We start from the raw sequence: 72,089 nt of genomic DNA, 5'->3' as shown, positions 1-72,089 counted from the left end.
ATTTTGACATGTGTAATCTAGTGAATGCAACCTCAGCAAACGAAGCAAACTGATAATTAACCCAAACTCTCTTCTTCTGTTATTTGAAGAAAAAATAGTGAAATTGGATATTATCTTGTTTTTGATATTTGAAACACTGTGTCCATCAGTTACTTCTCTATAGAGCAATTTAGAGACTAGAAAATACTTGTTAGTGTGTCATTTGAATACTGGGATCCATAGTTAAAATAATCAAATAATATGAAATATATCCAAATGCAACTTTATTCACAATTTACATGTAAGAAGATATGTTATTTCTGATTTATTTCTATATTAACATTTTTTTTTTTTTTTTTTTGAGACAGAGTCTCACTCTGTTGCCTAGGCTGGAGTGCAGTGGTGCAATCTTGGCTCAGCGCAACCTCTGCCTCCTGGGTACAAGCAATTCTCCTGCCTCAGCCTCCCGAGTAGCTGAGGCCACAGGCATGTGCCACCACACCTGGCTTATTTTTGTATTTTTTGTAGAGACAGGGTTTTGCCATGTGGGCCAGGTTGATCTTGAACTCCTGACCTCAAGTGATCTACCCTCCTTGGTCTCCCAAAGTGCTAGGATTACAGGCATGAGCCACTGAACAATTTTAACATGTAAATCATTTTACTTATTTTGACCTTGTGCAGAAGAAGGTTTTTCCTTTTTCTTATCTTTAAATTATTCACCTGACCTGTAAAATGTATGCATTTAAGATAATTCTGAGAAATATATATTACTTTTTTTATCTTTATATAGACATGTCAACTTTGTTTTCAAGCAACAGGGAAATTGTCTATATATGTTCAATATCTTTACCATAAATATAACATTAACACATACTTTTTTGAAATAAAAATAGTGGCAAATTGTATAAATCAAATTAAAATTTGAAGTATTGAAATGAATAATTACCTTTGGTTATAAGTGACATTTTGAGGAATATTTACTTGTGCATGTATTGGGTTGTTATTAATTGCTGTATTTTGACTATATACTACTGGAATTTATATAATTTTGCATTTGGATTATGCAAAAAGCTGTTCAGTTTGTTGGAGATTTGGGGGAATATTTTGGTAAATTTACATAGAAAATTAATAATAAATTAATTCTCTCTTGTATTTTTAGAATAGTAAATTAAGTTCAGGGTAAAATTTCAAATAGCACAAAAAAGTTTTTCTCCTACTCTTGATCCCTAGCCCCTCAATGGCTCTACCTGAAGGGAACTATAATTTATAGGTTATTTTAAAAATATAATTCTAGAAAATTTCATGAATATTCAAGATATTTAAAAACACATTTAAAAACATATTTTAATAGACAATGCCTATCCAGTTTATATTTAAGCTAAGCAATTTGCTTTTTCTCTCTCTGAGTCCTGGAAATTTGATTAACCATTTTGCCAATAGCATCTGTCTCCTTTGGAAATCATTAGATTATTACTCGTTCATTGGAATTTTGGTAACAATGGGGGAGACAGAGAAGTTGGGTCATAGAAGGTTAAGATTTGCTTAATTTCCAAGTTATGAATCCCCATGGACAGAATCAAAACAAGGGGATGTGAACAAAAAAATACAAAGGAGAAGCAAGTTATATACCCAAGTGTTTCCTTTTTTATTTATGGAGCCCTTCCAAAGAATAGTAGAATCTTTAGATGTTCAGTTAATATTGCTGAATGATGAATGAATGAGTTTTTCTGAACTCAGAACGAGGCCACTAGAACATTCTGCTCTGTGTCAACATCTGGTTCAATACATCCATAACTCAAACATACTCAAAAGTAAAATTTTTCTCTGTGGATGAAGGATAGGAAGTTGACAAGATTAAAGCCTTAACCAGGAAAATAGAAAGTCAGACATTTGTAATGGTCATAAAAGGCTTGATATTTGGGTTAAAAGCTGCTATCAAAAAAGATGTGAGATCCACAAAACACTATTACTGGGTCTACATTTTAACTTATGGAATTTTTCTAAAATTTATGACTGTCTCCAGGACAAGAATTTTCAGTGTTGATTCTCAATTTGTCGTCTTTTGAGATAAAGATTTTACATGTAGTATCCAGCACCATAAGCTCAAATTTTTCCCTGTTGAAATTATATTTGCGGGTAAATTTATTGTACTTGACAAAGGCCAGATTTATAGCTCTGTACCTGAATCACTTGGTTGTAACAGTAACTCCCACTCTTTGTTGATAGCATGGAATTATTTTCCAAAAGTGCCCTGTACAATACTACTATTTCCTCCAAAATCTGCCAGCAAGTGGTTTTCTGTACCTACCACTCTCATGTATATGTCTACATGGGATAAAATGTCAGATCATTCAGTTGATCATTTCATTTGTTCAGTTATGCTAAACAAAATCCACTTTAAAAAATTTCGCTAAGCTTTTTAGAATATTAGAGGGAGAGCAGGCTAGTTTCTTGTACTCTCTAACCCTAACCTAATTAGACCTGTAGGTGTTTGTCACTAAAGTGTAAATACAGAAAAGGGGTAGATTTTCTCTTTTTCATTTGATTCTCATTTGAGATTACTCAAGATAACCATTTCCTGTTTGGAAGCTGTAAGTTCTAACCCAACCTCTGTCACATATTAGCAAATAATTAGTATCTGTGTTTCAGTTTCTCTATCTGTAAAATTGGCATAATAACATCCATTCCAGATATATTTTGTAACTATTAGATGAGATAATCAAATATGAAAATCCTAGGAAAAGATCTGGTACAAAATAAGGACTTAAACAATAATTACAGTGATGATGATGATGATGATGACATTATGAAGAAGAATCAATATTATTTAACTTGTAAGCTAAGGTCCAATTTATTGGTTCCCGTTTTGTTTGGAAGTATTTTTAATTTAATCCTTCCTGACAACTGAGGATAATAATAGTTTATTAAGTACTGTGTGCAAGAATTCTGGACCACCTAAATGTTTGGTCAAGTGTTTACCATTTAGTTCTTGATGATCACACAATAGTTTCTGGTAGTCTAAGGGTGGAAAAACTTTAGGGAGTGTCAGGTGAGCAGGAATCATAAAATTTCCATCAATTTTTTTTAAAGATGCGGTCTCAATATGTTACCCAGGCTGGCCTCAAAATCCTGGGCTCAAACATTCCTCCCACTTCAGCCTCTTGAGTAGCCAAAACGATGGGAGCATGCCACTGCTCCTGGTTCACTATTTTTAATAATAGGGCCAGGCATGGTGGTTCATGCCTGTAATCCTTGCACTTTGGGAGGCTGGGATAGGAGGATTGCTTGAGCCCAGGAGTTCGAGGCTTCAGGTTGCAGTGAGCTATGATAGCACCACTGGGCTTCAACTTGAATGACGGAGCGAGACTCTATCTCAAAAATAATAATAATAATAATAAATAGCTGTTTTAATACTATGTATCAATTAAATGCCTACCCTCTTTGTCATAATCATGATAGCAAGATTAAGATTGATAACTTGGGGGCTGAAATAAGCAAAGAAAATATCCAACCAATGCTACTTAAATGTAGTAAACATTATTTAATCACTTTTGTCAAATGGTGCAGAAAGGAATACTCTTTCTGTGTGTTATGGACTGAATATTTGTGCGCTCCTGTCCTCCCCATAAATTCATGCATTGAAGCCCTCACTACCAATGTGATGGTATTTAGAGATAGGGACTTGGGAGGTAATTGGGTTTAGATGAGGTTTTCAAGGTGAACTGGAGTATTTATAGAAAAGGGAAGAGAGGTCAGAGGTTGCTCTCTCTCTCTCTCTCTCCACCATACGAAGGCACAGTGAGAACAGTAATGTCTGTAAGCTAGGAAGAGAGCCCTCACCAGAAACCAAATCGGCCTGTACCTTGATATTGGACTTTCTGGCCTCCAGAACCCTGAGAGATAAACGTCTGTGGTTTAAGTCATCCAGTCTGTGGTGTTTTGTTATGGCAGTCTGAGCAGACTAAGACTATCTTTTGAATGAAATAATCTTTCTGTCCATTTGTGTTTGTGTCAGATTCTTTGAAATTTTTCAGGAGGTCAGTTTTCTCACTCTTATCTGGCTGTTTAATGCAAGGCCCATACTGGCCTGAATGTGAGCAGAGATCTTAAACTCACTGCCTGAATAGTTATGAAGGTACACCTGAAAGCCGTGCCTTGCTTCCTCAGCTATTCTAACATCTATCTGTTAGAAAGCCACTACAAAGAATGAATCCTTCTCACCTCATTCTGGACTTGCTCTCAAACAATAGGGTTTGGAGTGATGGCATCAGCCCATTTTGAAGTTTCTCATAAGAAATTGCTTTTTAAAGCTCATTGCTGCACTTGTAGCATTATATAAATGTGATAATAATAATTAACATATTTATCTATTCATTCATTTTTAAAATTTCTCATCTTTGAAGAATTTTTAGGAGCCAGACCCTGGGGCTGACGTCGAACAATGGAAATTCTTCTCCAATATCAGTTTGGCAATATTAGCGTTGTCCTGAGGAATCAATATGTGCTTTTATATTTTGTAATTGATTGGTCTCCATCTCTGTGTTGGCTGCCAGAAGCTTATACTTAAATCTGAGGCTCATGTCTGAACAGGTGTTTTATTCTAAGGTCATTTTGGTTCTGTTTCTTTCCAAACTTTATTTTCCCTTTGTCCTAATTTTAAATGCTTTTCATTCTTCTTGCTAATCTATATATCTATGTGTATCACCTTGAATTTATCTACAGCAAAAGGCAGAAAATAAATATAAATATCAAATATAAATTATATGTAAATAAAAATGAAGAAAATGAATACTAAGGTAGGAATTAACATTGTATAGATTCAACTGATAGTTGAATACCTTAACTGGTATTTACCATTAAATAAAATCTTTGTTCTTTCATCATCTTCTATTATTAATACTCAATTGAATGTAGTGAACAAATATTTGCCAAAAAATGAATGCCATGCAAAAATGACAACCTGTTTAATAAATCAGAGCTGAAGTGAAGTTATCATACAAAATATAGAATAAGTCAAGATATACAAAATACCAATATCATTCTATAGATAAAATACAGAAAACTAAGGGATGCAATGTATGACAGATATTCTGTAAACATATTAATCACGTGCAAAAAGTAAAAAAAAGCGTTGGTCTTTATCTAAAGTATGACTATGCTTACTTAAAAATAAAAAATTAGTGCTTTCTTTGAATCTTTACAGAAACAGTCAATTTTTATCTGAAAACTATGGGGAGTGATACAGAATTTATGAGAGCAAAATGAAAAATGCAAGTAAAGGAAGAATATATAAAGATTGTTTAATTAAGCTGCTAAAATCCAAAGGAGTGTCTAGCATAATTTTAGTCTTTAGCTTCTTTGAGAGCTCTTGGGGTTAAAATAAATACTTTTTTTAAAAAAAGAAAAGTAAAGAGACACCACTCTTAAAATTACAGCTATAAAATAATATTCAAAAAAAGAGCTAAAATCCTATTTTTAAACACCTGGACTGGAATGATATACTGGGAAACACATGGGGCTTTATGAAGAACAAATTCTGTCACAGTGGTAGCAGATATCTTTCTATTGACAGAATAATGGGATAGTAAATCAGGGAGAAGCATTAGATGTAATTTATCTTGACTTCAGAAAGAATTTGATTCACTCTTGTACCACGTATTAATCAAGAAATGGGAAAAAGTGTGCTGAAGGCCTCATTGCTGTTAAGTGGATCCTCATCTGGTCAATTTAGTCAATCAGAGGCACTCAGAATATTGCTATTAATAGCTTCAATATATCTAGAGCTATAGAATACATAGAATCATATGCAATTAATGCCAAAATATAAACATGGCATTAATAAAATAGAAAGTAAATGGGAACCAACACCTGCCCTACCAATACTAAATACCACCATTGACATAAATACAAATGGATATTTTACTTTGGTCCTATATTTTATTTCAAAAAGTCTTTACATTATAAAATTGGAAGACAGAACAATTCATTGAGCCTATTGGATAACAATGAGTGGATGTTGATAATTACCGTGTTGAAAAGAGATGATATAATATTTTAGCATGGTAGAAGTGATAGACAACGAAAGAAGAAACTAGTTTTTATGTATTTGTGTATTTGACAAAAAACACCAGTAGCAATCTTTTTTTTTTTTTTTTTTTTTTTTTGAGATGGAGTCTCACTCTGTCGCCAGGCTGGAGTGCATTGGTGTTATCTCAGCTCACTGCAACCTCCGCCTCTGCCTCCTAGGTTCAAGCAATTCCCCTGCCTCAGCCTCCCAAATAGCTGGGACTACAGGTGCGTGCCACCACGCCCAGCTAATTTTTTGTGTTTTTAGTAGAGATAAGGTTTCACTATGTTGGACAGGAAGGTCTCGATCTCTTGACCTCGTGATCCACCTGCCTTGGCCTCCCAAAGTGCTGGGATTACAGGCATGAGCCACCGTGCCCAGCCACTAGTAGCAATCTTATCTGGCATTTATTGAAAGCTTAATATGTGTCAGGAATTTTGTATGCACACTATCTCTCTGAATGCAGACAACAAGTCTTTGCAGTGCATGTTATTAGAAAGTATTTCTTAATCTCAGACATCCAGATGAACACAAAAATAGAGGATCCAGGACTTGAAGATTTGTATAGAAGTTAAAGAATCAGCTGGTTCCATTTTCCTGGAGGTAAAGGCACTACTATGAAATCCTTGTCATAAACAGATTGTTGAGAACATGAAAAGATACAGGATAGGACACTAGGAAGAGAGCCCATTGAGAAAAATGTAATAAAGGTGTTCTGTTTTCTTTTTCTTACGATAGAGAAAGGTCACCAACTGAATGAAATGGAGACCAAAAGGAAAGAAAGATATGCCATTTAAAGTGTTGTTAGATTTTGTGAACCAACTTGGGTGATGACCTTGAACAGTTCCACTTTAGTGGGTAGGAGCAGAAAATATTGTACAGGGGTTGAAGGTGTGTGTGCATAGAATATTGGGGTAAGGGACACAAACCGTGTCAGAAATTTGACTGCAAAAAGAATAGAAAAAGGTAATAAAAAGGATCAAAGAACAAAATAAAGATTGTTTTAAGGGTTTTGAAAAAAAAAACAAGAAGGGAAGGCTTGTATAATAAAGCAGAAATGAAAAATGTTTAATACTAGGAATGAAAGTGAATTTTGGTGTATGACACTGTTAGAAGAAGAAAAAAATGAACGCAAGAGGCAGGCAAGCTTTCCCTCAATGTGATGACACAGACTGGACAAATGCATAGTGAAGGACACTGACATGAAGGAAGAGGTAACTTAGGATAAAAATGGAATGGGTACGGGTTTAATAAGAACTTAGCTGCTACAGTAAGTAAGCCAAATAGTGATGAAGATTGTAGATTGAGGCTGACTGTATTAGTCTGTTCTCATGTGGCTAACAAAGACATATCTGAGACTGGGTAATTCATAAATAAAAGAGGTTTAACTAACTCACAGTTCCACATGGCTAGGGAGGCCTCACAATCATAGTGGAAAGTGAAGGGGAAGCAAGACTTCTCTCGCATGGCAGCAGGCAAGAGAGCATGTGCAGAGGAACTCCCCTTTATAAAACCATCAGATCTCATGAAACTTACTCACTATTATGAGAACAGCATGGTAAAAACCTTCCCCCATGTTTGAATTACCTCCCAATCAGCCCCTCCCATGACACATGGGGATTATTACAATTCAAAGTGAGATTTGGGTGGGGACACAGAGCCAAACCATATCATTCTGCCCTGGTCCCTCCAAGATCTCATGTCATCATATTTCAAAACCAATAATGCCTTTACAGCAGTCCCTCAAAGTCTTAACTCATTCCAGCATTAACTTAACCCAGATGAGTCCAAAGACTCATCTGAGACAAGACAAGTCACTTCTGCCTATGAACCTGTAAAATTAAAACAAAGTTAGTTACTTCCTAGACACAATGAGGGTACTGGCATTAGGTAAATATACACATTCCAAATGGGAGACATTGGCCAAAATGAAGGAGCTACAGGCCCCATGCAAGTCTGAAATCCAGCAGGGCAGTCAAAACTTAAAGCTTCTAAAACGATCTCTTTCGACTCCATGTCTCAAACCCAGATCATGTTGATGCAAAAGGTGGGTTCCCATGGTCTTGGGAAGCTCCACCCTTGTGGCTTTGCAGGGTACAGCCTCCCCTACTGACTGCTTTCAAGGCCTAGCATTGAGTGTCTGTGGGTTTTCTAGGTGCATGGAACAAGCTGTTGGTAGATCTACTATTCTGAGGTCTGGAGGACAGTAGTCTTCTTCTTATAATTCCACTAGGCAGTGCCCCAGTGGGGACTCTTTGTCAGGGATCCAACCCCACATTTCCCTTCCACACTGCCCTAGCAGGGGTCCTCCATGAGGGCTCTGCCCCACTGCAAACTTTTGCCTGGACATCCAGGTTTTTCCATACATTCTCTGAAATCTAGGTGGAGTTTCCCAAACCTCAATTCTTAACTTTTGTGTGCCCACAGACTTGACACCATTTGTAAGTTGCCAAGGATTGGGGCTCGCACCCTCCAAATCCATGGCCCAAGCAGTACCTTGGTCTCTTTAACCATGGTTGGAGCAACTGGGACGCATGGCACCAAGTCCCTAGGCTTCACACAGCAAGGGGGCCGTGCACCTGGCCCAAGAAAACAATTTTTTCCTCCTAGACCTCTGGGTCTATAATGGGAGGGGCTGCTGCAAAGGTCTCTGACATGCCCTGAAGACATTTTATCCATTTTCTTGGGGATTGACACTTGGCTTCTCATTACTTATGCAATTTCTGCAGCTGACTTGAATTTTCCTCAGAAAATGGGTTTTTCTTTTCTACTTCATTGTAAGGCTGCAAATTTTCTGAACTTTTATGCTTTGCTTAGCTTTTAAACATAAGTTCCACTTCCAAATCCTTTTTTGAATATGTAAAGCTGAATGCTTTTAACATCACCCGAGTCACCTCTCAAAAACTTTGCTCCTTAGAAATTTATTCTGCCAGATACCCTAAATCATCTCTCTCAAGTTCAAAGCCCCACAGACATCTAGGGCAGGGGCAAAATGTTGCCAGCCTCTTTGCTAAAACATAGTAAGAGTCAACTTTATTCCAGTTGCCAACAAGTTGCTTATCTCCATCTGAGATATGCAGAATTTGGTTAAAGTCATCCAACAAATCTCTGGGAAGTTCCAAACATTCCCACATCTTCCTGTCTTCTTCTGAGCCCTCTAAACTGTTCCAACCTCTGGCTGTTACCTCGTTCCAAAGTCGATTCCACATTTTCAGGTATCTTTACAGCAGCACCCCACTCTACCAGTACCAATTTACTTTATTAGTCTGTTCTCATGCTACTAATTGGGAAATTTATAAAGAAAGGAGGTTTAGTGGACTCACAGTTCCACATGACTGGGGAGGCCTCACAATCATGGTGGAAGGTGAAGCGGAAGCAAGGCATGTCTTATATGGCAGCAGGCAAGAGAGCATGTGTAGGGTAACTCCCTTTCATAAAACCCTCAGATCTTGTGAGACTTATTCACTGTCACAAGAACGGCATGGCAAAAACCTGCCCCATGATTCATTTACCTCCCAGCACGTCCCTCCTGCAACACATGAGATTTATTACAATTTAAGTTGAGATTTGGATGGGAACACATAGCCAAACCATATCACTGACAAATTGTATTTTAGCACACATATGTGGTTTAATTAGTGCTGCTATCTCCAGGTCTTCATAGCATTATAAGTCATGGCAAATGAGGGGAAAAGACAAAGTCATTTTGTAAAATAGAATACACAGGATATTTTGAAAGAGTAAAATTTTTGATTACTAATACTTCTATTTTTAAAAGAATTTCATATTTGCTTTATAGAATAATTTTCTTCTTTCTAAAGCACATGCCTCAGAAGTTCATTTAGTAAGGTTTTGTAGGCACAAAAGGCAGACAACTGTAGACTATTTTTTTGTCTTAGTACTCTGAAGATATTTTTACATTTGCTGTTGTTTCTTAGAAAGTTATTCGTTATTATTTTTTAAATTATGGTATTTTCTCCTTGGCAACTTTTTTCTACTGTTATACCTATTGTGTATATGGTAGCAAAAATGCCTAATTAATGAGAAGTATCTTAAAATATCTATCTCAGTTAATCATTGTTTTATTCTCCAAAACTACGTATCATACAAATGAAAATTGTTTATCTAGAAAGAAAAGCAACTTCTTTACTTTAAAATTTTGGTGCTAAAATATTATTTTGCTTCATGTGAAAATACCTGACTGGCTGGAATGTTATTTGACTAAGTAGTCACTTGATTCAATAGAAATTATTGGTCAAAAACACTGTATTTTAGAATTTTTATTATACAAATATCTGATACTCTATGTAAAAAAATGAATATTGTGCCTCTGTTTTGAATATAAAAGGGAACTTTTATGATTATTATTTGCTTATTATTTTATAATATTTTCCATAGCATCTAATGAGAAAGAGAGAGAGAGAGAGAGAGAGAGAATGGGATCAGTATTTTATTGGTAAAACTTGAGTAGATGAAAAAACTATGTGAATATATGTATAGAACCTTTTTCTTTTGTGCTGTAAATGTGTATTATCTGTTTCTAGGATTCCTTATTAAAATCTTTGCACAATGTTGCTCTATATTTTCATGTACTTAAGATAGTCTTTCCACCCTTCACAGCATGATTTCTAATAAAAAGCTTGGAATCATGAACTCTATACTGGTTTGACCCAGAAAGCTTTCACATTCAAAATCAGAGTAGTTTGAAAGGCTCACTCAAGATGCAAGCCTAAATTAATTGGGAAATTTTATATAATGACCCTTGAGGGAAGAGATAATATATTAGATTTTTTTTTATTAAAATGGTATCTTTGTAATTTAAATGAATAATTGTTATTAAAATAGCTAAAATGAAAATGCATTCAGGTTAAATACATTAAATAACCTCTTCAGCCATTCCTGTAATTCAGTATAGTTGCTTCTGGAATGAATTGGGCTTAAAACCACTGGTAACAAAATATTTATGAATGTGCAATTACAATTCATCGTACAGTGCAGAGATAGGTATATATGCATTGAATAAATACTGAATTGTTTTATAAGCTTTTAGCTTTATATGAATTGAAATAAAAAACTCAGAGAAATACTATCTACATGCATAGTGATATTTAACATAGGCAATTATATTGAATTACATAGATATCTTTGTTTTCCTTTCTTGGAATATCACTGAGTATTCTGTTAAGAGTCCAACATTGCTTTTTGTTCCTATAAAGCACATTTGAATCAAAAGATTTAAAGAATTAAGAAGAGGCAAGATTGTATCCCTTTATAATTATTAGTCATCATTATAACTCAGCATCACAATAAACCATTTGATCATTTTTGAAGGTAAAAAATTTAAGTATGAAATATCATGCAAACTTTGCAAACTTCTCAAATTATATCAGTTTGCTTAAGATAAAAATGTTATTAACTTAATCATTCAGCAAACACATTTTATCTATCTCTATATATCATCAATGACTAGAATTAAAGCAGATAAGAAGACAAACATTCTCTTTTCCCCTGCCTTCACAGGACTTACATTCTAATGGTAAAATAAGCTAGCATTCATTATGCAATAAGCATGAAATTTTAATTATGATGAATGTTACAGATATATAAATATTACTATTAAAGTTTATCATAGGGAACTATTCTTGAGGAAATAACAATTTAATTGAACTTTTAAGGAAGAATAAGAAATAAATTCACAGTGAGAAGTGGATGAAAAATCTGCAAGTCATAGGACAGTTATTATTAAAAAGTCCTGAGAGAGGAACATGGTGTGATGAAGAAAAATGAATGCAGGACAGTCAGTGGCTAGAGGCAGTCCAGATCATACTGACAACTTGAAGGTTAATTTAAGGCCCTTATTCCTTACGTAAGTAACAATGGAGAGTTAATGAGGACTTTTAAGCATCAGAGTAACATATATTTTCTTTGAAAAATGTGTGCCTTTGCAGCAGAACATGAATTGAAAGAGAACAGATCTGAGAAGACTGGTTAAGAGGATCTTTACTGGTCTAGGTGAGCCATGGTTATAGCTTGAATAAGGGTAGACATACTTGAGAAAAGGAAAACAAATTCCATTGATATTTAAGGAGTGCATTGGGCAAGACTCCCTGATTGATGAAAATATAGAGGATGACAGAGATGGAACAAGCAATATTTTTTCTTAGCTTAAGTACCATTGTCTGAAACTTGAAGCCCTGAAGGAAGACCAAACTTAAATGATTGGAAAAGATGATGAGTTAAGACTGAGTCATGTTAAATTTGAAGGAAGTCTCCACATCCACTAGGATGGCTAGAATTTTAAAAATTAGATAATAACAAGTGATGGTGAGAATATGGAGAAATCAGAACCCTCAAACACAGCTAGTGTGAAGGCAAAATGGTGCAGCCAATTCAGGAAATGGTCTGGCAGTTCCCTAAGTGATTTCATGTAGAGTTACCATATGACCCAGCAATTTTACTCCTAAGCACATACCCAAAATAAAAGAAAACATATTTCCATATAAAAACCTGTACTCAATGTGATGGCAGTCAAATGATAGAAATAACCTAAGTGTCTATTAAGTAACAAATGATAAATAAAATGTCATATATTCATACAATGAAATAGTATTTCAGCATAATGTAACTGGGAAAAAGACAGTCACAGAAAACAACAAAGTATGATTTCATATCATACAAAGTGCCCAGAACAGTGAAATCTATAAACAGAAAGTAGATTAGTAGTTTTGTAAGCCTGGAAAGGTGGTTGGGAGATTTGAGAGATGATAGATAAAGGTTATGTATTATTTTCTGAGAAGATATAAAATATTCTAAAATTAGTTTGTAGTGATGGTTGCACATATAGTTGGCCTTCGGTGTATATGCGTTCAGCACCTGGCGGATTCAACCAACTATGAAGCAAAAATATTCAAACAATAAAATTCACAAAGTTCCAAAAAGCAAGATTTAAATTTGCTGCATGCTGAGTACTATGTTGAATCCACATAAATGACGTGAAGTGTAGGCAACATAGAGGTGTTATAGGTCATCTACAGATTATTTAAAACTATAGAAGGGGATGTGTATAGGTTATATGCAAATATTACACCATTTTATATAAAAGACTGAGTAACCACAGATTTTGGTATCTATGGAAGATCCTGGAACCAATTTCCCACAGATACCCAGGGACAACTATATCTTGAATATACTAAAATCCATTGAATTTGTGTAATTATATATCAGTAAAGTGGTTTAAAATGTCTTTGAGAATCTCAGCAATTAGAGAAGATTCCTGGACAGAAGAAATACATTTGAAGTCATTTGTGACTAGATTGTAGCTGAAGTTGTTGGTGAGATTGAGGCAATATACTTAACTAAGGCCAAGAATAAAAACTGTGGGAATTCATATACATAGAGATTAAGTAGATGAAGGTGAGTCCATGGAAAAGTTTGAGAAGGAGCAATGAGACAAGAAGTATAAAGCAGAGGATTTAGGGCTGCGGTTTTAAGGAAGTCAATAATGAGAGTTTTAAGAAAGAGTATGTGTAAACAGTTTTGAACGAAATCGAGTCAAGTAGGATGTTGTCTGAAAAACATTCATTGTATTGAATGATTCAGAAATCATTATTACCTCAAAGAGAGATGTTTTGTGCAATAGTGGTGGGAAAGGTGATGGATAATAATTATTAGAATTTACTGAGCAGTAAGTATTTGCATGGGAGTATGTGGTGACAGTAACAGTAAAATCTCTTTGCTGATGCTGGGTGTGATTTTAATTAGAGATAAATCAGGATAAGGGGAGTTTTATCTTTAAGTTGGGAAAATTCCAGCATAATTATATATACATTAGAAGATGCTCATAGAAATATATTTGCTGAAGATCCAGGAAATATAAGAAATAATCAGTATTGGAAGATTCCTGAGAAGGAAAAGGATGATTTGGTTATGGATTGGCCTTAAATTACAATGCTTACATCCTGGAAATAAAGACTTCCACATATATATCTAGGTGGGTGATTGGTGAAACAAGGTTGCACTTAGCCTTCACTTTCTGATAATTAAATTGATTAAAGAGTGTTGATACAAAACAAATGTCTGCATCAGTACTTAGTTTCTTAGAACTGAGTCTCCTAAATGTATAGAGTTGGCGTTCTATATCTGTGAGTTCCGTATCAGTGAATTCAAATGAGAGGCTGATGGTATTCTTTATTTTACCAATATTAGAGTTACTCATGGATCAAAAATACTCAGGAAAAAAACAATAAAAATAACAATGCAACAATAAAAATGACATATTAACTGTTTATACTTTATTATAAACAATCTAGATATGATTGAAGTATACTAGAGAATATGTGTATGTTATATGAAAATACTACATGATTTTATATAAGGGATTTCAGCATCTGAGGACTTTAATATCCAAGGGGTCTTGGAACCAATCCCCTGCGGATACTGAGGAAAGACTGTACATAGATACACATGATGGTTAAAAACAAAACTCAAGCAAATTTGTAAGGCTCATCAATAAGAATAAAAGGGCAGAATATTTCAAAAGAAGGCATAAGGATATGTAATTGATTGTTTCTTATATATGTGAATTGAATGAGTCATTTACTAGACAATGTCTTCAATTCTCACAAGAAGCTAGTCAGCAAAAGGCTTTACTAGTGAAGAAAAGTGACTGATAGTATTTTTTATTTTACAAATATTAGAGTAGCTTATAGTAAATTAAATTGATTCACAGTCCTCATATTCACCTCTTTTTACTCAATGTTCTAGCTTTATTTGTCAAAACCTTTAAATGAGTAATAAAGGCATTCATAATTTAGTTATTTTTGTCTCAGGGACTCCAAAGCCTTCTCAATCTGAGAAACAAAAGTGCCAAAACCAAGTAGATTTGTCATTTATGACAAATTTTATTGAACACCTGTATTAGTTTTCTGTGACCAGTGTAACAAATTACCTCAAACCTGGTAGCTTAAAACGACAAAAATTTTTCTCTCACAGTAATGAAGTCCAGAAATAAGATATCAACTTCAATTAGCTAAAATTATGGTTTTAGCAGGGCTGTGCTCTCTCTAGAAGCTCTAGGGAAAATTAGTTCCTTGCCTCTTCCAATTTCAGGTGTTTGCTGGCATTGCCTGGCTTTTGGACACATCAACTAGTCTCTGTCTCCATGGTCACTCTGATTCCTCCTCCTCCCTCTGTGTATATCAAAGTCATCTGCTTCTCTCTCATATGAACGTATTTTATGGCATTCAAGGCTCACTCAGATAATTCTGGATAGTTGAATGATCTCCTTATCCCCAAATCTTTAACTTAAGCAAATCTGTAAAACTTTACCATATAAGGTAACATTCACAGGTCGCAGGATTAGGACTTGTTATTTTGGGGGGATACCCATCATTAAGCCCACTACACCCTCACTGTTCTATACCTTTTAATACAGTATCTTTACTACTCTTCATGTTTTCAGCCTCTTCCATTTCTGCCTTTGCCAGCCACCTCCCCCTGCCACCCACACATACACGTACACACACATACACACACACACACCCTGCTCTCAATAAAGTATTCAAATGAAATATTCTCATTACTCCTGAGAGATTTAGGAAAAAACCAGATATAATGATTATACTCTCCTGTTTAAATCTTCCTCAGCACCAGGATGAAGTTTCAATTTATTTCTATAGCATCAAAAGCCCATTTGGATTTTTGGTACGGTGCCTCTTGATCCAAATATACCAACTTCCTTCACTGCATCTTTCTTGCTTTGTAATCCAGTGAAAGCAAACTCCTTGCAGCTTTCTATCCTTGTCCATTCCCCCTGCTCAGAACACCTTCCCCGTGCTGATCCCTGAGGCAGCACCCCTGTGCCTCTCCTACGCCTGCTCAACTTTCCTTCAAGCTATACACCTGTTTGAATGTATCAGAAAAGTTCATCTCCCAAATACTTATAAAACTTAACAGGATTTGTTTCTTAAAAAGAAAGTAGCAGTTCTTTCTTATTTTAAGGGCTTACTTTAAAAGACAGTTGCAACATGTAGTTAGGACTAATTTATTTTAGAATGAAATTCAGCGTAGGCATATTAATAAAGAGGACAACATAATAATGAATTAGCAACCAATTCTTAGGTTTTTATTATTCACCAAGTTTTGTAAAATATTACGTTTACTGCCTCATTTGCTCTTCATTTCTATGTGTGACATCTCCATTCTACTGATGAGGAAAATTAAAAATTCACTTAGGTATTGATATAAAAGGTGGTATTTAAACCTAGGCAGTCTGGCTCTAGAACTTTCTCTCAAATACTTCAGTATGAATATAAGAACTAACTTTTTCAGGTTGGCTTACATTTTGGAGCATTAGGGAAGCATATATTATTCTCAATAATGTAACCAAAACAAATTAAAGAGCCCTGCCATAGACTGAATGTTTGTGTCCTCTAAAAATGCATATATTTTAATCCTAATCCCCAAGGTGATGGTATTAGGAAGTGGAAACTTTAAAGACGATTGAGATTAGTTCCCTTGTAGAAGGGACACCAGGGTGGTTTGTTGCTGTCTCTGCCATGTGAAGAAACAGGGAGAAGGCTGCCATCTGAGAACCAGGAAGAGGGCAGATATTTGGGCACCTTGATCTTGAACATCCCAGTCTCCAGAATGTGAGAAACAGATTTCTGTTGTTTATTAGCCACTCAATCTATGGCATTTTGTTATTGCAGCCCAAATAGACTAAGACAAGCTCTAAGAAAATTAATTCAATCATAATTAAATATGATATTGCAATCATTACAATTAAATTTGATGTGATTAAATAAAAATTTAATAACATATTTATAATTAATATTCATATAGGTTCTTTTAGATTTCTTTTATAGTATCTCATATGAATGTCACAAAAAACGTGTGAAAGAAAAAATAATTGTATTTAATGATTTAGAAATAAATGCACTGAAACCATCCACAGAATATAAGGAACAGAGACACACTTTCTGGGTGCCAGAAAATTCTCTATTTTCAAAATTTACTGTTTCACAACTTAAGAAACTCTAAGTAGTCAGTCTACTTAGAAACTCTGCAATTTCAGGAAAAAACTGGAGAGGAACTACAATTTGTGTGTGTGTGTGTGTGTGTGTGCGCGCGCGCGCACGCGCGCTTTATTTTCCTACTTGTGCATTTCATGTCTGATTCACCTTTGGCTGTGAGGAAGAAAGAGAACATTGGAGACCAGCTTTCGGTATGAGGATGAAGGACAAGAAAAGTCCCCAGAGGCGTGGCAAGCACATTAAGCCTAAGGGATTGGTACCTATATATTTCTACTATTTTCACTTTTTTCACGGTTAATATAATGCACAGTTCCATGGCATTAGTGAAGGTGGATCCCTTTCAAGTTTCTGAGCTGCTAGCCAAGGCAGTTATCACAATTCATATCTGAAAACTATGGAAAGTCAAATGCTTAGGGGTTTATTTTGGGAATGATCTAATGTTACAGGCCTTCCTGAAAAAGATTACTTTCTATGACATTGCTGATTTTCTAAAATGACAAATTTTAAGTTCTGTGGACTTCCCCCTATGTGTATATTAACATATAACTTTGACAGAATTCTCTTAATGATTTGAGAAAATAGAGCAAAATATCTTTGAAATATCTTCCTTATTGCCATTCTTTTTAGCAGATTAGAAACACTTCTATCTTTCAGATACTGTTTGACCTTGAACCAAATTTAAAACATGATTTAAATGACTTTTCTGCATATAAATGTATTTTTTTTTATATATTCACAGACTGAAATAACAAAGTACCACAAACTGGGTGGTTAAAACAACAGAAATTTATTTTAACAGTTCTGGAGGGTAGAAATCAAGGTGTCAACAGTGTTGATTCCTTCTAAGAGGTATGACAGAAGGATCTGTTTTGGCATATAAGTGACTCTCTTCAAGTTTGTTTGGCATTCTCCCTGAATGAGTCTGTCTCTAAACTTCCTCTTTTTTATAGTGACCTCATTGTAACTTGATTACGTCTGGGAAAGGCCCTACTTTCAAGGTGACATTTTGATTGCTAAGGGTCAGGACTTCAAATTACAAACCTTTGGAGGGGTCACAATTCAGCCCACAATGCTGTTTGACAGTATTTTACTAACTAGCTTTCCGAGTAATACATATTTTGTGATTACTGACTCATTGGCAAGGTTTTTTGTTGTTGTTGCTTCATAGTTAGAAAAATAGAGAATATATCCAATATAGAAATGCTAATAGGAATTAGGAGAAATAATTATTTTAAATAGAATGCTTCGAAGAACAAGAATCTCTTAAAAACAGGCAACATATAGTTTGTGAATAAATGACTAAAGTATAGCAAAAGTAAAACCCATAATATATCAATATACCTTATTAACAACTTGAAGGACATAATATAATAATGAAGGGAAAAAAAGAAGAAGAATTTTTCATGGGTGTTGAGATTTCCCTAAATATTAAATAGGCAAATTTCTTCTAACTAAAGAAAAGATACTAATGAGGCTAAATCTCCTTCGGATTATTCATCTATCAGCTGGAAATGTGGTTCTTATATTTACCATTTTGAGGTAAAAAGAAGACGTCAATTTTAATGTTCTTCTCTTTTAGATGCTTAGATTTATTAACATGGAATCCTTTTGTTTACATTTTATTGTAAAAATAAATTCAAATGTAAATATTTCAGAGTCTTTTTCACTTTGTTGAGAGTTCTAAATTTTTAATAGCATTCTGGTTGGTTTTAAAGTTTTAATAAGAGTAGTTCCTTTTCTTACGTGTATACATATCATATATTAAAAATAATATATTTTCTATATCTTTCATTATACTCCATACATATTGACTTTCAATTGACATTTTATTCATTTATTCCAGAAATGTTTGTTGAGCATCTCTTATGTTCCAAGTACTTGTCTGGACACTAGGGATGTAGAATTAAACAAAAGAGATCAAAACGGTTTTCTTTGTAGAGCTCTAGTTACCATGGATGTGGTAGACAATCAACAAGTAGCTGAATGAATTATATAGTATATTGAAAGCTATTATGTATTATGGCTAAAATAAAGCTAGGGAAGGCAGTGAGGAATGCTCTGTGTAGAGAGTTTACCGTTTATAGTGGGTACTCGGAAAAATCTATACTGATGCATTTGAGTAAAAACTTGAAAGGGCTGAAGAAGCAAGTCATCTGAAGATCAGGAGGCAGAGTATCACAGACAGAAGGTTCAGCTGGTACTAAGGCCCTGAAGCAGGGCAACAGCATGGAGTCCAGTGTGGTTAGAGTGCAATAAAGATGAGAAGAAACATAAATGATGAAATTGAAGAGTTAACAGAGAAAATGAGAGAGTAGTATAGAAAATTTTAGATATTTACATAGTTTGGAGGAGTCTCCAAGTTATATACCAACTCAAGAAGATAGACAAGCTTCCTTCTGCAAATATCAGGGTAGATTTCAACCATCCTTATCTCCCACCTTAGCCACTACTATGCCAGATTAAGCTAACACTTTAGAAAGGCTATTCCTAAGTGACAGAACTAGAGAAAGGATTATATAAAGTACAGGGATAGGAAAGTTAATTTCCTTAGGTTTTGTCTTTGTACTGATGACATGGCTGGAAAGCATCATATCCTTATCATTGCCATTGCAATTGGTAGCAAAGAAGGAAGACTGTGAACCTTAAGTCTGAGGTTTGAGCTATTGAGGCAAAAAAAAAAAACAAAAAAACAAAAAAAAAACTGGTGTTTTGCAGCTTATAGATTCACTATGGTATGTTGAAGGAACCAGAAGGACATTTAATGGGGGCAAAATGCCCCAAATTAGAAGCTCTATTAAAAACTCTCCTGTACAAATAAGACCTTTTTTTCCTTAGTAGTTTGTATTTGGTTGTTAATACCAGAACAACGCCATAGTTATAAAAGACATTATATATAATTTGGTGGATATATATTTAACTGTTTAGGAGATATGTTTAATTCTTTAGTACACTACAGACAGCTGATTTCATAGATTGGATTTTTTGTTTCTATTTTCAAATATATGTTTTGTGTATCTCTTTTGAAATTCCGAAGTAAAGAAAAATCCTTCTTATTTCTGGTTAAAAATTACCTCCACTGTTTTAAACTATCTAATAATTGCAATCAAAGTACGGTGTCTGGAATAATGTTTGTGGAATAGGTTCTGATTAAGGACTCTTCCGTCCATGTGCCTGCTAATGGTTACAAAGACAAAATAAATCTCATGTTTAAAATATAAAGTTTTATTTGTCAAATTTGTATCATTTTAGTGTTTGTGGATGGAAATGCAAATCTATGAAGATACAGATTATTTCTATCATCTGGAGTCATATTCAGAAGCGCTATTAATGTTTAAAGGTTGAAATTCTATAGAACTATTTTCTTTTCTCTAGCACTTGGGGAAGCAATTTTACTGGGTGGGTATTATGCTAGTAATGAGAGCAGAATTACTTTCCCTAAATTGAGAAATAAGTCTGCAGTGAGTGCTTTAACTAATTAAAACAGATAGGAAAGACCATGTATAATGTCTCTTTATATTGCATATATACCACTTACTACATCCAGTGTTTTCTAATCCTGTTAGTCAAAAAGATCTCTGCCATTAGGCCATTTATTTGTTATATCCAGTCAACACTTTTATTGAAACACTAGTTAAATGCAAAGAGGGTGCCTTTTCAGCAAGATTTTAATGTAGATTTTACTAAGAAAGAATGAAAACCATACACTTTACCTGCTGAGTACAATTAAAGTATAATTAGAATCTAATAAATTTGCAAAACCATTTAATGACGAATAATATTTAATTCTGTATACTGTGAAAGGCATCATATTGATATGCTCAATTTGAGTAGTCAAATGAATACACTAATATGAGGTAACATTTAAGAACTGTCATGCAAACTACTGAATAATATGATAGCTTCATGTCTGATATCAGATGTCCACTTAATCTTTTTAATCATACTTCTATTATTTAGGATAGAAAATATAATCCTTAGAGTAGAAAGTAATATACTCTGCCATAGGATACCTCTGATTTTATGGCAAAAATACGTTTTCTAATACTAGAAGAAAATGTTTATTAAGATCATTTAACATTTTCCTTATAGGGATCCTGAAGTTATTTGTGATTTTGGTTATTTATATTTTAGGTTATAAATTGTGAAAGTAATTTAATCACTGAGGATAATGAAAAAAACATACAAAATACACATTAACTAGACACTAAAAGTTGGTAATTTTGCAGTGTGAGAAATTAAGCATGCAAATCTGTTTAGCATTATGTTTTATCTGATAATAAATTGAAAGAGCTGATGTTTTATGCTAATGAACATGGACCTTACAGTGGGGTCAAAAGGAGCAAAGTGTTTGTAGACATATTCTTACAATTTCACTTACGAGAGTTTTACTGGATTTTTGGTATCATAGTTGAGCCATAGATTCAATACATGTTCAAAGTGTAAGGTGAGCTTTGTAGTAATCAATCCCTCTGAGGGAAATTTAGTCTTATGATTGGTATGCAGACAATGAGTAGACTGGTATGTTAAAGGTAAATCAGTGGTGAATAGCCAGGAGTTAGATTCTATTATGAGATGTGCAAAAGGGTAGATAACTAGAGGTCTATTTTTCCCCAGCCATAATAAGAATTATAGTAAAGCAAAAGCTGGTGATTTTTAGCAACTTTCAAGAAATACTTGTGGTCCAACATCAACAAATTTTAGTTTGGCATTCTTCATGTGTTTATTCCACATATATATACTGGGTATATATTATGAAGAAGGTGCTATGACAGTTTCCAAATAATATGACAGTTTTTTGATCCAGACAGTATGACCTAGATATTATTTTTCCTGATCCTTTGAGTAAAGTACAAGTCTAACTCCTGGAAACAATCCAAGAGGAAACCAAATGAGACTTCGAAACTGCATGAAGAAGAAGGTGGGAATGGTTAGGAACCCCAGACTGAAGGAGCAATAGAGCAGCAGGTGCCTTTTAACTTAACAGAATAAAGTAGCCTAAGCTCGGTCTTTCGTGACTATCAATCTAGCAAGAGAAGGCAGCTCACACAGGCTCCTCCCTGGATCTAATAGGAGTCGTGTCGACACCAGACAAGCCTGGCGACACTAGCAAGGACATCACCTGGGAGTCCTTCTATTAACAAACAGTCAGGGGAAGTACACCCTCTCCTTCCTCAGCAGGAATGGGGAATCTTTTCACCCATTGAAATGACACAGCTGACTGGGCAGCATCAACTAGGAAAATTTTGCTACGGCAATCACCAACCACAGGAAACTTCTTCCTGTGGGCCTGGGAACACTGTCCTTCACCAAAGGCAACTGGACAGTAACAGTAAGGCGGATCCAGCCACAAAAAAAAGAAAAATGGTCCACACGTGAAACCTCTTTTTTTGCCAAGGGATGGTGACTCCAACCTAGAGGTGACATGGCCTGGGGAAGTTCCTTCTTCCCTCTCAGGCAACACTAGAAGGCCCAGTAGGAGCCCCAAAACACTACCACAAAAGTTCTAAAAGTTAAGTTTTCATTGATGTAAGATGTAAACTACAGATTCAAGATGCTGATTGAACCTCAAATGAGAAACACAAAATACGCATGCCAAGACACAAACATCACTATTAAACTTCTAAAAACTAAAGATCAAAAGAGAATCCAGAAAGCAAACATAAAGAAATAACACATTGCCTACAGGGAAAGAACAATTTGCATGATGGCAGACTCATCTGAAATGACGGTGACCAGAAATCGCATATCTTTCAAGTGCTAAAAGAAAAAAAATTATTTGCAGTAAATTATATATGCTATAAAATTAATCTTTATAAATGAAAGGCAAGTAAAGACCTTTTAAAATGTAAGAAAACTGAAAGATTTTGCAGCTAGCAAATCCATCCTTAAAGAATAGGTGAAAGAAGTTTTTTGGTGCAGAAAATAAAAAAGAATCCTGAAATATCAGAAAGTAAGAAAAATAATGAAAAGAACAAAAATGTAAGTCCATAGAGTAGACTTTCCCTTTCCTCAAGTATTAGAAATCGTATTTGATGACAGAAAGAACAATTGTAGCATCATGTAATACACAAAGTGATGATATTTAAAAGTGGGGAAGGTAAAGAGATAAAATTAGAAATAAAGGTGTCCATTACACATGTATATTGTGATACACATAGCAACCACCAAGAAATATGTACAAAGAAGGTACATTTAAAAGCACTACAAATAAATCAAGATAAAATTCTAAAAAAAGTTTAAGTACCCCATGGTAAACCAATAAAAGTGAGATATAAAAATTAACTGACGATGGATTAAAGACTTAAATGTAAGACCTAAAATCATAAAAATCCTAGAAGAAAACCTAGGCAGTGCCATTCAGGACATAGGCATGGGCAAGGACTTCATGACTAAAACACCAAAAGCAATGGCAACAAAAGCCAAAATTGACAAATGGGATCTCATTAAACTAAAGAGCTTCTGCACAGAAAAAGAAACTATCATCAGAATGAACAGGCATCCTACATACAGAATGGGAGAAAATTTTTGCAATCTACCCATCTGACAAAGGGCTAATATCCAGAATCAAAAGGAACTTAAACCCATTTACAAGAAAAAAAGAAAGAACCCCATCAAAAACTGGGCAAAGGATATGAACAGACAGTTCTTAAAAGAAGACATTTATGCAGTCAACAAACATATGAGAAAAAGCTTATCATCACTGGTCATTAGAGAATGCAAATCAAAACCACAATGAGATACCATCTCAGGCCAGTTACAATGGCAATCATTAAAAAGTCAGGAAACAACAGATGCTGGAGAGGATGTGGAGAAATAGGAACACTTTTACACTGTTGGTGGGAGTGTAAATTATTTCAACCATTGTGGAAGACAGTGTGGTGATTCCTCAAGGATCTAGAACTAGAAATACCATTTGATTCAGCAATCCCATTACTAGGTATATACCCAAAAGATTATAAAAAATTCTACTATAAAGACACATGCACATATATGTGTATTGCAGCACTATTCACAATAGCAAATACTTGGAACCAACCCAAATGTCCATCAATGATAGACTGGATTAAGAAAATGTGGCACATATACACCGCAGAACACTATGCAGCCATAAAAATGGATGACTTCATGTCCTTTGCGGGGACACGTATGAAGCTGGAAACCATCATTCTCAGCAAACTAACACAGGAACAGAAAACCAAACAGCACGTGTTCTCACTCATAAGTGGGAGCTGAACAATGAGACCACATGGACACAGGGAGGGGAACATCCCACATTGGGGCCTGTAGAGGGTTGGGGGGCTAGGGGAGGGATAGCATTAGGAGAAATACCTAATGTATATGACAAGTTGATGGGTGTAGCAAACCACCATGGCACATGCATACATATGTAACAAATCTGCAGGTTCTGCACGTGTATCCCAGAACTTAAAGTATATTAAAAAAAGAATCCCCAAGCAAAGGAAACAAAAAGAAAAAAAATAAAAAATGACACCTTAGGTACAAATATATCAATAATTACTGAAAATCTAAATAATTTTAATAAATCAATGAAAAGCAGAAAGTGGCAATGTGGATACTGTGGGCAATGTGGCAGTTGGTAATGAAAGACATTAAAGAAAATCTAAATAAATGGAGTGATGTAGCATGTCCATAGGTTGGAAGACTCAACAAAATAAAGATTCTATGAATAATTTCCTCCAGGTTGATCAATATGTTAAATGTAATTGCCATCAAAATCTCAACAGAAATTTTTGTAAACATAAGCAAGCTTTTCCTACACTTTATATGGAAAGGCACAAACCTACAGCAACTAAAACAATCTTGAAAAAAATCAATACATTGAGGGAAATTATTCTAATATTTAGGCTTGCTATATAACTACAACAATCAAGACTGTATGGTACTATTGAAGGAATATAAACATAGATTAAGGGAACAAATAGAAAATGTAAAAAGAGATCCACTTAAATATGCCAACTGAATTTGACAAAGGTGTAAGAGCAATTCAATGGAGGGAGGATAGAATTGTAAACAAAAGGTGTTAGAATAATTGGACATCCACAAGTGTAAAAAAATATTGAGGACAACCCGTTCTGATCTTCTTCCACACTGTGGAAGCTTTGTTCTTTCGCTCTTTGCAATAAATCTTGCCACTGCTCTAAAAAAAAAAAATATATATATATATATATATAGAACCTTGACCTAAACTTAACCCCTTATCCAAAAATTACCCAAAATTGATAATTAACTTAAATGGGAAATCTGCAATTATAAAATTTTTACATAAAAAACAAAAGAGAATCTCTTCAGAGTCTAAGTATATGCAAAGCGTTCTCAGACTTAATACCAAGTGTACAACTGATAGAAGGAAAAATGAATTAAATGGACCTCATTAAAATAAATAAAAAATGTTCTGTGAAAGACTGTTAACAAGATGAAAAGACAAACCATAAGCTGGCAAAAAATATTTACAAACCACGTATCCAAAAAGGACTGCTATCTAGAATCCATAATGAGCTTTCAAAACTTAACATTAAAAAAAAACCAATAACACAATTTAGAAAATGGTCAGAAGATACAAACAGATATTTCACTCAGGAGGATATAAAGATGGCAAATAAGCACATAAAAATATGTTCAATGCCATTAACCATTAGGGAAATGCAAATTAAAACCACCAAGAGATCCCTATACACCTATCAGAATGGTTAAAATAAAAATATAGTGACAGCACCAAATGCTGGAGAACATCAAGAGAAGCTGTATCAACTGGATCATACATTCCTGATGGGAATGTAAAATGGTACAGTCACAATGAAACACATGTTAGTTTCTCATAAAAATAAGCAATTATCAGATTATAAAATACAATTTATCATATGACAAAAAATACAATTATATGAACCAACAATTATACTTCTGGGCACTTAGTCCGGAGAAATTGATAACTGTGATCATACAGAAATATTTACACCAATGTTTATAGTAACATTATTAATATTACCCCACAATCAGAAACAACTGAAATGTCCTTCAACGGAAGAATACTTAAACTGAACAGTGGTATATACACACCATGGAAGACTACTCCACAATAAAGAGGAATAGACCATTTATCTGCTTAATAACTTAGATAAATCCCCAGAAATTCTAAGTGAAAAAGCCAATTGCAAAAGTTTACATAGTCTATAATTCTATTTCTATAACACTTTTGGGAAAACAAAGTTAGAAAAAATGGAGAACACATTAGCGATTGCTAGGGTTTAGAGAAAAGTATGTGTGTGCATGGGGTGAGCAGATAGGGGAGGGCCCAAAGGAAGTGAATGTGGGTATAAAAGGCAACATGAAGGATTGTTGGGATGATGGAACTGCTATGTATCTTTATTCTGGTGATGGATACATGGTTACATATTTGTTAAAATTTAAGGCACAAAATATAAACACAAATAAATACAATAAAACTGGGCCAATGTGAGATTGGTATGGTCTATCAATATCAATGTCCTTGTTGTGATATTGGATTATAATTTTGCAGTTTTGTTATTTGCAAACTGTGTAAAGGATACATGGAATCATTTTGTATTTTTTCTTAAAATGCATTTGAATCTATACTTTTCTCAAAAATAAAAGTTTAATTAAAAATGCCATATTTGAAAAGCTTATGCTAGAGAAAGGATATAAAATGAATAAGAGTATATCAATAAAATAAAGGAGAATGTTTATATATAATAAAATAAGAATGAGAAAGTGCTACAAAAGTGCTAAGAAGAAAGAAATTTATTTCACCCATGTCAACTGGGTGATGGTCTTTAAATGTTAGGAGAATTTTGCCAGTTGGAAAATGTAGATGAAATAGAAGTCCAGACAGCTAAACATACAAACAAATTTTTCTGTTCAAAACATTTTCTGTGCAAAATTATAGTTTTTAAATATAAAATTATAATTTATATTTATATTATAATTATAATATAAAATTATAGTTTCATAATAACATATACAGATTGTTTTAGCTGAGGTGAATATTACAGATCAAAAAGTGGTCAAAGTGAAGACTGAGGTGGGAAAAAGGATATTAAAATTAAAAGTTTCATCTTTCATCTTTTGTAATTTAGACAACATGTAAACATTGTACAATCTTGAGAAGGTAGCACAATTTGCTTAGTTTTTTAGAAAGATTACCTAGGCATAAATATAAAGGAAGAAAAATAAGGAGTGCTAGGGAGGGTGGGGGAAGGATGAGTTAGAAAATTTATGGCATAGTCCACAACTGGACAATGAGTCTCTCTGAAAGGAAGGAATGAAAGACGCATATGAGAGCTGTTGCAGTGGTTGAATCTGATCTGAAAGGAATTTTATTCAAACAGGGAGACAGGTCTCATGATTGAGTTTATGGTTTAAAATCTTAATGGGTAATTCGAGGACTGTCAGAAAAACATGGAGCAGAGTTTGTTGGGAGGAGAGGACAAATGATGACATTGATCTTAGTTGTGCATTTGAGATGACCCTGGTATATCCAGCTAGTATTGTCCAGGGCGGATTTTCACAACATTGGCTGCTGTGTTGATGTCTGGACCAGATTAGTCTTTGTTGGGGGCATGAACAGCACTTCTAGCCTCAATCAAGTAGATGCCAATAGTATGCCTGTGCTAGTTGCCCAGTTTTGATAATAAAAAATGTTTCCACACATTGCCAAATATTCCCTAAGTGAACAGATTCATTCCAGTTGAAAACCACTGGCCTGGTAGGGTGGGGGCAATGGTGGATGTTGGAAATCTGTGATTTAAATTTAACAGGGAGATCAAGATTTGATAGAAATAGGTAATTCCTTAGCATTTGTTGATGATACATAAAGCTTCATTGATGATTCCTTTTCAAAGTTGGCCTAAAATATGTGCAAGCAATAATTCACAATTTGGGCCATTTCAGTAATTTCCTGCTATGTATATGTTCATGAAAATATTTTATGAAGGAAAACTTGGGTGAAATTGGATGACTCATAAATCATAAAATAAAAAGGGAATTAGCTTCAAAAAGTTACTCCATCAGCAAAGAGAAAAATATATAGGCCAAATTAAATCCAATTTTTAAAAAGTTCACATAATGCAAATGTCTGCCACAAGTCTATGAGTCAACTTTAGGATATTTTACATAAAATTATGCTCTTCATGTAATTTAAATATTTGCCTTTAGACAGTCCTTAAGGTAAGGAATAAATATAAATATGACATACAGTCCTTAAGGTAAAGGAATAAATATAATACAACATACAGTCCTTAAGATAAAGGAATAAACATAATACAACACAGACACTACTGAAAACATGTGTGTATGTGTTTTTTTATATTTTACTCTCTCACACCTTCTGTTTTACTTTCTATTCGTTATTTTATGGGGAAGATTGTTGTTTCTCTCCAAAAGATAACATGTTCTAAATTCATATTATTTGGGCTGTCATAAACTTAAGATATCTATAATCTTTTAGTTATAAAATTAGAAAATAAAAATTTAAAGATAAAAGCTCATATAAATTTCTAATATCCTTTTTTGATCAAAACCCCTCATCATAATGGGTATGGAAGAAACATACCTCAAAATAATAGAGGTCATATATGGCAGACCCACAGCTAACATAATGCTGAATGGGACAATTTTGAAGTCTTTCCTGTAAGGATTGGAACAAAACAAGAATGCCTACTTTCACCACTTTTATTCAACAAAACACTAGAAGTGCTGGTGAGAGTAATTAGGCAAGATAAAAAAAAAAATAAAAGGCATCCACATTGGAAAGGAAGAAGTCAAATTAGCATTTGTTCATAGAAAACATAATCTTATACCTAGAAAAAAAACAGAACTGATACATTCATTAAAGTTGCATGATACAAAATTAACATACAAAACTCATAAGCATTTATATGTGCTAATAGCAAACAATATGAAAAGAGAAATCAAGAAACCCATCCCATTTACAATAACTACAAAAAATATAAAATACCTAGGAATCAATCTAACCAAAGAAGTAAAATTTCTATCCTTGGTAAACTATAAAACTTTGGTGAAAGAAATGGAAGAGGACACACAAAAAATGGAAATATATTTTATGCTATGGATTAGAAGAACGAATATTGTTAGTTTGGCAATGTTGTTACCTGATGGAAGGTCTTTACTGTGAGTTGTCCAGGTTCTGGGCATGTTGAACAAATAATTGAACAAAACTCACAAAGAAACAAAAGAACAAAGCAGTGAAAGACAAAACAACAAAAGGAAAGAGAAAAAAGGGTGCAGGTTTACTGAAAAAGTGAAAGTACAATTCACAGAGCCGGAGTGGGCTGGAGCTTGCAGCTCAAAGACCCTTCTCCACCATTAGGGTTTTTATTAAGCCAAAAGAATCCGGCAACACCACTAGAGGCTGTTTTGAATCCTCCAATTAGTTACAACTTATGAAGGCCTGTGGTCAATCAGAGACTGAAGTGGAAACTTCTGTCTTGTTGTCTGTGTCTTCACAGGAGTGAAGGTGTGGCCTGTATGCTGCCCAGTCTTGCCTAGAACTGCTGCACCTGCTGTTCTTTTGCTTCTACCTTAACCCTTGGTTACCACAGTTCCCTATTCTCATGTCTCAATACTTTCCAAAGCAATGTACAGATTCAATGGAACCCCCATCAAAGTATCAATAATATTCTTCACAGAAATTAAACAAAAAATCCTAAAATATGTATGGAACCACAAATACCCAGAATAGCCAAAGCAATCCTGAGCAAAAAGAACAAAACTGGAGGCATCACATTACCTGACTTTAAAATTTACTACAAAACTATGGTAACCCAAACAGCATGGTACTGGCATAAAAACAAATGCTTAGATTAATAGAACAGAAAATAGATCTCAGATATAAATTGACACATTTACAGCCAACTCATCTGTGACAAAGGCATCAAGAACATACAATGGGGAAGGAATAGTCTTTTCAATAAATTGTTCTGGGAAAAACTGGAAAATTGTATACAGAAGAATGAAACTAGACCCCTCTGTCTCACCATACATAAAAACCAAGTTGAAATGAATTAAAGACTTAAGTGTAAGATCTGAAACCATTAAAGTACTAGAAGAAAGCATTGGGAAAATAGTTGAGGACATTGGTCTTGGCAACTATTTTTTTGTGTGTGAGACCTCAAAAGCACAAGCAACCAAAGCAAATATAGATAAATGGGACTACATGGAGCTACAAAGCTTCTGCACAGCAAACGAAACAATCAACGAAGTGAAGAGACAACCCACAGAATGGAAGAAAATATTTGCAAACTACTCATCTGACAAGAGATTAATAATTAAGATTACATAAGGAGCTGAAATAACCCAATAGGAGAAAAAGCAAATAATCTGATTTTTTAAATGATCAGATGGGTTGAACAGACATTTCTCAAAAATAAAACATACTCATGACCAATGAGTATGTGACAAAATGTGATATCATCTCACCCCAGTTAAAATGGCTCGTATCAAAAAGACAGGCAGAAACAGATGCTGAAGAGGATGTGGAGAAAGGGGAACACTTATACACTGTTGATGGACATGTTAATTCCTACTGCCACTGTGAAGACCAGTATGAAGTTTTCTCAAAAAAAAAAAAAAAAAAAAAAAACACTAAACTAAAAATAGAACTACCATATGATCCATAGTTCCACTACTGAGCATACATCCAAAAGCACAGAAAATAATATGGTCAGGAAGTATCTACACCCTTATGCTTATTGTAGCCCCATTTGCCATAACCAAAATATGGAATCAACCTAAGTATTCATCAATGGATGAATGGATTAAAAATGTGTATATACATGATAGAATATCATTCGGCCATAATAAAAGAATGAAATACTGTCATTAACAGCAACATGAATGAAACTGGGGTCATGATGTTAAATGAAATAAGCCAAACACAGAAAGATCAATAATGCTTGTTTTCACTCATATGTGGGAACTTAAAAATTGGATCTCATGAAGATAGAGCACAGACTGGTGGGTACCAGAGGCCAGGAAGGGTAGCAGGAGGTGGCATGAAAGGATAGAAAGAATATAAATATAATTATTACCATTGAACTATACACTTAAAAATGAAAAAGATGATTACTTTTATATGTATATTTTACCTCAGTAAATTTTTTTAGAAAGCATAATACTATTACAATGTAATACTATTACAAAATCTTAAAAGATAAGATGAATTTATGAAGTGTGTCAAAATAAATACTTATACTTTTAAAACAATGAATTTGTAACATTTTTGAAGAGAAAAAGGAGCAAATCTTCTTTCACAGTCTTTTGGAGTTTTGCTAATCCGTAGAGCAATAGCCTCAACCCTCCTATATAAAAAGGGGGTTGGGGAGGGGGAGGGGAGAACTGCTTCAAATTAAATTGTCCCTTCAGAGTTACATGGTGCAAATTAGTATATTATCAGCTCTGAGAAGACTTACAATAAAAAGATCTTTAACTTTGCTCAACCCAGTTTGTTGAATTCTTTAGACACAATCTAGATTTTGATGTACTAAGGTTTCTTTTTATATATACTTGGTATCTAATTTATACTGTTCCTCTTATGTCTCTTGACATTAAAAAGTGTTGCTCCTTCTCTGCACTGAATGCTGAATAAGTGTTACTAATGGTTCTTCCATTATATCTGAAAGCAGTTACAAAATGTATTTACTTTTTTTATATTTTAATGTATCTGTTTATATTCTTTTTATAGACCATAAACTTTTTCAGGGAAGAAGTCATCACTTACTCACATTTTTTATGCCACTCTACCATGTGGTAGAGCATTATTCAGCCATAAATATGTCTACAGCTGCCATATGGTACTAAAAAAGCACCTCTACTTCACCTATGAAAAGAGAGTTTCCAAGGTCTTTTCATTTTTTCAGTAGATTAGAAGACTGGTTGATTGAAGCACACAGTTTTCTGTACAAGTAGAAGACTAACAGCATTCAAAAGTAGCCATTAGTAGATGGCTATGAAGATAGCACAAACGTGTGTGTGTGTGTGTGTGTGTGTGTGTCTATGTGTTGTTGGTGTGGGGTCTCCACATGTTGGCCAATCTTGGCTGATATTAGTATTATCACTATTATTATCAACGTTACTATTACTGTTTAGCACTGAATTACAAATATAGTACACTGAAATATGGAAAACAGAACTCTCTCCTATCAAAGCACCCTGTTAGAAACTGAAGTTATCTAATAAAATAGAGGTTTCAGTTTAGTTTCTTAAAACCAGATAAAACAAACAAACAAAAAACAACTCTACCATAGCAATTTGAAATTTCAATTCTAAAAAAATACATGACCACACTTAGAGTCTTTTGCCCGAAGAGAAAACCTCACTTAAAACACTTAGATAGCTGAATAGGAAGTCATTTTATTGATTTTCATTTCAAAAATATTTACTCAAGGGACAATGGAAAGTGTTGATTTAGAGGAAAAGACAAGTAATGTATTCACTAGTAAGACACTTAAAAATTAACGAACTTATTACAACAATGATAGATCCATAGAAATGTACATGTTTGCAAAAAGGTTATGAGCTATAACATCAGAGGCTGATGCTAACAGAGTAACTAATTACTTTTAGAATGTAGACTTTTTTATTTGTCAGAACCATGTCTTTACATTTGCAGCTTTCATATTACTTTAGTTACAGTTTCATATTTATTTCTATAAACACATATTTCAAGTACTGGGTGGAAACTAAGGCAGCCAGATGGTTCAATAAACTAAGTGACAGAATGGAATCTCAGAGTTACAACTTCTCCTCTGTATAACCTTAGGTCTTAGGAAGATGATCTTAGTTTTAGCGGCTCTCGTTAGGTAACTCTTCTAAGTTCAGTATTTCTCTTTAACATAATTGTAGTTATTTAATAAGTGTTATAGATATTATAAATTTGTGTCCAACCTATATTCTGATAAGAGAGTTAGCATGAATCACAGATCTGCACCTAAGGAGCCAGCATCATCATCATTATCCTTCAACCACCTCTATCTATGTGTTTCAAATCTTCCATTCAATTGGGCAAAAAATTTTTGTAAACCTGCACAGGTGCAGAAGCAGTTGATAGCACCAAGTTGGCAAACCGGCAGGCCAAAGAGGGCAGGACAAAGCAAATATAAACATAGGTTTCTTGGAAGCAGTGTCCATCCATGTGCAATAGGGACAGCCAAAATACATCAGTTTCCCTGCCAGAGTCTATGGAAGGCTATAAAAGACTGTCATTACCCTTGAGACACAAGGAATGTCTTTAAGGTTCAATGCTAGGACCTGTAATACTACTTCAGTGCATGATTATGGGCAAGTCTCTTACATGTTTTGGGCTTCTGTTTTGTTTCCTCTAAAATGGTTGAAATAAAGCATCATTTAGAGGATTGGTGTGAAGTTTTAATAAGATAACATGCTTGATTGAGCAGAGACATAAATTCAACAGGATATTAACTCAATTGATATATGTATATGCTATATACTGTGACAAATGAGGGGAAACAGTGTTAAATATTTGTCTCCTCTTAGTAACCTATTTTCTGGGCTTTAGCTGCGCTTATAACCTCCAGGAGGAAAGACATTTCCTAGCTTCTCTTTACTGCCAATGTGGCCATGTGGTTAAATTTTGACTGATATTAGCAAAAGTGTTGTGTACTGCTTTCAGTTACCTTGTTTCAAAAGAGGGTGATAACCTTTCTTCTCTTGCTCCTTCTGTTGACTGAAATGTAAACATAGTAGCTGGAGCTCAAGTAGCCATCTTGGATCATTAAGTATATATTTTGTGTATTGAACATGGCAGAACAACTTGGTCCCTGCAAAATTTGTGCAGCTACCTTATCAGTCACTTATACCATGAAACTATCCTGTAACCTGAATGGAAAAATATACTATAATTTTAAATATGCTGAATTTTCTCTCGGCACTGTTAAAGGTCACCTTGCTTGATGTTGTGAAGCAGACAGAAACACTTCATGTCTTCATACAGCTTATATTCTAGTGGAAAAGGTTGGGAGGGGGCGGGAAATACAATTATTCAGCCTGTCCATTTCTAGAGCCCACACTCTTGTGTGATGTAGAGCCTTGTATTGGGTCCTGTGCTGACGGTTAATTAATAAGGCATTTACCAGGACCTAATATAAGACATAGTGAAACTAAGCCTTTCAGAATGAGACCTTTGATAAACTGAATTGCTCACAAGAGGCCAGTCTTTGACACCACACAAAATGATTCCCTGCTGTCTTCCTTAGATGTCTGAGTTGATAGGATTTTCAAAGCCATTCTACAAAATTCCATAAAGACTGCCTCTTCATTCAATGTGATATGGATATATGGTGTGTAAGAAAGGACTGGTGATCTTTAAAGCTGAGAGACATCGTTTCAGATCAAATTGTGAGGTGCTATGCATTCTAGTTAAAGGTTTAGAGTAAACAGAAATTAGTATATTTGTAAGCAAAATAGATTTTTTAATTAACTAAATGCAGATATTGTCAAACAGGAAAGGTGTGAACATGTGGAAAGCAAATGAGGAGGCAGCTATAGTGTCCTTAGTGACATTTTTTATAGGTTTCTTTTCCTTGACATTAGAAGGGACAGTGACCCTCCAAAGCCAACTTACATAATTGACTTCATTATAGTCATATTAAGTTCATTCCCAGGAGGAAAACAGTACCTAATAAGTCCTTTCTAAGTTGTTCTAAACAAACATAAAAACATATAAACAAGTAACCAATGTGCAGTGGTCTTTCAATATAAGAAGAGTAATGAAAAAGCAATCAGAATTCCAGAAGCTGAAGGAGAAAGCAATCACCAAATAAACATGTGTCTAAGAACTTATATTGAAAGTTTTTTGTAAAAGACACAAGTTTTGTAGACTATGGTGCTAAGCATCAGCTGCTAAAGTTTTAGGTGATCAGTTTGATTCTTGCTGAGAGATCCCCGAGTCGAGCCATCAAAGTAACCTATGTCTTTCTTCAGAAAAAAACACATTGCTCACAACGTCTTTCTGAATCTTGATTTTCTACTCCAGGAAACTAGAATAAGAAAGGATATTATTAATTTCTTTTTTAAGAAAAATTATAAAATGATGATGGAAGTAGGTACACAGGTATAAAAATTACAACAGCAGCAACAATAACAATGATTGAATTTAAGATTTTCAATACACCCACTTCTCTAACCTGATTTTGTGCTTCTTTTTACCTCACTTACTCTTCTCTATCTTGGTCTTCTCTCAGTTCCGGAAATATGCAAAGATATATTTTAACTTAGAGCTTTGCACAGGCTGTTCACTCTGTCCAGAATTGCTCTTTTTCTGACCCTTTGCTTAGTTGCCGCATTTCCTCATCGAAACATTAGCTCACCTCCTTAACATTATCTCACCTCCTTCCCTCTATTTCCCTATCTCTTTTTAAAAAATTATACTTGATTGATTTTTTCCTGTATCACAGAACATTGGTGTTGTCTTTTCTCAATGGTATTATCTATTCTTCTCAGCACTGAGCACTCAGGGACTTACTAGCACAGTGTCTAGCGGATTGTGGCTTAATGGTGATACTGGTTGAATGAGTGAATAAATAAAAAGTGTTGACTATTTTTCTTGCTTAACTTGCTGAAAGTATAGTTTCTAAAATATGAAACCATTTAGCATGTAGTACTGAAACAAATGTATTTAGTATAAAGTGATAAAATTTCTTGTATAACAAAATCATAATTCTATTAAATAATTACTAGAATACTGTCATTATGATAATGGCAAAGTCTATATGCAGCAGTCAGTATCTTTTTGAGGCAACTAATAACACAACAGATCTTTTTTTCTTAAAACAATATCAATTTGTAAGATTTATTTCTAAATAGAAAGTCAATATTCTCTTACTGATACCTACAAAGCAGCCTGTTTACGGTTTACATTAGCACAGTTTACTTCCAATATATGGAAGTAAATTATTTCACTTTCTTGACAGAATAAGCATGTAGGCAGATCATGAAAATAATATTCTGAAAATTTTCTATCAAAATGAATTTGGTATGCCCACTTTCTATAGGTCAACTGATTATCACGCAAATTAAATAAATATTTCTTGTACCAATAAATAAAGCCAGATTCAGAGAAAATATAACTGGTTGATAAATATTATTAAAGATATCAAAATGAGTATATGTATTTATAATTTATCTTCAATATTCATGCCTAAAATTTAATAAATTGTATACCTAAAAATTAATAAATATATACATCAATAATTTTAAAGCTATTAGAAACTGAAATTAAATAAAATATATTGCATGTAATGCCTGTGCTGTAGACAATGGTTTAGGTGTCCTATTAGCTTTTAGTCATTCTACAATATGGTTTTTAAGGTTATTAAAAATAAGATAAATTTTGTGAGTTGGGAAGCACTAAAATACAATTTTAATGTCTAATTCACAGTGAAATATTTCATTAACCTAAAATAGAGACAATATTGGAAAACACATTATTTAATTATGCTATAATCTGTACTGGATAAGTGTCTACTATAAATAAAGATAATGAATTCCTAAAATATAGAATTAGTAGGTTATGCATTTAACAAACATAAAATGATTCATAAAGTAATAAGAAAATTTATACATCGTTTTTCCCCAAATATCTACCAATAATGCATATCCCAGAAAGCCTTAGTCTGAGAAACTAACTACTTTTCTAAGAATGAATAGGCTAAACACTTAACATTTACATCTTAAGGAAAGGCTTTATAAAATGAAAACAGCACCATTAAAATCTACAGTGAAGTTCTAAGCTGAAAATCAGGGTAGATCAAAATTAAAGCAACAACAAAAATAAAACACAAAGCAAAACAAATATATAGTGATAAATGTATAAAATAAATAATCAAGTTATAAAAGTATTCTAAGATTTATTAGGGAGACCTTCTTATAGTTATATCATCTAACATTCCATAAAAATCTTTACATCAGGATGATGAAATCATCTGGGGAATTTGATGTTCTAAGAAATTACTACATAACCAGAAATGTGTGAGCAATATCCTCTTATATTTCTTTCTCTTTAAAGGTGGTGATGCGTGTTAACTGCATGACTTAAAGAGGGAAATTCTGCACCACGATGTCTATGGAAAAGTGGTAAGTTCTCTGGCACATTTAACAACATGCTTTGTTTTGAAGATAATGAGGACATTACAAGCTGTTTGTGCCTTTTGTCTAGAAATTCCCACCAGAGGCTCTTTTCAAACACCATGGTTTTCAGTGCCTGATTCCTGTGGAGTCCAAGTCTGGTTTTGCTGCAGCATCAGCTGGTACTCATGCTTGTTGAGGCCTGTGTGCCATTCGTGGGAACATACTCATCTTTGTGAGACATTCACTCACTTCAGATGCTCTTCCAGGGGGGCAAAGTTTTAATCAGCTTTTCAACCTAGGATTCTTCTGTTTGAAAATGTGAGTGCAGCTACATATGTTAACTTGCCCTGCCCCAACCTGAACAGGACTGAAACGAAAGTAGTAACTGGCATACTGTAATGACATGAAAGACCATATTAAATGAATACCATGAGATATTATTGAGCCCTTTGAATTTTTCAGAAGGACAGTAATGTTCTATCAAGAAAATTTTATAGTTGAGTATTTTGATTGAAGTGACAAAGTTTAGTCTTAAATAATGAACCATAGTGGGCAACTGGCTGGAACAAGGAATTCCTTTTTCTGAAACATGTGATTGCTCTGCAATAAGAACAAGATTATATATCATGAGGAAAACATTTCAGTGGCACTGCCTGGCCTACTGTAAATTTGTCCAGCCGGCTTTATGACTTGATAAGCACAGATAATAGCCAAGAGAACTCTTTGAGGAACTACTAAAGAACATACAAGAAAATTACCTGAATTCTGAGCATAAACTCTTTGAGAAAAATCAGAAATAATCGTATGGGTACAAAAATAGCAGTGATTTGGTACAGCAAATAGAACCACATAGAATATGGTTAACTATGTGTTAAATAGGGCTTTTAAAGGAGATAGAAAAAATAAATAAGAAAGCATTTTTTCTTTCTATGTATGTGTGCATATATAAAATGAAAGCATGTAAGAATTATTTGAGCATCTAGGAGGCTGAAATCATTACAACTTGGAATTAGGGATATGGGATCATTTTTGCCAATATCATGTGAAATTTCTTAGTGTTAGAAAATTTTATACAAATAAAAAGAAGAGGAAATAGTATAATGAACTTCCTTGTACCCATCATCTAGCTTCAAAAGTTATCAACCTTGGCCAACCTTGTTTCATCCATATACCTTCCCATACAGCCCCACCTGTATGTGTGTGTGTGTGTGTGTACACACACACACGTATGTATTTATATGTATATATGTATATACATATATATGACATTTTTACAGGATAATACAACTCCAAAGACTATAATTGGTGCTTTCTTCAAGCACATAGGACAAGGTAAATGTAAAAAAAATCCAAGAACACACACACACACACACTCTACACACATGCACCACTTGTAATGCACTCAATAATATGAGAAAATAATTTGGTATTGTGAAAACATCAAATTATAAAACATACCTTTTAAATGACTTCTAGATAAATAATAATAAATACATAATTATGCTTTAAAATGACTTAATGTTATATCTTCTGCTTTCTGAAGTTCGTGAACATTCTACTCAAATTTGAAGCCTGGAATTTAGATGGCCCTTACTCTTTCAGGCTTTCTGAGGAATTCTTCCTGGGATTATTCTGTGTGTTTTAAGTCAAAAGATAAGAAATGACCTAATTTGAATCATAACGTAAACCCTCAAATTGCACAAAAGATTTCCAATAATTCTAGTATTTCATACATCAGACAAACGATCAAAGGGAAATTCTAAATGTCAGGAAGATAGCTAATACAAAAACACTGTTGACTGATTGATTAAACAAAATTATAAATACACTATGCTACTTCAACATCATTATTCCTTGTGATCTACACATCTAATGAAACATGTATTTGCTGAACATGGTAGATGGGTCAGCAAAAGAAAAAAGAAACATAACAAACTACATATGTGAAGTCATTAGCCAGTCACTTTGGTTTAGTTTACTAACATGAGAATTGTTTCTGGCCAGGTAAAAAAAAATCAGAGCCCATGGTTTACTCAAGATATTACTTGGTTCTCTGTGAGAAGCTCCAGAAGTTTTTACAGAAACCATTCTCGGTCTAATTTCCCTTGAGGTTTTTATACTAGCCAAGGATATGAAAGAAAGAGAGAAAATATTGGCCTAAACTCTACAGTGGTATCTAACTTGCTTTACTTATGTTGCTAAGTTGATTAAAATTTATTTCCAGAACTAAAAACCCTCACTGTGATAGATTTTTTAGCAACATAAATGAAAGACACATTTATGTAATCCTACAAGTTGACAGGTAAATCCTGCAGTATTACACTCACTGCTGTGTTATAAAACATTATAACCACCTTGCTATTTTATAAGGAAACTTACAAAATACAGTAATTCCTTATTTCATAATTAATACCAAAAATTACAATTGTATTGGCTTTAATGACTTAAAGCTATAAAATTTATATTGAAAATGGTTTCAAATCCAAAATATTACTTATTTTCTGTAGTAATCATAAGACCAAAAGAGGTTTTGGAAGGAAAAGCTGCCTCCAATGAAGATTAGCCATGGAGAACATACATTTGGATTAGGTTTCAGGTACAGATTGTCATTTTGCTTTATCCTTTTGAAATTAGAAGAAAAGCATCTCTGAAATCCCTGGGAAGTGTACCCTTTACTAGAGATGGCATCATCTGTAATCTTGTGCTTTTGGAGACAAAAATTTTTTGGTTTAATCTCAACAGAATGCTACGGAGTAATTAGTGCAACAGAAGAAAGGAAAAAATAAGGAGGAGATGAGGGTGCAATAGCAGGAAGATAAATAAATGGATGAATATAAAGAAGGTTATAATGAAAGGAACTGGGAGAGGAAATTTCAGGCTTTGGCTTTAACTACCCATGTGACTTTGGATGTGTTATTTATTCTATCAGCACCATAATAGTTTAATAGTTTTGCTCTCTCTGATGCTGAAACCATTCTGATGGGCTCCCCGGCAATGGTCTAGTTTGCTGTTCAAGTCTTCAGTTTCTAAAAACAGAATCAAATAGCTTTCTTCTAATAGTGTTGTCATCAAATGAGACCATTTGGTAAGGCACTTGTACACAGTGGATGCCAAATAAATACTAATTATGATTATTATATACATTTTCCAACCATCAAATAATTTTTTAAAAGTTTCAGAAAATAACTTTAAAATTAACTAATGAACCATAGATAAATTAGTCCCATTAATTTATAAATATAATTCATGATTATGGTTTTTGTGTTTATGAAACAGAGAAATTTCAAGATTTTGAACATTTAATTGTGAATACAGTTTCATGTTACAATTATATTGTGACACTTCAAAATTTTTGATATCAGATTATTTAGGTATTTACTCTTACTTTATCAGAATTTGTATGTCCTCCTAGGACAGAATTCCTTAAGTAAAGAATTTTCTTCCATGAATATGAATTCTTAAACTATTGGTGTATTACTAAGGAGTGACATAAAATACATCCTTTCTCATAAGTTGATGCTAATCTCCAAGTATCACAATCCATATATATATAGTTTTCTAACCATTTACTATTTTAACCTTACACAATCCTGAAATAAAGATGAGAGAAATGTTCTCTTCCCCATATAGCCCACATTCAGATAACACAATTGGAGTGTTCAGTTGCTATGGTGAACATCATTCTAGAAGTACTTTTACAGGAAGTTTGATATGATATCACATAGCATCTCATCAGATTTATGAAAATTTCTCAAAATGAGAAAGTACATTGCTGATCAGGAAATAAGAAAAATGTCTATAGTGAACTTATATATTTGGCTTTTTGCACAGCGACTATCTGGATTTACTGCAGCTTCAAGTTCTTTACAGGGTGGGAAGAGTGGTTGAAAGAATGGTTCTGCTGTTTGTTTTATATCCTTGCATATTTTGTTTTCTTATTTTGTTACAGTGCTTCAGATGTTTATTTCAGCAAACATCACAGGCGATGGAAAGGAACATTCCTTCGAGCCAGCTTTATTTTAATAGTTTTGCTCTTTCTGATGCTGAAACCATTCTGATGGACTCCCTGGCAGTGGTCTGGTTTGCTGTTCAAGTCTTCAGCCCCATAGGGCTCTCTACTGACAGTAGCTGTATGGTTCATTTTGGTTGCTTTGGCCTGGCAGCATTGCTAAATGGAGGGAAGGAAGAAAGCTTACATAGTCTCAAGTTTCCTGCTTAGTCTGCTGTATTAGTTTGTTCTCATTCTGCTATAAAGAAATACTTCAGACTGGATAATTTATAAAGGAAAGAGTTTTAATTGACTCACAGTTCCACATGGCCGGTGAGGCCTCAGGAAACTTACAATCATGGTGGAAGGTGAAGCAGGCACGTCTTCCATGGTGGCAGGCAAGGAAAAGAGAAGTGTGAGAGTACAGGGAAAACGTTTATCTAAGAGAAATGTGGGGTTGGAGCCCTCACACAGAGTCCTCACTGGGATATTGCCTAGTGAAGTAGTGAGAAGAGTGTCACAGCCCTCCAAAACCCAAAATGGCAGATCCACCAACAGCTTGCACTGTGCGCCTAGTAAAGACATAGGCAGTAAATGCCAGCCCATGAAGGAGCCACCCAAGGCCATGGGAGCCCACCCCTTGCATCAGCATGCCCAGATGCTAGACATGGAAGTGAAGGAGATAATTTTTGAAACTTAAGATTTGATAACTGGCTCCCTGGATTTTGGACTTGCATGGGGCCAGCCCCTTTGTTTTGGCCAATTTCTCCTATTTGGAAAGGGTGTATTTACCCAGTGTCTGTACTCCCATTGCATCTTGGAAGGAACTAACTTGTTTATTACTTTACAGGCTCACAGGCAGAAGGGACTTGCCTTGTCTCAGATGAGACTTTGGACTATGGATTTTTTGGGTTAATGCTGGAATGAGTTAAGACATTGGGAGACTGTTGGGAAGGCGTGATTGTGTTTTGAAATGTGAGGACATGAGAGACCAGGGGAGGGAGGGGCCAGGGGCAGAATGATGTGGTTTGGCTTTGTGCCCCACCCAAATCTCATCTTGAATTGTAATCCCACCTGTTGAGGGAGGGACCTGTAATCCCCACTGTGGAGGGAGGGAGGTGATTAAATCATGGGGGCAGTCTCCCCCATGCTGTTCTTGTGATAGTGAATGAGTTATTATGGGCTCTGATTTTTTTTTTTAATTGGAGTCTTGCTCTGTCACCCAGGCTGGAGTACAATGGCATGATCTCAGCTCACTGCAATCTCCGCTGCCTGGGTTCAAGTGGTTCTCCTGCCTCAGCCTCTTGAGTAGCTGGGACTACAGGCACATGCAACCATGTGTGGCCAATTTTTGTATTTTTAGTAGAGACAGGGTTTCACCATGTTGGCCAGGCTAGTCTCGATCTCCTGACCTCGTGATCCACCCGCCTCAGCCTCTCAAAGTGCTGGGATTACAGGAGTGTCAGTTGGGCACTGACACCGTGCCCAACCCAGTCTCGGGTATTTCTTTATAGTAATGTGAGAACAGACTAATACACCACCATGTATCAAAACATCTATTTAGAACCTTTTGCACTCAACATGTGAAAAGTATGTGTGAGACGGGAGCAGGGGGTGAGTATGTGTGTGTGTGGGGGGGGGAAACTTTGGGGGTAGTCACTAAATTACCTCCTAAAAGCCAAAGGTTTTTCATCGCAAGCTGGAAGATACACCATGATATGTTTTTAGGAAGTTCATCTTGAGGCGTATTTTGCTTTGAAGATCATCAGAGAACTCTCCTGGGAATAGCAAAGCAGATTATCTGAGGATTTCTAAAGGTTATACAGTAAAATTTGGGGAAGTGTCCTAATTGTTGCCCTAATGACTCACCATATTCAGCCTCTCCCTTCCTTTCTCATGCTGCTAATGCTTATTTTATGTAAAAACCTCAACTGGAACTAACTAGGACATCTTTAGGGTAATGTCAGTTTCTAGGCAATAGTAATTTTCAATTAAAATTGCACAGTGTACCAGTGAATTGAAAATCAGATAGAAGGATGCTATATTATGGACATTTTGGTTTCTCTAATCAGCCCTACATACCACACGTTTCTCAAAATTGGCAACAAGTTTTTGGTTGTTTTCAGTTTTATGCCACAGTGCTTATCTGGTCTCCATTCCTCTCTGTGGAGAGGGAACAAAATTCTCCCATAGACTTAGGCTCAGCTCTCCTCAGGCTGTAGTAAGGCCTGCATAGCTCAAGATAAGAGAAGAAAGCACTTCAAACAGCTAGGAATTAATCAAACAGCCTGGCTTCAAGCTCAGTGTTATAACTGAGCAATTCAGTTTCGGAAGCTCACTTACATTAACTGAAATTAAATGAGACAGGCTCGTTTAATTTTTGTGTATAAAAGGCTCTTGAAGCACAGTTTAAACCAGTTACTTTGTGATGTCATGGAGCAGAGGGCTAATTGAGCTCATTGGAAAGGGAAGGGCCCCTGGGTTTGTATCAAAGAGCCATTGGGCTGGCCTTTGAAACAATTTCCTTATGTCTTATTCATACCTATACGGCATTACATTTTGTATCGGCCATTATTATTTAACCAGAATGTTCAACCCCTCCTCTTATGTCAGTATTATTTGTAATAGAAGAAGTTCCTTAGGGAATACATATGATAGTTTAATTGTTCTGTGAACCCATGTCTCTTAAGGCCTTTCTCATTGTATCTCAGAACATTTCTACACGCGAGCAATAGGATTAGTTATCATTAGTTAGTTTAAAGTATTCTAGGAAACAGACTTTTGTTAACAGATGGATTTTAAGAAAAGGCTCAAATACATAATAAACACAATCAACCAACATGTATCTCTGGCTGTTTCAAGTTTTCCAATCAGATATTTTATTTCACTAATAACAATATTTTGTGTATTTAGGTGTTTTATATATTTATATTAGAATTAATTTTTTAATAACTTCTATTGAAAAAAACATTAAATCTCAAGGTTATATTTACACAAAATTGACTACTAATTCTCTCCCAAAGTTTGAAAACTATGTATTGAACCAGTTTTGTAACAAAGGTTATCTATTTCCTAATTAAATGATTAGCCAATCAGAGCAATCAATGTATGCTAATGATAGGGCTAAGAAAAAAATCTTAAAAGAATTTAAACCTATAGCTCTAAACTCAGAATCATCTGTTGTAATGATTAAACCGCTTGCTGTCTATATATAAGATACTAGCCAATTAATTTAGTCAAAGATATCGAAAGCTTTTTGTTCTACAGGCTGTTAGTAAAGCAAATAAAACATTTATCCATGTTATTGATAAGTTCTTAACAGATTCATTCATTAAACACTGTAACCATTCACTAAGTTTTAGCTATGCAGACACAAAAATTTAGGAGCATTTGAATGATTTGGGTGTTAATTAAAAGTTGGTCCTTCATGAAGGTTAAAGTTGTTCAATACATTCAAAATGTATTTTGTGGCTGGCTAACCCAATAATTACACTTTAATTGTGACTTCCTCAGTCATTTTTATAAAAATAAAATAGGATTGATGAAAAGCAAATTGAAAATTCATAACTCTTCACAAGGTGGTAGATTTTTTTTCTTAAATATTGATTTATGTGGAGAAATATTTCTATAGATGATCAATACATAAGGATTTAAATACAAAAAAGAACTGTTATTCAGTAACTCATAATATTCTACATTAATTGAGAGGAAATTGATAGATGATGTTTACCATTCCACATGTACACATTTTGTCAAGATATTGACATGAAATGGTCTGAGTACTACTGTTTGTAATATAAAGATGTAGATATTGTCCAAGCATTTATCAACAAAAGAAAGAATAATAGTCATGTATTTATACAGTGGAATATTATATGACAGCAAAAAATGAATAAACCAAACAATCACACATATTGAAAGACTATCAAAAATTTATTTTGAAAGGTAAAAGCAAGCTCTACTTGATAACAGTATAATCCCTTATCATCTGTAAATGTCAAAACCAGCCAAAATTCAGGAATACATATAAAAATATATATAGTATATATACGTATATATATACGTGTATATATGCGCACGCGCACACACACACACACACATACATACATATATATATATATATATTTTTTTTTGTGAGACACAGTCTTGCTCTGCCACCCAGTCTGGAATGCAGTGGCGCGATCTCGGCTAACTACAAGCTCCGCCTCCCTGCCTCAGCTTCCCGAGTAGCTGGGACTACAGGCGCCCGCCACCACGCCTGGCTAATTTTTTGTATCTTTAGTTGAGACAGGGTTTCACCATGTTAGCCAGGATGGTCTCGCTCTCCTGACCTCGTAATCCGCCCGCCTTGGCCTCCCAAAGTGCTGGGATTACTGGAGTGAGGGCATATATTTTTATAGATATTCATACAAATAGGTTAAACTAAGTAGAAAGGCAAAATAATAGAAATATATCTAAAGCACTATGTGGCAGACACTTTCAACAAAATACAATTTTGTTGAATATATTCTTAACTAATATTATGATTCCCATTCAAATATAGGAAATGACATACAGAGAGATTAAGCAACAGCCTCTAAGTCACACAATTATAAAGTAGGAGATCCAGGACTTAAATCTAGCAGCCTAGCTCACAAGTTTCTGAGCCTGGCTCAGTGAGCCTGGCTCAGTGAGTTTGTGCTCATTCACTGTCCTCTATAGCCTAGAGGGGATAATCAACAAAATTCACCATAGTGTTTACTTCTTGGAAGAGTTGGGGAAGCAGTGGGATAAAGCGTTTGGGAAGGGACTTAGAGAAAGCTTTAAAGATATTTTTTCTTTTAGACAGTATATATATATATATATATATATATATATATATATATATATATATGTTCATTTTATTATTTCTCTTTAAAACACACTTATATGCTACACACAGGGTTTATCGAATTTTTATATTTTTATTTAGATTTATATATTTCACAATTACAAGAGAATATCTGAGAATCTTGCTACTCTCAGCAGAATTAATCAAATCGCTGTGGTAACAGAAGTCTACTTTTCTTTAATGAAGTAAAAAAAAGTGTTTAAAAATTAACACATTTGGTAATGAATTGTCCTGTTATTTTGGTTTATAGTCCATTTTTTCACCCTGAGAGTGGTTAGAATGAAAAGTGCTGATAAGTGATTGAATGTATACCAACATTGAAGAGAAGAAATAAAAGCACATATAATGACATATAATGCTTTGTCTTTGAAAACTGAGATCAGTACTTTACATATTTTTTATTTCAAGATATTTAAATTTGCAAGGTAGTAGTAAAAAATGTTATTAGCAGCAAACGTTAATTGAGCACTTTATATGTCAAAGGCATTGTACTAGGTGCTAGCATATATAATATTTTATTTCATGTTTACATCAAACTGAGAGAGGCGTTTTATTATGATACCCATTTTTCAAACGAGAACAGGAGGCTAAGATAGGTTACATAACACACTAATTTTCACCCAACTAGCAAGTTGCAGAGCTACAGTTAGGGTGCAATTCTTTATGACTCCAAAGGTAGTGCTCTTAATCATTAACTCCGTTTGAATTTTTCGTTTGTTTTCAGTCTTTTTCATGTGAATTTTCAAATATATAACAGAGTTGAGAGAATTTTACTATAAACATCTGTTGCATTAGTCGGCTTGGGTTGCCATAACGAATAATAGAGACTGAGCGGATTACACAACAAAAATTTATTTTCACAATTCTGGGGGCTGATAAAAATATTTTATTAGATGTTTATGCAACTCCATTCCTTTATTTATCCATCCAGCGATCTTACATTTGATGCATTTAAATAAGGGCCATGAACATTCCCACAGAAAGTTCCCCATTATAGAGAGCCATAAGTTTTCCCATAATACCTTACCATATGCAATATTAATTGGAGCTCAAAATGTGATGCCTTTTATGTAAAATTTATGTTTAACAAAATGTACAAATCTTAAATGTGCAATTCAGTGAATTTTGGCAAGTGCCCGTTCTTTAGTAAACTGAACCTCAATCAAGATATAGAACGTCATTATCATCTCAGAAATTTCTCTCATCCTGTTTTCAAATTAACTCCTACTTCTGCCTTCTGGCAACCATTGTTCTAGTGCTTTTCTGCCATCAGTTAGAGTCACCTGATCTAGAACTTCACATAAGTGAGCAATACAAAATATACTGTTTTTTGTAAAGCTCATTTCACTGAGCATAATGTTTTTGAGATTTATCCAGTTATTGGGTTTGTCAGTAGCTTAACTCTTTAAATGTGGAATGGTATCCTGTTGTATGAATATATTATAGATTATTTACCAATTGTCCTATTGACAGGAAGCTGGGCCATTTCTAGTTTGTGAGTATTATGAAAAAAGCTGTTTTAAAGTTACAAAAGTTTTCTGTGGGCATGTATTTTCTTTTCTTTTAGGTAACAATGTAACGTCAGGTTGCTGGGTCTTAAGTATATATTTAGTTTTGAAAAATAACCCCAGATATTTTTCAAAGTGCATATACTGTTTTGTATTCCCAGCAAACACTGTGTGATACCACCTCCACATCCTCACATCTAGTTGTTGTTATTAGTCTTTAAAAATTTTAGCCATTCTAATGAATGCATAGTAATATCTCATTGTTGGTTTAATTCAAATTTCCCTGATGATAATTATGTTGAGCACTTTCTTATGTGCTTATAGTCCATTTGTATAATGCATAACTTGTTTTATTGTGCTACACAGATATTGTGTGTTTTACAAATTGAAGGTTTGTGGCAACCCTGCATTGAGCAAGTCTATCAGCATTATTTTTTTTCACAGCGTGTGCCCTGTTTGTGTCTCTGTGTTAGTTTTTGGTATTTCTTACAATATTTCAAACTTTCCCACTATTGTTATATATGTTATGGTGATATGTGATCAGTGACTTTGATGTTACTATTATAATTAATTGTTTTGGGGCACCACAAACTGTGCCCATGTGAGATGGCAAACAATCCATAAGTTCTAACTGTACCACCAAATGGCCATTCCCCCATCTCTCCTCTACCTCTCTCTTTGGGCCTATTACCTAAGGCAAAACAATACTCATATTAGAATAGTTGATAACCCTACAATGCCTCTATGTGTTCGAATGAAAAAAAGTATGGTACATTTTGTATTTTAAATCAAAAGCTAGCAATGATTAAGCTTACTGAGAAAAGATGTCCAAAGCCAGGATAGACTGACAGCTAGGCCTCTTGGGCCAGTTAACCAAGTTGTGAAAGGAAAAGTTCTTGAAGGACTTTAGAAGTACCCCTCCAGTGAACATATGAATGAGAAGAAAGTGAAACAGCCTTATTGATGATATGGAGAAAGTTTTAGTGGTCTGGATAGATCAAATTAACCACAACATTCCCTTAAACCAACATCTAATTCAGAGCAAGGCCCTAACTATCTTTAATTCTATGACGGCTGAGAAAGGTGAAAAAGCTGCAGAAGAAAAGTTAGAAGCTAGCAGGTGTTGGGCCTCAGATTTAAGGAAAGAAGCCATTTCCATAACATAAAAGTGCAAGGTGAAGCAGCAATTGCCGATATAGAAGCTGAAGATTATTGTTGAGGGTAACTACACCACACAACAGATTTTAAACATAGCTGAAATAGCCTTCTGTTGGAAGAAGATGCTGTTTAAGACTTTTATAGTTAAAAAGAAGTCAATGCCTGCCTTTGAAGATTCAGAGGACAAGCTGACTCTCTTATTATGGGCTAAAGCAGCTGGTGACTTTAAGTTGAAGCCAGTGCTCACCTATCATTCTGAAAATCTTTTTTTTTTTTTTTTTTTTTTTGAGACGGAGTCTTGCTCTGTTGCCCGGGCTGGAGTGCAATGGCCGGATCTCAGCTCACTGCAACCTCTGCCTCCCGGGTTTACGCCATTCTCCTGCCTCAGCCTCCTAAGTGACTGGGACTACAGGCGCCCGCCACCTCGCCCGGCTAGTTTTTTTTTTTTTTTTGTATTTTTAGTAGAGACAGGGTTTCACCGTGTTAGCCAGGTTGGTCTCGATCTCCTGACCTCGTGATCCGCCCGTCTCGGCCTCCCAAAGTGCTGGGATTACAGGCTTGAGCCACCGCGCCCGGCCCATTCTGAAAATCTTAAGTACCTTAGGAATTATGCTAAATCTACTCCTCCATGTGCTCTAGAAATAGAACAATAAAGTGTCAATGATCGAATATTTGTTTACAACTTGATTTACTGAAAAATGTAAGCCTCCTGTTGAGAAAGCTGCTCAGAAAAAAAGATTTCTTTCAAAATATTACTGCTCATTGACAATATCCCTAGTCATCCAAGAATTCTGATGGAGATGTACAAGAAGAATAATGTTTTCATGCCTGCTCACACAGTATCAACTCTGCAGCTCATGAGTCAAAGGGTAATTTCAACTTTCAAGTCTTATTGTTAAAAAAGCATATTTCATAAAAGTATAGCTGACATAGATAATGAATTTTCTGAGATCTGGGCAAAATACATTTTAAACCTTCTGAAAAGGATTCAGCATTCTAGATGCCACTGAGAACATTTGTGATTCATGGGAGGGGGTCAAAATATCAACATTAACAGGAATTTGGGAGAAGTTGATTCCAACCCTCGTGAAAGACTTTAAGGTGTTCAAGACTTCAGTGGAGGAAGTAACTGCAGATGGGGTGGAAATGGAAAAAGAACTAGAATTAGAGGTGGAGACTGAATGTGGGCCTGAATTACTGCAATCTCATGATAAAACTTCAATGCATGAGGAGTTGCTTCTACAGATGAGCAAAAAAAAGTGATTTCTTGAAATGGAAACTACTCCTGGTGAAGATGTTATGAATGTTGTTGAAATAACCACAAAAAGTTTAGAATATTACATAAGCCTAATAAATAAAGCAGAGGCAAGATTTGAAAAGATTGACTCCAGTTTGGAAAGAAGTTTCTACCATTGGTAAATGCTTTCAAATAACACAACATACCACAGAGAGACTGCTTATGAAAAATAGTCAATTGATATGGCAAGCTTCATTATTGTCTTATTTTAAGAAATTGTCACCGTCATCCTAACCTTCAGCAACTACCACCTTGATCAGTCAGCAACCATCAACATGAGACTGATCCTTCATCAGCAAAAAGATTATGACTTGCTAAAGTCTCAAATGATTGTTAGCATTTTTTACAACAAATCAGGTAAACACATTGGATTTTTTAGACGTAATGTTATTATACACTTAGTTGACTATAGTGTAGTGTAAACATAACTTTTACATGCCCTTGAAATGAAAAAAGTTGCATGACTTCCATTATTGTGATATTTGCTTATTGCCGTGGTCTGTAACTGAACCACAATATCTCCAAGGTATGCCTGTATCTCCTTTTATGAGATGTCTAGTAAGATGTTTGTCTCGTATTTTTAATTGTAGAAACTTTTTATTTTGAGCTATAAGAATTCATTTTATATCCTGGATATCAGTACTCTCTCACATATATGTGTTTCATATTTTTCTTTCTGTGCCTGTATCTTGCTAATTCATTTTCTTCATGCTGTCTTTTGATGAACAGAAGTTGTACATTTTGTTGAAAATTTAATTTACTAATTATTTGTGGATATTGTTTTCTGTGACTTCTCAAAATGATTTGCCTACACGAAGTCACTAAGATACTTTGTTATGTTTTTGTTTTATGGCTTTATGCTTTACCTTTTATCTGTAGGCTTACTTTCCATCCTAATGTACTTTTTGCATATTGTTTGAAATCAAGGTTGAGGTACATTTTTTTTCCCTCAAAGGGAAAAAATTCCCGTTTGTATTAGTCAAGGTTCTCCAGAGAAAGAATCTAAATGATAGATAGATGACAAATAGATGATAGCTAGCTAGATAGGTAGATAGATAGATATTATGAAAAATTTGCTCATATAATAATGGGGACTAAGAAGTCCCAACAACTGTATTCAACAAGCTGAAGACAACAGAGCTAACACTGTTCCAGTTTGAGTCAGAAGGTCTGAGAATCAAGATAAATGATGATATAAGTTCCAGTATAATTATAGTGTAAGTTCCAGTTCAAAGGCAGGAAAAGACTGATGTCCAAGCTTAGCAGTCAGGCAGGCACAGTTCTATTCAGCTATTCAGTTGTTTGGATGAGGCCCATTCACATCAAGGAGGGTAATCTGGTTTAATCAGTCTGTCATTCAAATGTTAATCTTATCCAGAAACACCATCACAGACTTATCTAGAATAATGTTTGACCAAATATCTGGGCACCCCGTGGCTCTGTCAAGTCAAAACATAAAATTAACCATCACACTATTTATTCCAGCTCCAATGTTGAAAATACATTTTTTCCTATTTGAAGATTTAGCATCTTTGTTGAAAATCAAATGACTATGTATAAGTGGATCTGTATCTGGGCAAATGAAATAATTATTATTTTCATGAGGACTTTGAACTTGTGGTGCTGACTCTTGCTGCTTTCAAGAAGTTCAGTGAGGATAGGAGGTATGATGGCACAAAGCATCAATTGTGAAGTCAGATTTACTAAATGCAGAGTATTACCCACAGAATAATTTTCACTAATAATTTAAAGCAGAGGTTGATGAAAATTTTTTTTTTACAAATGGCTAGATAGCAAACATTTTAGACTTTACAGGATACAAATGGTTGATATCACATTTTTTCTTTTCATTTTTAAACAACTCTTTAACTCATAGGCTGTTATTTGTTGACCTTTTCTTAAAAAAGAATGAGTAATCACAAGCCACAGGGAAAGAATGATGAAATATGAAAATACTTAATGCAGCTTTCCAGGTCTATATTTCTACATTACAATGCTTACCAACCCAGATTTAACATATGGGGTATCTGAATTATACATGCATGACATCAGTCACACAAAGTGTACTATTTTGATCACAAAATATCTCCATTTCATACTCTAATAATTTTACCCTCTGATAATTATATAGTGGACACAGATAAATTCCAGCAGACAAAAGTAGAATAATTCCAACCTAGATAGAATAGATATGTTCCTATAAACGTATTTTAGTGCATACTACCAAGAGGTCTGGTTAGTGTGTTTGCAAGGAGATTTTTCCAGAACTTTCTTTTTTTTTGAGTAACAGATTCCTTCCCCAGATGTGTCCAAGGTAGAGGCAATGGGTTATAGACCAGTTGCTGTTCCTTCTTTTTAAGCAAGATTGAAGGAAGTTTGCTGTTAGTACCAAGAAGACCTGATGTTGGTTTCACATAATAGAAAGACAATATAAATTAAATTATGAAAGTGAGTAAAACAAAGCCTTTGAGGATGTATGAGTGGGTGGGATCCAGACACAGATCTTGAGTCATTGACTTAAGTGGGACAAGCTTTATTTTTTCTCATAGACCAGCTAATGTAAGAGAGGTGGTTAAATATAAAGGAATACTTTGACATGGAAACATGTAAAAATGGTATATTCATGCTGGATAACCTTAATTTGAAGAGTGACAATGGATATTGAATATCTGTTACAAAAGAAAGGAGGGAAATAAACAGAGGACTTGAGAAAACTGGAAATTTCACTGTAAGAAACATGATAAACCATCAAGGAGCTAAAATACCTAGCAGTTGTGGTTATTTTATTGTGTAATAAAACAATGAATCATAATCCTCTAATGTGATTGAATGTCATTAATGTGTGAGAGATGATGAGCAGGGCAATTTATTAAAATTATTATTATTTTTGAGATGGAGTCTCACTCTGTCTCCAGGTTGGAGTGCAGTGGTGTGATCTCTGCTCACTACAATCTCTGTCTCCCAGGTTCAGGTGATTCGTCTGCCTCAGCCTCCCAAGTAGCTGGGACTACAGGTACACACCACCACATCCAGCTAGTTTTTGTATTTTTAGTAGAGACAAGGTTTCACCATTTTGGCCAGGATGGTCTCAATCTCTTGACCTCGTGATCCGTCCACCTTGGCCTCCCAAAGCACTGGGATTACAGGCGTGAGCCACTGCGCCCTGCCTAATAAACAGTATTGTAAAATAAAACAAAATTGTATCATTCAGAAGTATTAGATTCTACAGTCAGTCACCATGAACATTTCATATACTGAAATGGAGAATTTCTTGGAGAATTTCCAAAGAAAGACATAGATTGAACACTTTTCATTAAATCTAATGCAGCCAGCTTTTCCTTCAGCACTGAAACAGATTGCTAGTTCTGTTTGAAATTGGCAGCTTACATTTTGGAACTGTGTTGCATAAAAAATATTTATCTTTACTAAGAGAAAGAGATTAACAGATTTACATCCCTCATCTCAGGCTTACTCCAGGGCAGAGACTTATTGGGTAGAAAAACTGATGGAACCATTCATTCCATTTACTTTATTCTCTTTCTCAAGCAAATGTATTTCACTTTAGGTAAGTTAAATAACCCGTGTAGTATGACTCTATGATTCCCACAAAAACTCTAAAACTAAAGATAATATTCTAATTTTACAGGTGAGGAAATTGAGGCTCAAATGGCTAAGTAACTTGAGGAAGGCCATATAGTTTATAAAATGGCATTGGTTTTCAGATTATTTGATGTATTAATGAAATGGCTTATCTTAGAATCCTGACTAGATGGGGAAAAAAGAAGACAAAGTTGAACATGTGTTGGGACAACTGGAAAGGATCAGATATTAAAGTTCAATATCATTCGATACGCTTAAATTGAACCTCTACTGTGTTTCACATATTAAACTAGGCAGTAGGATGTTGAAAATGACTAAGAGGTGGTGGTTGAAATATTAGAATATCATATAAATGAAGGTCAGCCTTACTGAAATGGGAAAATGAGCACTGTAGTACTTAAAAAATTAGGCTTATCTATTAAGGCAATTAGAGTTGTAAATATTAATTAGATGCTGTGGAAATGAGTCATCATTTGGTAGCAAAGGAAAGAAACCTTTTGAGGCAAATTTATGTGAACTTGAATTTTAGGGAAAGGCTTATGAGGAGTATTCTGGGCAACTGGAGGCATTTTATTAAGGGCTCATAGAGACAAGAATTTCATAAATGTGCTGTGATAATCTCACTATATTCTGTCTACATATTAGAGGTTTTGTACATATGTTCTTCCCACCAAGAGTCTCTATAGTGTATCATATTTAATACATTAAAATTCATTTCTTTGAGACAGAATGAGTTTTCTGGTTAATGAGATTTAAAAAGTTGATTGAAATAAAAAGCTGTGAAACAACTTGTCACTCACATGAAGGATTTGACAATATCTTCAAAATATTCTTTACTGGCAGTTGTATGATAAAGGGTGTGATGCTGAAATGCTTTGCAATAGTTACAAATTAAAGAAAGAATCAGAGAAGATTAGCGCTCTCTCTTCAGAATGTGTGGGATACCAAAGTACGCCATCGGTTTAGCAGTTTTCAAAAAAAGTCCTAAACTATTACATTGAGAAAGATTTAAAAAAACCTAAATGCATATGTTTAATACTGCTAATCTGTTGAATTGCTTTATTTTAAGCCAGGCTGTGCAAAATATTAGAAAATATATATTTCTAGTCACAGTTGAGTGTATTTTTAGGAGTGATTTTCAAAACTTGAAAGAGACTTCAAAGAAATGTAAATATCATGCTCTGCTCTCTTCCATTCCCCCTAAGGTCAGTTTCTTGGCAGTGTTCTTTCAGTCAAGATAGTTGTCTTTGCCAGTACCAGTCTACTGGGAGACAATTGTGTGTTGGGCAGCTGCCTTTTCAGTGAGAGATGTGTCTCTACTGAAAATGTGTTTTTGGTACCTTCTCAGGTCTGAGAAACCAGTCCTCTAGTTGTCATTCCATATGCTATGCCATATGCTAATTTGACATGAAACTGCATTGCAGGCAACTTTGTTTTTCCAGAGCATCACTCCAGGAGAGTAGACAGAGCAATGGGGCCACATCAATAAAGGGATCAGTTTCACACCCATGAAAGGGACCTACTGGCTATTCATATGGTCCTCATAAGGAATAAGATGATTTGAGGATGGTTAAACAGAGTTTTAAATGAGAGTCCTGAAACAAAGCAGTGCATTCTAGTGATAGATGTAATACACACGGTCCCAGAAATTCCTTGTTAGAATTTCTGATTTCAAATGAAAGACTCCCCTGATAAAAGTGGGTGAGCTATGTATAGCATTTAGATGAATGTAATTCAATAGGGACTTTATCCAAAATCTGTTTGGAAAGCTTGGGACTTCATTGTGAAGCTACTCGTTTTAGAAACAGATGAAAAATAAATAAAAATGCATTTCAGAAGTGTTCTGAGAAATTGTGCTGTTGTATCTTTGTAATAGTATTTGTGATGGTGGATCCACCTTGGGGTAATAATGAATGATATTATTGAGAATCGAGAATAAGATTTTACAGCCCAGGCTATAAAAGGTGATTTGCTGCAGGGAAAGCAAAACAAGCCTTCATTTTTGTATTAGTCCGTTTTCACGTTGCTGATAATGACATACCTGAGACTGGGCAATTTATGAAGGAAAGAGGTTTAATGGAGAAGTCACAGTTCCACATGGCTGGCAAAACATCACAATCATGGGGGAAGGCAAGGAGGAGCAAGTCACATCTTACATGGGTGGCAGCAGCCAGAACAAAAATAAAAACAAACAAACAAAAAGCTTGTGCAGGGCACGTCCCATTTTTAAAACCATCAGATCTCATGAGACCCATTCACTCTCAGGTGAACAGCGTGGAAGAGACCCATCCCCATAATTCAATCATCTCCTGCTGGGTCCCTCCCACAACACGTGGGAATTATGGGAGCTACAGGAGGAGATTTGGGTGGGGACACAGAGTCCAACCATATCAATTGTCTTACTCTCTGAGATGAGTTTGAGACAACGCAACTAATAATGATAGAAACAAGCAAACAAAAATCCACAGTTTTTCTCTTACTGTGGAAATGTGAGAGGCTGGGGCACACTTGATTTCATAGGATACTAATAGAATGGTGGAGACCGTGGTCATTTCTTTTTCACCACATCTTAATTAATGAAGTCAAGTTTTATTTGTAATATCTGTCCTTGTGGACCTGGATTTAAACACATCGTACCTGATCACTGTGCCTACTGGGCATTTTGTTCCAGGAGTTTGGAATTAGGAGACTTGTGTATAGTAGACACATGAGAAGTGTAATGTGTGTTTTAATTAAAGCAGGCTGAAGAGGATAATGACAATGATGTGTTTGTGTGATTTTCTTAAGTTGGAAAAGGAGGAAGAGTTGGACGGTTGTCGTTGTGTTCCTGATTCTACTTCAGGGACTACTTAGCCTTATAGATACTGAAATTCAATTTTTCTGAGCTCTACCAGGGTTTATAGGCTCTGTGGATTCAATGCTGACTAAACTCTCAAGGGAGTAGTGATAAATGGCAATGTCAATTTATTTACAGTAGAATATCTATCTGCCCTTCAGTGGCTTCTCCAGTTAGTCCACTGGGAATATTAGCAATCCTCACTGGGAAAATGTTTATCAGAATTACACTAGACTGTTCAATAATCTGGCCACCTAAGAAGGAGAAAGTCTCAGAGTTCTTTTAATCCATTCAAGTAAGTTAATGTCAACATCATGAATATCATAGTTGAAACCTTTTAAATAAAATGCTGGGAAACAGAGGCATTGGGACTTGGAGGCTTTCTCATTTTTCTTATTGTCATCAGTTATTCCATTTCCCATTTGATCCATTTGTTCATGAATCATTGAGTTGTCCTTTCACCCCTTCCCTCACCTGTCCTGTGGCTGGTAGCCCTGACACTGTGACACTCATTCCCCTCACCCTGGATTCCTCAGAATCTGCATCTAAGTGTCAGACCAGCTAGAGAGCTGTTGGCCTAAAGAATTCAGATGTATACATTCCTAGTAAGAACTCAAACTATTTCAGATCATCCTTAAAAATGATACTAAATTCAGAAGACAAAATTTAAGATTCTGCATGTGCAAAACACTTCTCATGTTTAGGTAATGTGAGAGTTCTCAGCAATAATACATAGTAAAATGACATAATGAGATTTTTTTATACCCTCCATAAGAGTACATGGTTTGTGATGTAGATGTATAATGGAGGAAAAGAGACTTGATTATTCTCCACTACTCTCTATGGGACAAACTATAATATGAGAATTTGCTCATTTCTCGAGGTCCTACTCATTCATTCATTTATCCACCTAAGAATTAAGTATGTGTTTCAGTCAAAACATTAACATTAAGTAATGCAAAAATTTAAAAAACTTCCATTTATGCCAAATATTACAAATATTACATATTTTGGGGAAGGAATAAAAATGATGATATGCCAGCAGTAATAATGATGACAACATCTACCATTCATTTATTGATACTCATTTTGTGTCATGTGTTGTCCTCAATCTTTTTATAAGTAATTGAAGCTTCATAACACTATATTAGTAAATATTATTATCCCTATTTTACAATCAGAGAAGTTAAGTGAATTGACAAAGGTCAAACAGCTTTTAAGTGACAAAACTAGAATGTTAGTTTCTGCCTGTCTTGACTCTGAACTGTGTACTCTTATAAATCACGTTAGAGTTTTAGAGAAAATTATGATATAGTACTACGTAAAATATATGAAAAGGATGGTCTGCAAGAAAAGAAGGAGTTGGTGAGTGGTTCTGCTCAGGGAATTTCAAACAGGAGGCAGGACAGGAATTGAAGCTTTGAAGTGCCTTGGGCCAGGAGGTAAGACAGAGCAAAGAACAGTGGGGAGAGAGTCTAGCCCTTTAACAGAATCTCAAATAGCCTGTTTTACTGAACTTTAAGGGAAAGTAAAATATAAAAACTGGAGGGCTAGGTAAAAGCTAGATTCTAGAATCCTTCCATGTTTTCATAAGAGGCTTGAACTTTGTCCTCTTAGCTGTCAGGAGCCACTGAAGAATTTTAAAGCAAGGGAGACGTACACTGTGTGTCTGAATACATGTCAAAATTTAAGATTATCCTTTACTTTCATAGCCAGAAAATATATACAGACAAAAAATAAGTTTTTCCTATTTATGGTAAAGATGGTATACTTTTATTAATTTAGATATGTATTTATGCAGCATAACATTATATAAAATAACAAACTGATTTAGAATTATTGCCTTATTTCACTTTCTCATTTCAAACTCTCTATTCAGTATCTGTGGCACTGATACCTTTCAGTTCACTTTAGATGCTTTTTGAGTTGGCCAGCATACTTTCACTGAGCATGCCACTTCATTTCTATAAAAGTTGTATGAGATATAACACGTTGTGAATTCATATTTAAAGCTGTCATTGGAAATTATGTTCCAAGCTGCAAGAACCCCATTTCTGAAAATAATTTTTCCTATAGGACAGGATTGGAAATAGTACAAAATCTAACCCCCAAACTTACATACCTATATAGTATATTGTTTTTAGAAGTGATCACAAACTGACTTATGTACAATGACATTGAACATTGGTAACTCTTAGCCCAAAACTTCAGGAAATATTAAATATGCTTTTTATTGAGTGCCTATTGTGTGCTCCACATTTAAGAGATTCCTTTATATATACATTATCATTTTATCTTAGCCATTAAAGCCATTTTATCTTAGACCTAAGTGACATCCAACATGGATTCTGTCATATAGAATGCACTCAATGTATCTTTTATGATTGAGCAAATGATTATAACAGATGCAGCTACTACTAAGAGCCATTTCTTAAAATATTTATTTTTCATTGCATATTTTCGTCTTCACTTGTCATTATGTAATATTGCAAGCTAGGAGAAAGCAGTGTATGAGAGCTTCCAACTTTTACAGTGTATGAGAGTTTCCAATTTTTACAGCAAAACTTGGTTTTGTCAAGTTTTAGAACTTGGACCATTGATGGATATGAAATGGCATTCCTTTATTGCTTTAATTCATAAGTCCTTCATTTTAGTAATTTCAGGAATGTTTCTCTGTGTTTACTGCAATCTGGGCTTTTTTGTCTGTGACTTTCTTGTTTGTATTCTATACTCATTTGATTTAGTTGTTTCTTCTTTTATCATTTTTTTTTAGTAATATTTAATATATTTTTAATTCACATTCTTTGCCTATTATGTGCTTGATACATCTCATTCTAGGCTGTGGCTTCTCTTTGAACTTTGTTCACCATATTTTATATCGAAGAGGCATTTTACATTTAAATGCAGCCAAATATATAGAATGTTTTCTTTCATAGATCCATAAACATTTCAATTAATTCCCAATTACTAGAATCCTGTCATATGTATACATCTGGATAGATAAAAGAATGTAAAAAGAACCATCAAGTGTATTATAGGTTGAATAATGAATAAATCAGATAAAGGTGAAGAAAAAGGCATAATATTCTTTAATGGGGAAATTATGGAATGATTTAAATTATGGAATGATTTGCTGAGTCTGAAGATATTATGCCAGTTTAAATCATTCAGCTATATAAATGCAAGGTATGATTAAACACAAGGATTAAAAATGTCATATATTGTTCAGAGTGCACACCGTAGTTGCCCTTTTTGTTTTATATTTTGGATATTGGGGTGCTTGATATTTTAAATATCACATACTTTCCTTGATGTTCTTTGACATTTTCTGAAAACCTAGAATCCGTTTTTTTAAGCAGGACAAACTTAGATTGTGAAATGTCACTTGCTTTACTTCCTTGAAATGTATAACTTAGGATACATGGGATATATCACTGTGGTGGTATATGTAATGATACAATGGATGCTTGCAAAACACCTGCTTCAAGAGCTTAATATTTTTTCTCGTACCTAAATAACAGTGGTGGCATTTATCACAATTCACTTATTATACAAAGGAAAATTAAGGAACAAAGAGTTAGTACTCCCAAGAGGTAAAAGTAAATCTAATGAAGATAAGAGTGAATTGCTATTGTTGTGTCAAATAAGGATTGTTTTGCTCTTTCATCCCCCACTCTAACAGAGCATTTTACCTGGGTAGTAGCATTCATAATGTCTTTACTTGTGTTATCTTTTGATTCTCAGAGCTTTGTGAGATTCACTGCAGAATAATTATTATCACTATTTTAGAGATGGAAAAAGTGAGGCTTAAAAATTGTGCCTTGCAGACTGGGCACGGTGACTCACACCTGTAATTCCAGCACTTTGGGAGGCCGAGGCGGGCGGATCACTTGAGGTCAGGAGTTTGAGACTATCCTGATCAACATGGAGAAACCCCATCTCTACTGAAAATGCAAAAATAGCCAGGCATGGTGGCACATGCTTGTAATCCCAGCTACTCGGTTGGCTGAGGCATGAGAATCGCTTTAACCCGGGGGGCGAAGGTTGCGGTGAGCCAAGATCGTGCCATTGCACCCCAGCCTGGGCAACAAGAAAGAAACTCCATCTCAATAAATAAATAAATAAATAAATAAATAAATAAATAAATAAATAAAAGTTGTAACTTGTTTGTACTTAAGGCCCAATTAGCTTTTAGCTGAGCACATCTGGAATTAAGACCCAGGTCTCTGAAATTCTGGTCTAGGTTTGTTTTTTGTTTTGTTTTATTTTTTGCCTTACTAAGATCCCTAATTCATATGTTGGGTCCCTGATATACTTAAATGGGCTCACTTCTATATTCAACACAACATCCTGGTATAGATATTGACACTGATAGATGGATGCACAGGGACTTAAACATTGCAAATTATTTGACACTATGTCCATTAAGAGACAAAGTGCAATTCCTCTTTACTTAAATATAGGCCAGCCTTAGTTACTCACTTCAGACAGGATTTGGCAGAAGTGATGTTGTATGACTTCCAGGCGAGGTCACAAAAGGTAACACAACTTCCCCTTTGCTCTCCCTTGGGACACGTGTTCTTGGCACCCATTCATCATTCTGTGAGGAAGCCACACAGCAACATGAAATGCCTGTGTGTAGGAGTTCTGGCCACAGCTCCAGCAGAGGTCTGACCTAGCAGGCAGCATCAAATGCCAGGCAGGTGTGTAAGGAAATCTTAAAATGATTCAAGCTTCCCAGCCTTCAGACCACTATAGCTGATGCTGAATGGGACACAGCCAAGCTATCCTCGCCAAGCCCAGATCACAAATTCATGAACAAAATAAAAGTTGTCCTTGTTTTAAGTCATTTAGTCTTGGAGAGATTTGGATACACTGAATACAGCACACAGATAGTTTTACTCATGTATATTTACTGTATTTAACACTCCCTGTGAGCTGATGATGGCGCTTTGTGCTGGGGATAAAAAGAGGAACCAAAGAAGGAAGACGATATACCATGATCTAGGAACTGATTTGTGGTACCTTACATATATTTTCCCAAAGGATTCTTAAAATAACTGGAAAAGAAGGTAAAATTATTATTTTCATTTGTTAGAAGAAAAACTGGGTAGCTGCAAGGTTATGTGTTTTGTTTAGATTACATAATTGGTAAACAGTAGAAGTAAGGTACAATGTAGTTTTTAAGGCTCAGCATTGAGTTAGGACTCATGCTTACTATTTCTCTCTGTCAAGGGGTGATTAGGATGTGGTTGCTGAGTCTGAAGATATTATATTTGGGATCCACTTATAAATAACAATTAAACAACAAATAAATGCCATAATAGAGATATATAAATGGTGCTTCAGGAGTATGGAAGGTGAAATAATTCTTTATTCTGACCAAACCTCCAGAAAGAATGAAGGCTTCTTTAGATTTTGCATAAGAGTTAGTAGTCACTTGGATCTTAAAAAGAGGTTTGGGAGAAGAAGAATTTAGAAGAACACTCAGATAATGGTGAAAAATATGGCAAAGTCATACAGATGTAAAGGCCTGAGGATAGGTGGGGAAAGACTAGTCGGGCTGGTGAGACGATAGGGAAGAAGAGAAGGAGTGGTCAGAAGCAACACAGGAAGGAGGGAAAAGAGTAGAAGAAGACCGTGTGTCCCAAGCTAAAGAGCTTGGACTTTATTTTAGAACCAACAAGAGGCCAGGAATATTTAAAACAAGGCAGTGCTGGACTGAATCATTAACCTAAAAAGTCAGCTGGAGTTGTCATGAGGCAATACCATTTCAGTGAGTGAAACCAGAAGGAAACCTGTTATAATAATTGTTGTGAGAAATGAGGATGCACCTAAATAAAGGAAAATTAGCGGGAAAGAAGATGAGAGAGGTAATTCAAGAGAGATTTAAAATAATGATTTTGAATTATTTGTGGTATGATTTGTATGGTTGGTAATTGACCCTGTAATGGATGCATGATAAGTCCTTAATTTCAGGCAGAGGGTAGAAGAAGATGAGTAGGTGTTAGAGAGAGATTGAGTTTATGTTTTAAAATGTTGTATGAGAAAAAAAGTTTTAAGTACTCAATACAAAACTAAAAGTTTAACTCAGAAGCCCAGCATAAAGATACACTTTGAAAGGCAGATATTTGGGAGTCAGTGAAAGGAAGAGCTAGGTAAGAAAGGGAAATTAATGAGATCACCTGGTGACTACTAAGGCGAGAGGACAGAGAATGCAAACTCGGGGCAGTGGAGATCAGATTACTGTTTAGGGGGCTGACGTTAGAAATCAACCAGTAAAGGAAAATGAGAAATAGATGTTAGAAAGAATGAAGAGAAACAATAGAACATGGTTTTCTGGAATCTTAAGGAGGAAGCTGAAGTCATCATATGACAGAGGGCTTAGGTAGTGATATAGTTTGGTTGTGTGTCCCCACCCAAATCTCATGTTGAAATGTAATCCCCAATGTTGGAGGTGGGGCCTGGTGGGAGGTGATTGGGTCATACGGGCAGGCTTTTTATGTATGGTTTGGTACTATCCCCTTGGTACTGTACTTCTGATAGTGAGTGACTTCTCACAAGATCGGATTATTTAACATGTGTGCACCTCGGGTGCCCTCTCTTGCTCCTGCTCTCATCATGTGATATGGCTGCTCCCCATTCACTTTCTACCATGATTTTTGTTGTTGTTGTTGTTGTTTTTCTACCATGATTTTAAGGTTCCTGAGGGCTTCCCAGAAGGCAAGAAGACGTTGGCACCACACTTCCTATACAGCCTGCAGAATTGTGAGTCACTTAAACCTATTTTCTTTATAAATTACTCAGTCTCATGTATTTATAGTAATACAAGAACGGACTAACACAGGTAGTATGAATGCCATAAAATGTCCATTACCCTTGGCACTTAGGGTATAAGTATGAAAGCTCAGTTGCAGAAGTGAAGTGGGGGTTTGAAGAGACTGAACAAAGGTGGACTTGATACTGCAAAAGGGCAAAGGTAAGAAAAAACTTTCAAGAGCAGAAAGGTATTTTTGTTAAGTTCATGCAATTCAGCACAACCAAAACATAACCTGTCTCTTCTTTTTAATATTTTTGGTATTATTTTGATGTTATCATTTGACCTTAATAGAGCTAAGTAGAACGCATGAGCAGATAGTATCAAAAAGTTGAATGAAATTGAGTTTAAGTGAGAATGTAAAGAAATTCTCACAATATATACAGAAAACTCAAGGAACTTGCTGAGAAAAGAAACAAAAATGAGGCAGTCACTTCTAGGATATATGAGTTTGAGATTTGTTTAAAATTAAAATTTATTTTAATATGGGTTATATCACATTATTTAATATCTCTATATACACATGAATAATATATACATGTAAATATATATAACATACATATATTATATATATACCATGTATGTATACATATATGTATAATATATACATATATGTATTCATATGTATGTATATGCACATGTATGTATATGTGTATATATTTTTTAAGGTTAGAGATGTTGAATGGAGATGATATGACAGAAGAGGAAAATTAATGTGAGAGGGTAGAATTGCTGAAGTGATTGTCTTGAGTTGTTGATAGGGAATAACTACTGCGTATCAGGTGGAGAGGCTGTAGTAGTAACGACAGTTCTTCCAGATTATCGGGGTGGGGGTGAATACAGATGTGTATACAACAGGGAAGCTGGCAGATGAGGTGGCAGAAATAAGTGGGAAAAGTCTTCTAATTTCTCTCCTTTCTCAGTGAAATTGAAATCATTGTAATGACTACAGTGGGAAGGAGGAAAATGGGTGTTAAAAATTTTTTTTTTTTTTTTAATTTATTTATTATTATTAAACTTCAAGTTGTAGGGTACATGTGCACAACGTGCAGGTTTGCTACATATGTATACTTGTGCCATGTTGGTGTGCTGCACCCATCAACTCGTCATTTACATCAGGTATAACTCCCAATGCAATCCCTCCCCCCTCCCCCCTCCCCATGATAGGCCCCGGTGTGTGATGTTCCCCTTCCCGAGTCCAAGTGATCTCATTGTTCAGTTCCCACCTACGAGTGAGAACATGCGGTGTTTGGTTTTCTGTTCTTGTGATAGTTTGCTAAGAATGATGGTTTCCAGCTGCATCCATGTCCCTACAAAGGACACAAACTCATCCTTTTTTATGGCTGCATAGTATTCCATGGTGTATATGTGCCACATTTTCTTAATCCAATCTGTCACTGATGGACATTTGGGTTGATTTCAAGTCTTTGCTATTGTGAATAGTGCTGCAATAAACATACGTGTGCATGTGTCCTTATAGCAGCATAATTTATAATCCTTTGGGTATATACCCAGTAATGGGATGGCTGGGTCATATGGTACATCTAGTTCTAGATCCTTGAGGAATCACCATACTGTTTTCCATAATGGTTGAACTAGTTTACAATCCCACCAACAGTGTAAAAGTGTTCCTATTTCTCCACATCCTCTCCAGCACCTGCTGTTTCCTGACTTTTTAATGATCGCCATTCTAACTGGTGTGAGATGGTATCTCATTGTGGTTTTGATTTGCATTTCTCTGATGGCCAGTGATGATGAGCATTTTTTCATGTGTCTGTTGGCTGTATGAATGTCTTCTTTTGAGAAATGTCTGTTCATATCCTTTGCCCACTTTTGGATGGGGTTGTTTGTTTTTTTCTTGTAAATTTGTTTGAGTTCTTTGTAGGTTCTGGATATTAGCCCTTTGTCAGATGAGTAGATTGCAAAAATTTTCTCCCATTCTGTAGGTTGCCTGCTCACTCTGATGATAGTTTCTTTTGCTGTGCAGAAGCTCTTTAGTTTGATGAGATCCCATTTGTCAATTTTGGCTTTTGCTGCCGTTGCTTTTGGTGTTTTAGACATGAAGTCTTTGCCCATGCCTATGTCCTGAATGGTACTACCTAGGTTTTCCTCTAGGATTTTTATGGTATTAGGTCTAACATTTAAGTCTCTAATCCATCTTGAATTAATTTTCGTATAAGGAGTAAGGAAAGGATCCAGTTTCAGCTTTCTACTTATGGCTAGCCAGTTTTCCCAGCACCATTTATTAAATAGGGAATCCTTTCCCCATTTCTTGTTTCTCTCAGGTTTGTCAAAGATCAGATGGCTATAGATGTGTGGTATTATTTCTGAGGACTCTGTTCTGTTCCATTGGTCTATATCTCTGTTTTGGTACCAGTAACATGCTGTTTTGGTTACTGTAGCCTTGTAGTATAGTTTGAAGTCAGGTAGCGTGATGCCTCCAGCTTTGTTCTTTTGACTTAGGATTGTCTTGGAGATGCGGGCTCTTTTTTGGTTCCATATGAACTTTAAAGCAGTTTTTTCCAATTCTGTGAAGAAGCTCATTGGTAGCTTGATGGGGATGGCATTGAATCTATAAATTACCTTGGGCAGTATGGCCATTTTCACGATATTGATTCTTCCTATCCATGAGCATGGTATGTTCTTCCATTTGTTTGTGTCCTCTTTGATTTCACTGAGCAGTGGTTTGTAGTTCTCCTTGAAGAGGTCCTTTACATCCCTTGTAAGTTGGATTCCTAGGTATTTTATTCTCTTTGAAGCAATTGTGAATGGAAGTTCATTCCTGATTTGGCTCTCTGTTTGACTGTCACTGGTGTATAAGAATGCTTGTGATTTTTGCACATTAATTTTGTATCCTGAGACTTTGCTGAAGTTGCTGATCAGCTTAAGGAGATTTTGGGCTGAGACAATGGGGTTTTCTAAATATACAATCATGTCGTCTGCAAACAGGGACAATTTGACTTCTTCTTTTCCTAACTGAATCCCCTTGATTTCTTTCTCTTGCCTGATTGCCCTAGCCAGAACTTCCAACACTATGTTGAATAGGAGTGGTGAGAGAGGGCATCCCTGTCTTGTGCCAGTTTTCAAAGGGAATTTTTCCAGTTTTTGCCCATTCAGTATGATATTGGCTGTGGGTTTGTCATAAATAGCTCTTATTATTTTGAGGTACGTTCCATCAATACCGAATTTATTGAGTGTTTTTAGCATGAAGGGCTGTTGAATTTTGTCAAAAGCCTTTTCTGCATCTATTGAGATAATGATGTGGTTCTTGTCTTTGGTTCTGTTTATATGCTGGATTATGTTTATTGATTTGCGAATGTTGAACCAGCCTTGCATCCCAGGGATGAAGCCCACTTGATCATGGTGGATAAGCTTTTTGATGTGCTGCTGAATCCGGTTTGCCAGTATTTTATTGAGGATTTTTGCATCGATGTTCATCAGGGATATTGGTCTAAAATTCTCTTTTTTTGTTGTGTCTCTGCCAGGCTTTGGTATCAGGATGATGTTGGCCTCATAAAATGAGTTAGGGAGGATTCCCTCTTTTTCTATTGATTGGAATAGTTTCAGAAGGAATGGTACCAGCTCCTCCTTGTACCTCTGGTAGAATTCAGCTGTGAATCCATCTGGTCCTGGACTTTTTTTGGTTGGTAGGCTATTAATTATTGCCTCAATTTCAGAGCCTACTATTGGTCTATTCAGGGATTCAACTTCTTCCTGGTTTAGTCTTGGAAGAGTGTAAGTGTCCAGGAAATTATCCATTTCTTCTAGATTTTCCAGTTTATTTGCGTAGAGGTGTTTATAGTATTCTCTGATGGTAGTTTGTATTTCTGTGGGGTCGGTGGTGATATCCCCTTTATCATTTTTAATTGCGTTGATTTGATTCTTCTCTCTTTTCTTCTTTATTAGTCTTGCTAGTGGTCTGTCAATTTTGTTGATCTTTTCAAAAAACCAACTCCTGGATTCATTGATTTTTTGGAGGGTTTTTTGTGTCTCTATCTCCTTCAGTTCTGCTCTGATCTTAGTTATTTCTTGCCTTCTGCTAGCTTTCGAATGTGTTTGCTCTTGCTTCTCTAGTTCTTTTAATTGCGATGTTAGAGTGTCAATTTTAGATCTTTCCTGCTTTCTCTTGTGGGCATTTAGTGCTATAAATTTCCCTCTACACACTGCTTTAAATGTGTCCCAGAGATTCTGGTATGTTGTATCTTTGTTCTCATTGGTTTCAAAGAACATCTTTATTTCTGCCTTCATTTCGTTATGTACCCAGTAGTCATTCAGGAGCAGGTTGTTCAGTTTCCATGTAGTTGAGCGGTTTTGATTGAGTTTCTTAGTCCTGAGTTCTAATTTGATTGCACTGTGGTCTGAGAGACAGTTTGTTATAATTTCTGTTCTTGTACATTTGCTGAGGAGTGCTTTACTTCCTATTATGTGGTCAATTTTGGAGTAAGTACGATGTGGTGCTGAGAAGAATGTATATTCTGTTGATTTGGGGTGGAGAGTTCTATAGATGTCTATTAGGTCTGCTTGCTGCAGAGATGAGTTCAATTCCTGGATATCCTTGTTAACTTTCTGTCTCGTTGATCTGTCTAATGTTGACAGTGGAGTGTTGAAGTCTCCCATTATTATTGTATGGGAGTCTAAGTCTCTTTGTAAGTCTCTAAGGACTTGCTTTATGAATCTGGGTGCTCCTGTATTGGGTGCATATATATTTAGGATAGTTAGCTCTTCCTGTTGAATTGATCCCTTTACCATTATGTAATGGCCTTCTTTGTCTCTTTTGATCTTTGATGGTTTAAAGTCTGTTTTATCAGAGACTAGTATTGCAACCCCCGCTTTTTTGTGTTCTCCATTTGCTTGGTAAATCTTCCTCCATCCCTTTATTTTGAGCCTATGTATGTCTCTGCGTGTGAGATGGGTCTCCTGAATACAGCAGACTGATGGGTCTTGACTCTTTATCCAGTTTGCCAGTCTGTGTCTTTTAATTGGAGCATTTAGTCCATTTACATTTAAGGTTAAGATTGTTATGTGTGAACTTGATCCTGCCATTATGATATTAACTGGTTATTTTGCTCGTTAGTTGATGCAGTTTCTTCCTAGCCTTGATGGTCTTTACATTTTGGCATGTTTTTGCAATGGCTGGTACCGGTTGTTCCTTTCCATGTTTAGTGCTTCCTTCAGGGTCTCTTGTAAGGCAGGCCTAGTGGTGACAAAATCTCTAAGCATTTGCTTATCTGTAAAGGATTTTATTTCTCCTTCACTTATGAAACTTAGTTTGGCTGGATATAAAATTCTGGGTTTAAAATTCTTTTCTTTAAGAATGTTGAATATTGGCCCCCACTCTCTTCTGGCTTGAAGAGTTTCTGCCGAGAGATCTGCTGTTAGTCTGATGGGCTTCCCTTTGTGGGTAACCCGACCTTTCTCTCTGGCTGCCCTTAAGATTTTTTCCTTCATTTCAACTTTGGTGAATCTGGCAATTATGTGTCTTGGAGTTGCTCTTCTCGAGGAGTATCTTTGTGGCGTTCTCTGTATTTCCTGGATTTGAATGTTGGCCTGCCCTACTAGGTTGGGGAAGTTCTCCTGGATGATATCCTGAAGAGTGTTTTCCAACTTGGTTCCATTTTCCCCCTCACTTTCAGGCACCCCAATCAGACGTAGATTTGGTCTTTTTACATAATCCCATACTTCTTGCAGGCTTTGTTCATTTCTTTTTCTTCTTTTTTCTTTTGGTTTCTCTTCTCGCTTCATTTCATTCATTTGATCCTCCATCGCTGACATTCTTTCTTCCAGTTGATTGAGACGGTTACTGAAGCTTGTGCATTTGTCACGTATTTCTCGTGCCATGGTTTTCGTCTCTTTCATTTCGTTTGTGAGCTTCTCTGCATTAATTACTCTAGCCATCAATTCTTCCACTTTTTTTTCAAGATTTTTAGTTTCTTTGCGCTGGGTACGTAATTCCTCCTTTAGCTCTGAGAAATTTGATGGACTGAAGCCTTCTTCTCTCATCTCGTCGAAGTCATTCACCGTCCAGCTTTGATCCATTGCTGGCGATGAGCTGCGCTCCTTTGCCAGGGGAGATGCGCTCTTATTTTTTGAATTTCCAGCTTTTCTGCCCTGCTTTTTCCCCATCTTTGTGGTTTTATCTGCCTCTGGTCTTTGATGATGGTGATGTACTGATGGGGTTTTGGTGTAGGTGTCCTTCCTGTTTGATAGCTTTCCTTCTAACAGTCAGGATCCTCAGCTGTAGGTTGTAGCTGTAGGAGATTGCTTGAGGTCCACTCCAGACCCTGTTTGCCTGGGTATCAGCAGCAGAGGCTGCAGAAGATAGAATATTTCTGAACAGCGAGTGTACCTGTCTGGTTCTTGCTTTGGAATCTTCCTCTCAGGGGTGTACTCCACCCTGTGAGGTGTGGGGTGTCAGACTGCCCCTAGTGGGGGATGTCTCCCAGTTAGGCTACTCAGGGGTCAGGGACCCACTTGAGCAGGGAGTCTGTCCCTTCTCAGATCTCAACCTCCGTGTTGGGAGATCCACTGCTCTCTTCAAAGCTGTCAGACAGAGTCGTTTGCGTCTGCAGAGCTGCTGCGTTTGTTATTATTTACTGTGCCCTGTCCCCAGAGGTGGAGTCTACAGAGACAGGCAGGTTTCCTTGAGCTGCTGTGAGCTCCACCCAGTTCGAGCTTCCCAGCAGCTTTGTTTACCTACTTAAGCCTCAGCAATGGCGGGCGCCCCTCCCCCAGCCTCGCTGCTGCCTTGCCGGTAGATCACAGACTGCTGTGCTAGCAATGAGGGAGGCTCCGTGGGTGTGGGACACTCCCGGCCAGGTGTGGGATATGATCTCCTGGTGTGCCTGTCTGCTTAAAGCGCAGTATTGGGGTGGGAGTTACCCGATTTTCCAGGTGTTGTGTGTCTCAGTTCCCCTGGCTAGGAAAAAGGATTCCCTTCCCCCTTGCGCTTTCCAGGTGAGGCAATGCCTCGCCCTGCTTCAGCTCTCGCTGGTCGGGCTGCAGCAGCTGACCAGCACCGATCGTCTGGCACTCCCCAGTGAGATGAACCCAGTACCTCAGTTGAAAATGCAGAAATCGCCGGTCTTCTGTGTCGCTCGCGCTGGGAGTTGGAGACTGGAGCTGTTCCTATTCGGCCATCTTGCTCCGCCCCCCGGGTGTTAAAAATTTTAAGAGAGAAGGACAAAAACAGTGAGCTGGGAGAGCAAAAGCACAAAGATATGGCATGCAGATGAATTGTTGGGCCTCCTTGCTCAGCTAGGGGAGGGTTTCACTCAGAACAAGAACATGAAGAGAACTACCAGAGGAAAGGTTTAGGATATGGGAGATTCCCTGATGATTGGGTGTAAATATCGGAGTACTTTGGACTAAGTTTAAGAGTTTTATTAGAAGATGTTCAGATTCTTATGGAATGAGAGTCCTGGTGATAAATCATAATCTAGAAGTGTGAAGTTTGTCATCGTGTCTGAAGTAAATGGGAATGAAGAACAAAATTAGTTTCAGACTGACCATCTCCATGCAGACTACTTGGTAAGGCCATGAGTCTTGTGGGTGAAAGAAAGGCAGAGGTCTTTGAGAAACAATTAGAGACCTGGATTTCTGCTTCCCTCTTACTTATAGTAGTGTGAAGGAAAGAGAAAAAAGCAGGAGTTGATGGTGCCTAACTCATTTCCCTTTTGCAATCACTGTCCCTGTGTGTGTTCTTGAACCCAACAGATTTATACTGCAAACACTTGTGAACCTTTGCTTGAAAGTTTTCTCTGACCACTGGGAAGCATTTTATGCTGTGTGAATACATGCTCGAAGTTCTAGGAAATTATGTTCCTGGGAGTAACTTTCAGCCACTAACTGATAGGAGTTGATGTCCAAATCCCCAAACCGTTTGTCCTTGAGCCAACTCCAAGTATTACTCTATGCAGTCTCCAAATGTTCCCTGTGGGATTGAGCTACAGTAGCATAAAATGGATAATGATAAGTAATTTGTAAGTTATGGAAACTGCTTATCAAACAGCAAATGACAATTTGTAAAAATTATTTCCTTTTTAATCCACCCCACCCAGTTCCACCATAGAATTATCGGCACAGAATATTTTATATTCTCCTTGGATCCTGATACTGTTTCCCATTAAGCTATAAAATACATCGCAAATGAAAAACAGTAGTTATATATCCAGTGCAAATGAAAACAACAAAAAGAAATAACATTTACTGTGTCATTTGCCTAGAAGTAATTAACACTTAATTATCATAACATAAATTTGGTACTGATTTAAACAAAAATTGAGATATCAATATATGGGAAAGATGGCAAAAAGGTGAGCTTCTCAAGAAAGGAAGCTAAATTTCTGCAACCATAGTGAAAGACAATAGATGTTGCCTACATCGATAAACCAAGAATTGTTATTTTTATTGTTAAAGTCATGAAGACAAACTAGAAAAAACAACCAAAAGAAGCTAAACTTATTACCTCTAGGGCACAAGGCTAGGAGGCAGCCTTTGATTTTGTCCCACCGCTCTATGTATGTATACCATTTCCATGTGTATTTGTATGATGTTATTATGGAGGAAATAAAGTTCTTTCAAGAAAAAGATATGGCAGGAACAGAGAATGGGAAAGAAGAAAGAAAAGGAAAGACAGACGGAAAGGAAGAGGAAGAGTTAGAAAGAGAGATAAAATGAAAATGCATTGGTCTCCTGAGCTTTTTCATGCATAAAAGTTTTTCAGTTCTTGTCTTTTACAAAATTTATTATTCAGTTCTATAATTGTTTAATGTCCTTATTTCTTAGGTACCCAACTAGA

Source organism: Chlorocebus sabaeus, chromosome 7 (assembly GCF_047675955.1).
Source record: "Chlorocebus sabaeus isolate Y175 chromosome 7, mChlSab1.0.hap1, whole genome shotgun sequence".
Classification (NCBI taxonomy): Eukaryota; Metazoa; Chordata; class Mammalia; order Primates; family Cercopithecidae; genus Chlorocebus; species Chlorocebus sabaeus.
This window is presented reverse-complemented; position numbering follows the sequence as displayed.